This window comes from Bos indicus, chromosome 5 (assembly GCF_029378745.1).
Source record: "Bos indicus isolate NIAB-ARS_2022 breed Sahiwal x Tharparkar chromosome 5, NIAB-ARS_B.indTharparkar_mat_pri_1.0, whole genome shotgun sequence".
In the NCBI taxonomy this organism is placed as follows: domain Eukaryota; kingdom Metazoa; phylum Chordata; class Mammalia; order Artiodactyla; family Bovidae; genus Bos; species Bos indicus.
Window position 1 is genome coordinate 93449219 of NC_091764.1, and position 64646 is coordinate 93513864.

General features: G+C 39.8%; 1 protein-coding gene across 1 annotated transcript; it reads right to left on the reverse strand.

Moving 5' to 3' along the window:
• Positions 1 to 20475: 20475 nt before the first annotated feature.
• MGST1 (microsomal glutathione S-transferase 1) lies at positions 20476 to 43845 on the reverse strand. Its single transcript, XM_019961493.2, has 4 exons — positions 43692 to 43845; positions 35696 to 35836; positions 32799 to 32893; positions 20476 to 21086 (listed from the first exon to the last, which is right to left on the reverse strand). The coding sequence occupies exons 2-4, from the start codon at positions 35819 to 35821 to the stop codon at positions 20840 to 20842; spliced, it is 468 nt and encodes a 155-aa protein (XP_019817052.2). The 5' UTR covers positions 35822 to 35836; positions 43692 to 43845; the 3' UTR covers positions 20476 to 20839.
• Between the last annotated feature and the right edge of the window lie 20801 nt (positions 43846 to 64646).

Here is a 64646-nt window from a genome sequence, read left to right on the forward strand (position 1 = left end):
ATCCCCTGGAGAAGGGAATGGCTACCAACTCAGTATTCTTGCCTAGAGAATTCCATGGACAGCTACACCCCATGGGGTCCCAAGAGTCAGACATGACTGAGCGACTAACACTTTCACTACTCCACACTTGGAAAATAATCTAAAGTTTGGGGACTTCCCTGGTGATCCAGGGATTAAGACTGTGTTTCCAATGCTGAGGACATGGGTTCCAGCTTTCATTGAGGAACTAAAATCCTGCAAGCTGTGCAGCATGACCAAAAAATAAATACATAAAACACACATTAAAATAAATGCAAAATGAAAAGTTTTATTTATAAAAATGATAATCACAAGTACCCACTAATACAATTCAGCTTATATATATTTTCCTCTCTGCTGCTGCGGCTCCTAAATCGCTTCAGTCGTGTCCGACTTTATGCAACCCCATAGACGGCAGCCCACCAGGCTCCCGAGTCCCTGGGATTCTCCAGGCAAGAACACTGGAGTGGGTTGCCATTTCCTTATCCAATGCATGAAAGTGAAAAGTGAAAGTGAAGTCGCTCACTCGTGTCCAACTCTTCGCAACCCCATGGACTGCAGCCTACCAGACTCCTCCGTCCATGGGATTTTCCAGGCAAGAGTACTGGAGTGGGGTGCCATCGCCTTCTCCAATTTTCCTCTCTAGAGGACAAAATATTGTTAAAGTATTAGTTCAACAGGCAACTGCAACTCATTTAGGTTTTGATAAGCCATAGTTCTAGGTCTTAGAAGAATTTGCTCGCTGCTATCCCGTTTACTATTTTATTTTAGTACATTTTAAATATAAATAAAAGCAGAGAAAACAGTATAATAATTCTCTATGTACCTGCCACTCAGCTTCAACAGTCCACAACTCATGACCAAACTTGCTTCCTTGATACTTGATACCTTCGTGTCTCTCTCTAACCCATCCCTGAGTTTTGAAGCTATCACATCATCTTTAAATATTTTTCTAAAAGATGGAGACTCTTTTTTTGTACATTCAATAACATAATAATCCTTCAACTTTCTAAAACAGGTCTTTTATAATTTTTTTTTTTTAACACTGGAAACATTTTGTATTGGAGTATAGCTGATAAGCAATGTTGTAATAGTTTCGGGTGAGCAGTGAAGGCACTCAGCCATACACATATATGTATCCATTCTTCCCCAAGCCCCTCTTCCTTCCAGGCTGGCACACAACATTGAGCAGAGTTTATCAAATATTCAACCATGCTTCAATTTCCCCATTTTTTTATATCATTTTCACTTTGTTTTTGAATTAGAATCCAAATGACATCCATACATAGAGAGATGATAAACCTCTCAAGTTTCTTTAAATCTTTAGGTTGTCTCCATATGTCTGTCTGTCTCTCTTTTTCTTTTCTCTCTCTTCAAGGTTTTGTTGAAGAAATGTATGGTTCATCCTATGAGGTTTTCCTCAGTCTAAATTTTTCTGGATTTATCCTCATGGTGATTTTTGTCCTTTATATTTAATGTAAATTTGTTTTCAAAAAGACAATCCCTGGTTGTCTTTGTGTGTGTGTGTGTGTGTGTGTGTGTGTGTGTGTGTGTGTGTGTATAATGTTAGCAGTCATTGATAATAGTTACTTAGATCCAGTAATTCTTAATGTGTTAAAAAGATAAATTATTTCTTTAATTCTTAGCTGGTAGGCTTTTAAGAGCTATTTTTCCCTCATAAGCAATTGTTTATGCTGAGGTACAGTTTGCGTAGGAGAGGCAAGATAAGTGCTTGGTTATTTTATATGTATATGTGACCTCCTATGTATATTGTATATGCATGTGCATGCATGTTAAAGCACTTCAGTCGTGTCCAACTCTTTATGACTCTATGGACTGTAGTCTGCCAGGCCTCCATGGGGATTCTCCAGGCAAAAATACTGGGATGGGTTGCCATGACCTCCTCCAGGGGATCTTCCCAACTCAAAGACTGAACCTACGTCTCGTACATCTCCTGCATTGGCAAGCAGATTCTTTACCACTAGCACCACCTGGGAAGACCATACATAGGTACACATCTGTGTGCAAATGTGTATATATGTATTTTATTAGCACGTTAAGAAATCTTTGATGTCTTACAATTTATTGCCATTATTACACTTACTAATACTTAAGTCATCCTCCTTTTGTTAAGGGAGTCAATGCACGTAGGCCCCCAAGTCCTTTAGAGATGATGTTAATAGTCTTGAATAGTATTCTTATTTTCTGATGTGACAAGATTCATTTTGCGTTTCCTACATATGGCTGCTAGTCCTTTTTAGTGGCGAGAGATAGAAAATACCATCTTAGTTTTGTTTCAGATAAAATACATCACAACTTCAAACTAATACTTCCAATTCAAATTTAGGAATACAGGGTTTTTACCTAACCCAGCTGATTTCATATCTATTTCACTCTCTGCCATGCCCCAAACCCTGATTTCAATGACATAAATATAATTATTTCTTTCCTTTATCCATACTATTATATGATGGTCTCAGAATAAAACAAACACTACCACCAATTATATCATTACTGAAGAGAGTCTTTCCTTTTTTTAAACTTATTTTGTCCCACTGGGGATGCACAATTCAACTGTGATGTCTTAAAGTCACCTGGAATAATTTCTCTCTGAAAGGTTGTAACATCAATAGGATACACTTTGAAATTTCTTTTCTTTTTGCTTTCAATATTTAGGAATTCCATTTTGTTTCTAATTTTTTTACTATGTAAAACATTTACATTTCAAAAGATGCATCTTCAAAATAAAGAAAGTTAAAAGATTGAAGGAAATTAAAAGAACAGTTTCTATCCCTCTCTCTTCCATCTATTCCCTCCTCTTCTTATATTTAGCTATTAATATACTTTTTAAACTTTATGCTTTGTCTTTGTCTTTTCGTTGGTTTATAATCACACACACTTTCTTATGTCCTGGAGATTATTCCATAGTAACACTAAATTTTTCTCATTCATTTTATGCCTGCATAATAATCCATTGTGTGCATACATTATAGTTTATTCAACCATTCCTTATTGGTATTTGAATTATTTGCAGTACTTTACCATTACAAATGGTGCTTCAGTGACTAGGTTTGTTCACAAGTACGCTTTTAAGTATTTTTTTGTTGTAAAAAAATGTTTATTATGCTTTTGCTATTTTGTTTATCTTTAATGAGAATACTAGATCTCTTAAATATTTAAACCTTATATTTTATTTGCAGATGATATTTAATTGAGTAGCTTTAATATTAGTTACAGTGCTGTGATGTGGGTATGTGAAATCAGTTAATACCTCAATTTTTTAGAAATGAAAATGTTGATTCTAAACCCAATCAATTTGAATTATTTGCAGTACTTTGCTATTACAAATGGTACTTCAATGAACAGGCTTGTTCACAAGTACTTTTTAAAATATTTATTTACTGATAGATGATTTTTGGCTGCACTGGGCCTTCGTTTCTGTGCATGGGCTTTCTGTAGTTGTGGGGCTTGGGGTCGACGCTTTAGTTGTGGTGAGCGGGTTTTTCTGTGCATGGGCTTTCTGTAGTTGTGGGGCTTGGGGTCGACGCTTTAGTTGTGGTGAACGGGTTTCTCGTTGTGGGGGCTTCTCTTGCTGCGGAGCACAGGCTCTGGAGCGCACAGGCTTCCACAGTTATGGCTCATGGGCTCAGTGGTTGTGGTGCACAGGCTTATTTGTCCCTCGACATGTGGAATCTTCCCAGATCAGGGACTGAACCCATATGCCCTGCACTGACAGGCAGATTCTTAACCCCTGGACCCCAGAGAAGTCCCATAAGTACTTTTATATTTTTGATCTATGTATCTTTGGAATAGACTCCTAAAAATGGAAATCTGTGTAATTTTTCTCACTCATATTTTGAAACATACTTTAAAATGTTAACTCAGAATTCTAAACATAATGGTCGTTGGTTTTGATAAAGAGTTTGGGGTAATTTTTTAATTAGAAAATTTCACATTTGTGTGGCAGAGCAGTCATGCTTTTCCTAGAGGAGCAGTATACTACTTCTCCATGAAATAGTGATAAATTTAAATCCATCAAAGATACTAGGAGCAATTCTAAAAGCAATAACTGTGACTATGTTATATGTATGCAATATAAAATCACTACCATGAGCATAAATGTCCCAGGAAAAAACAAAGATGTTAAATTAGACCTCATCAACTGTTTCTGAGTTTTCTGTTCAGTTTCATTTGGCCATAGCTTATTCTGCTCTGTTAGTGTAAATTCCTTGGCATTGGGTATGAAATGATGAAACATTAATGATTTTAACTACCATTTTTGAGAAGTGAGTGATGTAATGGAGTTACATTGGAAGCGTCATAATTTCTATATATCTGTGTGCGTTATGCTAAGTCACTTCAGTCATGTCTGACTCTTTGCAGTCCTATAGACTGTAGCCCACCAGGCTCCTCTGTCCACAGGGATTCTCTAGGCCAGAATACTGGAATGGGTTGCCAGGCCCTCCTCTTCAATTTATCTATTCCAAGCAAAAGTAGACTCTTCCAGCCAAAGGGGCTTTAAAACTTCAATATCCATCAGAGTAACATCAAGAACACTGATCTCAGAAGACAAATACCATATGATATCACCTATATGTTATCACTCATTCCACTTATGTGACATCTAAATTACAACACAAAGGAACATATCTACTAAACAAAAACAGACTTACAGACATAGAGAACAAATTTGTGGTTGCCAAGGGGGAGGGGGGAAGGGAGGGAAGGACTGAGATTAACAGAGGGATTAACAGATACAAACTATTATGAAAAGGATGTAGAGACAACAATGTCCTACTGTATAGCACAGGGAACTATATTCAGTATCCTGTGATAAACCATAATGGAAAAGACTATGAAAAGGAATATAAATAACTGAAGTCAACCCATTCCAGTATGCTTGTCTGGAAAATTCTATGGACAGAGGATCCTGGCAGGCTACAGTCCGTGAGGTTGCAAATATTTGGACAAGACTGAGAGACAGAGCACAACATAACTGAGTCACTTTGCTGTACAGATGAAGTCAAGCACAACCTGGTCTATTACTTCAATAGAATTTTTTAAAAAGGCTCTTACCTCAGAGAGAAAATTCCACTACCAAGGATAGCACATACAGACTCAAAACATGCTGGTAATAGCTGTTTTTTGGTTGTTGTTTTGTTTTTGGTGTTTAACTTTTATTTTATATTAGAGAATAGTTTATTTACAATGTTGTGTTAGTTTCAGGTGTACAGCAAAGTGATTCAGTTCTACATGTACATATATCCATTCTTCTTCAGATGGAAAAGAATATATCCCTGGACATCACCAGATGGTCAACACCGAAATCAGACTGATTATATTCTTTGCAGCCAAAGATGGAGAAGCTCTATACAGTCAGCAAAAACAAGACTGGGAGCTGGCTGTGGCTCAGATCATGAACTCCTTATTGCCAAATTCAGACTGAAATTGAAGAAAGTAGGGAAAACCACTAGACCATTCAGTTCAGTTCAGTCACTCAGTCATGTCCGATTCCTTGCACCCTATGAATTGCAGCACGCCAGGCCTCCCTGTCCATCACCAACTCCCGGAGTTCACTCAAGCTCATGTCCATCGAGTCAGTGATGCCATCCAGCCATCTCATCCTCTGTCGTCCCCTTCTCCTCTTGCCCCCAATCCCTCCCAGCATCAGAGTCTTTTCCAATGAGTCAACACTTCGAATGAGGTAGCCAAAGTATTGGAATTTCAACTTTAGCATCATTCCTTCCACAGAACACTCAGGACTGATCTCCTTTAGAATGGACTGCTTGGATCTCCTTACAGTCCAAGGGACTCTCAAGAGTCTTCTCCAACACCACAGTTCAAAAGCATCAATTCTTCGGCGCACAGCTTTCTTCACAGTCCAACTCTCACATCCATACATGACCACTGGAAAAACCATAGCCTTGACTAGATGAACCTTTGTTGGCAAAGTAATATCTCTGCTTATTAATATGCTATCTAGGTTGGTCATAACTTTCCTTCCAAGGAGTAAACGTCTTTTAATTTCATGGCTACAATCACTATTTGCAGTGATTTTGGAGCTCAGAAAAATAAAGTCTGACACTGTTTCCCCATCTATTTCCCATGAAGTGATGGGACCAGATGCCATGATCTTAGTTTTCTGAATGTTGAGCTTTAAGCCAACTTTTTTCACTCTCTTCTTTCACTTTCATCAAGAGGATTTTTAGTTCCTCTTCACTTTCTGCCATAAGGGTGGTGTCATCTGCATATCTGAGCTTATTGATATTTCTCCTGGAAATCTTGATTCCAGCTTGTACTTCTTCCAGAACAGTGTTTCTCATGATGTACTCTGCATAAAAGTTAGATAAGCAGGGTGACAATATACAGCCTTGACGTTCTCCTTTTCCTATTTGGAACCAGTCTGTTGTTCCATGTCCAATTCTAACTGTTGATTCCTGACGTGCATACAGGTTTCTCAAGGGGTAGGTCAGGTTGTCTGGTATTCCCATCTCTTTCAGAATTTTCCACAGTTTATTGTGATCCACACAGTCAAAGGCTTTGGCATAGTCAATACAGCAGAAATAGATGTTTTTCTGAAATTCTCTTCCTTTTTCCATGATGCAGCAGATGTTGGCAATTTGATCTCTGGTTCCTCTGCCTTTTCTAAAACCAGCTTGAACATCTGGAAGGTCACGGTTCATGTATTGCTGAAGCCTGGCTTGGAGAATTTTGAGCATTACTTTACTAGCATGTGAGATGAGTGCAATTGTGCAGTAGTTTGAGCATTCTTTGGCATTGCCTTTCTTTGGGATTGGAATGAAAACTGACGTTTTCCAGTCTTGTGGCCACTGCTGAGTTTTCTAGATTTGCTGGCATATTGAATGCAGCACTTTCACAGCATCATCTTTCAGGATTTGAAATAGCTCAACTGGAATTCCATCACCTCCACTAGCTTTGTTCATAGTGATGCTTTCTAAGGCCCACTTGACTTCACATTCCAGGATGTCTGGCTCTAGGTGAGTGATCACACCATCATGATTATCTGGGTCATAAAGATCTTTTTTGTACAGTTCTTCTGTGTATTCTTGCCACCTCTTCTTAATATCTTCTGCTTCTCTTAGGTCCATACCATTTCTATCCTTTATCGAGCCCATCTTTGCATGACCATTCAGGTATGACCTAAATCAAATCCCTTATCACTATACAGTAGAAGTGACAAATAGATTTAAGGGACTAGATCTGATAGTGTGCCTGATGTACTATGGATGGAGGTTCGTGACATTGTACTGGAGACAGGAATCAAGACCATCCCCAAGAAAAAGAAATGCAAAATAGCAAAATGGCTGTCTGAGGAGGCCTTACAAATAGCTGTGAAAAGAATGGGAAGCTAAAAGCAAAGGAGAAAAGGAAAGATATTCCTATCTGAATGCAGAGTTCTGAAGAATAGCAAGGAGAGATAAGAAAGCCTTTGTCAGTGATCAATGCAAAAAAATAGAGGAAAGCAATAGAATGGGAAAGACTAGAGATCTCTTCAGGAAAATTAGAGATACCAAGGGAGCATTTCATGCAAAGATGGGCTCAATAAAGGAGAGAAATGGTAGGGACCTAACAGAAGCAGAAGATATTAAGAAGAGGTGGCAAGAATACACAGAAGAGCTGTACAAAAAAGATCTTCACTACCCAGATAATCACAATGGTGTGATCACTCACCTAGAGCCAGACATCCTGGAATGTGAAGTCAAGTGGGCCTTAGGAAGCATCACTATGAACAAAGCTAGTGGAGGTGATGGAATTCCAGTTGAGCTATTTCAAATCCTGAAAGATGATGCTGTGAAAGTGCTGCACTCAATATGCCAGCAAATCTGGAAAACTCAGCAGTGGCCACAGGACTGGAAAACGTCAGTTTTCATTCCAATCCCAAAGAAAGGCAATGCCAAAGAATGCTCAAACTACTGCACAATTGCACTCATCTCACATGCTAGTAAAGTAATGCTTAAAATTCTCCAAGTGAGGCTTCAGCAATATGTGAAGCATGACCTTCCAGATGGTCATGCTGGTTTTAGAAAAGGCAGAGGAACCAGCAATCAAATTACCAACATCTGCTGGATCATGGAAAAAGGAAGAGAGTTCTAGAAAAACATCTATTTCTGCTTTATTGACTATGCCAAAGCTTTTGACTGTGTGGATCACAATAAACTGTGGGAAATTCTGAAAGAGATGGGAATACCAGACCACCTGATCTGCCTCTTGAGAAATGTGTATGCAGGAAGCAACAGTTAGAATTGGACATGGAAGAACAGACTGGTTCCAAATAGGAAAAGGAGTATGTCAAGGCTGTATATTGTCACCTGCTTATTTAACTTATATGCAGAGTACATCATGAGAAACACTGGGCTGGAGGAAGCACAAGCTGGAATCAAGATTTCTGGGGGAAATATCAATAAGCTCAGATATGCAGATGACACCACCCTTATGGCAGAAAGTGAAAAACTAAAGAGCCGCTTGATGAAAGTGAAAGAAGAGAGTGAAAAAGTTGGCTTAAAGCTCAACATTCAGAAAATGAAGATCATGGCATCTGGTCCCATCACTTCATGGGAAATAGATGGGGAAACAGTGGAAACAGTGTCAGACTTTATTTTTCTGAGCTCCAAAATCACTGCAAATGATGATTGCAGCCATGAAATTAAAAGACTCCTGGGAAGGAAAGTTATGACCAACCTAGACAGCATATAAAAAAGCAGAGACATTACTTTACCAACAAAGGTCCGTCTAGTCAAGGCTATGGTTTTTCCAGTGATCATTTGTGGATGTGAAAGTTGGACTATAAAGAAACTGAGCACCAAAGAATTGATGCTTTTGAACTGTGGTGTTGGAGAAGACTCTTGAGAGTCCCTTGGACTGCAAGGAGATCCAACCAGTCCATCCTAAAGGAGATCAGTCCTGGGTGTTCACTGGAAGGACTGATGTTGAAGCTGAAACTCCAGTATTTTGGCCACTGATACGAAGAGCTGACTCATTGGAAAAGACTCTGATGCTGGGAAAGATTGAGGGCAGGAGGAGAAGCGGACGACAGAGGATGAAATGGTTAAATAGCATCATCGACTCAATGGACGTGAGTTTGGGTGGACTCCGGGAGTTGATGGACAGGGAGGCCTGGTGTGCTGCATTTCATGGGGTCACAATTTATCCCTTCCCCTACCTTTCCCCTTTGGCAACCACAAGGTTGTTTTCAAAGTAAATGAATCTGTTTCTGTTTTATAAATAAGTTCATTTGTATCATTTTTTTAGATACTGCATGTAAGTGACATCAGATGATATCTGTTTTTTCTCTGATATACTTCACTTAGTATGATAATCTCTAGGTCTGTCCATGTTGCTACAAATGGCATTATTTCATTCTTCTTTGTTACTGAGTAATATTCCTTTATATGTATGTATCACATCTTCCTTATTCATTTCTCTGTTGGTGGACATTTAGGTTGCTTCTATATCTTGGCTATTGTAAATAGTGCTGCAATGAAAACTGGAGTACATGTATCTTTTCAAATTGTGGTTTTCTTCAGATATATGCCCAGGAGTGAGATTGCTGGATCATATATTTTCATTTTTTTAAAGAACTGTTCTCCACAGTGACTGTACACTTTTCATTTCCACCAATGATGTGGGAGGTTTCTGTTTCCCCATACCTTCTGCAGCATTTATCATTTGTAGACTTTTTGGTGATGGCCATTCCAACTGGTGTGAGATGATACCTCATTGTAGTTTTGATTTGCATGTCTCTAATAATTAGCAATGTTGTGCATCTTTTCATGTGCTTTTTGGTAATCTATATGTCTTCTTTTCATACTATTCATGGGGTTCTCGGTCCCATCACTTCATGGGAAATAGATGGGGAAACAGTGGAAACAGGGTCAGACTTTATTTTTCTGGGCTCCAAAATCACTACAGATGGTGATTCCAGCCATGAAATTAAAAGACGCTTACTCCTGGGAAGGAAAGTTATGACCAACCTAGATAGCATATTCAAAAGCAGAGACATTACTTTGCCAACAAAGGTTCGTCTAGTCAAGGCTATGGTTTTTCCTGTGGTCATGTATGGATGTGAGAGTTGGACTGTGAAGAAGGCTGAGTGCCAAAGAATTGATGCTTTTGAACCGTGGTGTTGGAGAAGACTCTTGGGAGTCCCTTGGACTGCAAGGAGATCCAACCAGTCCATTCTGAAGGAGATCAGCTCTGGGATATCTTTGGAAGGAATGATGCTAAAGCTGAAACTCCAGTACTTTGGCCACCTCATGAGAAGAGTTGACTCACTGGAAAAGACTCTGATGCTGGGAGGGATTGGGGGCAGGAGGAGAAGGGGACGACAGAGGATGAGATGGCTGGATGGCATCACTGACTCGATGGACGTGAGTCTCAGTGAACTCCGGGAGTTGGTGATGGACAGGGAGGCCTGGCGTGCTGTGATTCATGGGGTTGCAAAGAGTTGGACACAACTGAATGACTGATCTGATCTGATCTGATGGGGTTTTCAAGGCAAGAATATAGGAGTGGTTTGCCATTCCCTATTCACTGGAAGGACTGATGCTGAAGCTGAAGCTCCAATACTTTGGTCACTTGATGCAAAGAGCTGACTCACTGGAAATGACCCTGATGCTGGGAAAGATCGAGGGTGGAGGAGAAGGGGATGACAGAGGATGAGATGTGTGGATAGCATCCCTGATTCAGTGGACATGAGTTTGAACAAACTCCAGGAGATACTGAAGGACAGGGAAGACTGGTGTGCTGTAGTCCATGGGGTTGCAAAGAGTTAGATAACAACTTAGCGACTGAACAACAACAACAAATGTCTTCTTTGAAGAAATGTCTATTTAGATCTGCCCATCAGAGAAGGCAATGGCACCCCACTCCAGTACTCTTACCTGGAGAATCCCAGGGATAGGGGAGCCTGCCTGGCTTCCATCTATGGGATCGCACAGAGTCAGACATGACTGAAGCAACTTAGCAGCAGCATTTTTTGATTGGTTTGATTTTAGTATTGAGCTATATGAGATGTTCTTTTATTTTGGAGATTAATCCCTGTCAGTCACTTCATTTATACATATTTTCTGCTGTTCTGTGGGTTGTCTTTTTGTTTGTTTTTTTTTTTAATAGATTAAAGACCTAAATGTAAGACCAGATACTATAAAAGTCTTAGAAGGAAACGTAGGCAGAACACTCTTTGACATAAATCACAGCAGTATCTTTTTGGATCCACCTCCTAGAGTAATGAAGATTAAAGGAAAAATAAACAAGTGGGACTGAAACTTAAAAGCTTTGGACAGCAAAGGAAACCATATACCAAATGAAAAGCTTTGTTTTCACAGAGGTCAATTAACAATATCTCAATCCTTTAACAAATGAGAAAACAATTGCTTATAAGATTACCAAATACTCCAGCATGTACCATACCATATAAGACATAATAATTTGAACAAAGATAGATAATAATTTAAATATAAAATAATGCTGAAATAAAGTTTTTAAGTTGTTTTGATTAAATTCAGTTATTTAGTGAAAGAGAACTAGAAAAATTCCTGTATCCATTCATATTCTTTGTATTCAATTGTATAGATCAGGCATTGAGAAACTTTTTCTGTAAAAGGCGAGATAGTAAATACTAGACTTTCTGAGCTAAAAGGCAAAATCAATCATGCTATGTAGGAACTTAGGAACTTATATAACAAATAAGAAAATAAATTTCCACATCTTTTATTCAAAAAATAAAAATGAAGTTAAAAAAATAATGATAAAGAACAACTTTGTTTTTGTAATTCAGATTTACTAGTGAGAAGGAAATTTTATTCAGAGGATAACATTTTGCCAAAGTGGAATTCAAGGTTAATGTTCCCTATCATCAGATTTATTGCAAATATTCATTAGGAAAAAAAAAAATTTAGCTCGGAAGCCAAAAAAACCAAGTAGAAGACCAGATTGGGCCCACAGGCCCTAGTGGACTACCACTGGCATAGAAAATTCTTATGATAATATGGGTTCAATCAGTTCAACAAATCCTTTTGCTTTCTTTACAATCCCTAAATTAAAGACTTCCCACTAGAAGGCAAACTGTGTGTCTATTCACCGATGCATAGCAAATGCCTAGAACAGAACCTGGCACATAGGAGGCCCTCAGTATAGATTTCTTTCACAAAAAAATTAAGTAATATACATAAAATATCTATTTTGCATATAAATATTTGGACTAAGTAGAAAGTAACTCTTAGAGTCAAGATTCTGGGAGCCTAGGGTGAAAAGACCAAGGAACTCTACTTCACTTTCTTCTTGCATTCTATTTGTTTGTTCACTAGTAATAGTGACTGATCTACTTAAGTGATAGCACATTCAATGTCTGAAGAAAACTTAATGGAAGGAAATCTTAAAGAAAGGATGTGTGTGTATGTGTGTTAGTCTCTCAGCATGTCCAACTCTTTGCGAGCCCAAAGACTGTAGCCCACCAGGCTCCTCTGTCCATGGGATTCTCAAGGCAAAAATATTGGAGTGGGTTGCCATTTCCTTCTCCAGGGGATCTTCCTGACCCAGAGATTGAAGCCAGGTCTCCCACATTGCAGTCAGATTCTTTACCATCTGAGCCAGCAGGGAAGCCCTAAAGTGGGGGTAACTCAGTGCATTTCTTTATTTCTGAAATTAACACACAACCCTTTGAATTTGGTAGCATCACAATCGTGATTCAGAGAAAATTAATTTAAAGATTATTATGCTAAGACACTAACCACAAAATGCTATTTAACACACAAATCTAGCTTTGACCCCATTAATAGAGGCTACAAGCTTCCTACCATAATTATTCCCACAACTTTCTATTCATATTTTATCAATGGAAAAGGAGGAGACCAACACATGCCTCGAGAACAAACAGAATTTCTAGAGTCAGAGACAGTTTTAATTATTTTTCTAACTTAATCCCTTGATTTTAAATGTGACAACATGGAGAGAGAAAGAGTAGGTGATTTGCCAGTGTCTCATATTAGAACCAGTTCTTGGTTCTCAACACTGTATTGTCATGAAAGATGAGTTATAAAGAAAAAGTAAATTACATTCCATCAGCTATCAAGTTATAGACATAGTTCAGACAAGGATTTAGTACAGCCCTTATTTTCATGATTAATTCAATCCATAGAAAGATAAAATACAATGATTCCAGCAAATACTAACACAAAAATTTGTGCCAGTAGTGTTGTCTGTGCTACACTCAATGCACTAATAATCAGAACTTGATTAATTTTGATGAAACACTTGGTTGGGAGCACGGTGCAGATGATAATTTCAAGAGAACAGACTGGGCAGCATTCGGGAACCAACTTGATTATAGAGGCGATAAGGCTATCCAAATATTTGTTCCTTGTCCCATCTGTCCCCTCAAGGAGTACATTGCAAATGAGAGCAAGAAGGCCAAGTTCACATACCACATAGTTAGTTATAACTATTCCTATCACACCAAGTATATAACAGGTTATAACCACTAATATGATAAAATTAGGATGCATTAGAATGAATGCTGTTTAATCACATAGTTTTGTAGAGTTAATATGTTTTACATGTGTCTGACTTGAACCCCTCATAATAATATCCTAAAGTGGGCAGGTGTGGTAGATTGGTTGCATAAATAGACTAAATTCCTCATCTCTTCAGGCATCCAGGTCCCTGGGCCACACGATGTTGCTATTCTTCTAATAGACTGAGTCTGTGTCCTAGCACTTTAATTCTGCAGTCACACATATGACTTTCTTTGGCCAATAGCATTTTAGCTAATCTGATATTTGCAGAATCTTGAAAAGGTGTTTACACATTTCCATTTTATTTTTTACTCTGCCATGGCCATGATGGCACATCTAGGCTAGCCTACAAGAGCAAGAGTCAGCACACTTTTTCTGTAAAAGACCAGATAAGTAAATCTTTTTGGTTTTGTTGGCCACATGGCCTCTAGTGTCACTATTCAACTACTCAAAGCTGCCATTGTGGCCTAAAAGTAGCTACAAAAAAATATGGAAATGAATGAGCACAATTGCATTCCAATGAACACATTTATGGAAATATTTATAATAATGTTTGTTATTTATAGAAACAACCCATGGACTGGATTTGGCCAATGAGCCATAGTTTGCTGACCCCCACACTAGAAGATGAGATACATACAGTAGAGTTCAGTAACCCTAGTTGAGATCATTTAGAATCAGCCAAGCTCCAGCCAATACCTCTCTCCAGCCAGGTAAACGAGAGAGTCAGACACATGGCCAGGAAAACTACTCAGCCAACCTGTAGCTCACAGAAGACACAAGAGCAAACTCGGCCAACATCAGTCGAACCCTGCAAAATCATTTGCAAAGCCCCTGAGTCATGGATGATTTGTTATGCAGAATTATTATGGCCAAAGATTATTAATACCATAGGTAAAGGCTTAATTATGCCATTTTAGAATTAAAGATGGGATTTAAGGAAGTTAAATACCTTGGTCATTATCTCAGGCAGCCAGAAAGTGTCAGAGTCAAGATTCAAATATAAGTGCTTTCAAATCCAATGTTCTATTCACTATATAAAACTGCTTCAATTCTTTACTTTTCTCTTTATTTTAGATGGTTTTGTTTATATAGCAATGCAGATATAGATGGGCTTTCCCTGGTGTCTCAGTGGCAAAGAATCCGCCTGCCAATACAGGAGACGTAGGAGACACCAGTTTGATTCCTGGGTTGGGAAGATCCCCTGGAGGAGGAAATGGCAACCCACTCCAGTATTCTTGCCTGGAAAATTCCATAGACAAAGGAGCCTGGCAGGCTACAATCCATGGGGTTGCAAAAGAGTCAGACACAACTGAGTGACTAAACAAAAGCAACAAATAGATATAGATATGTAATGTGAGTGAAACTCGCTCAGCCGTGTCCGACACTTTGCGACCCCATGAATTGCAGCCCACCACGCTCCTCTGTCCATGGAATTCTCCAGGCAAGAATACTGGAGTCGGTTGCCATTTCTTTCTCCGCAGATATGTATAATTTAGGGTAAAAGATGAAGGATTTTAGACAGCTCTGACTCCACTAACTCCCCTTTTAGCTATAAAAAATCATGTCACCCAGGCTTAACATTTAGACAATTTTCTTTAAATTGCTAACGCAGATCTCTTCATGATGTACCCTAGTCTATTTCATCCTGGTTCTTATTTTCCGGAACTCCAGTAAGGAGGAAATAACTTAGATGGCTCCTCTTGCACGCAGCTCCTACCTCTCCATTTTACTGCTTCCGTTTTATGCAGGGCTGTCAGGGCTTTCTGAATTAAATGTGACTTAGGGCCTGCGCTTGCTGACTGAGGAGGCTCATAGGTCCTATAGCTCATCCACAATCTTGTACTTGAGCTGTCAAGCATGAGAGATTGGTGCCAAATTCAAGCCAACATAGCCCCTTCCCAGTAGTCTGCCTTTGACAACCCCTCCTTGTCAAATCCAACAGTTTACATAGGATGTATGGTGAATAAAGTGCTCTGAAAGATACGAATGTAGAGGTGGTGCTTCCACTGATCGCGGGAACACCTATCAGCTTCCCACAGGGCTGACATTTCAGGCTGGCAGGGGGGAGATGATCATAGGATTTTTGTGCTGCTGTTTCTAAATGGATTGTAGAGACTTTCAAGGCAAATTGCCTACTTCTCACCACCTGCCTCCAAGAAGACTCAGTGTGAAGCAACTTTGCAACTCAAAAAAAAAAAAAAATTGGGGGGCAGGGGCGAGGGTAGTTATAAAGGAGAAGCCTCAGGTGAATGGTTTCTAGAACTTAGGTTATCCTGGATTCCCTAGGCTTGACATGAAAGTTGAATGCTTTGGGCACCAGAATTGCTATTCCCTTCTTCTCAATGTCTAGAGAAATATCTGGCCTTGGAATCACTGAATGTTACACCGAGCTGTTAGCAGTGCTTAGGTGTTGCTTGCAGGAATGTGCCATCGCTCAGTTGTGTCCAACTCTTTGTATAGCCCACCAGACTCCTCTGTCCATGGGACTTCTCAGGCAAGAATACTAGAGTGGACTGCCATTTCCTACTTCAAGGGTTCTTCCCAACCCAGAAACTGAACCCACATTTCCTTCATTGGCAGGCAGACTCTTTGCCACTGAACCACCTATGTGTTTCTTGAGGTTCCCCTAAAAAATAGGAATCAGAAGTTGTACATTTGACCTCTGATGATTAACCACTTAGGCCAGCACAGCATAGATAAGGGCAGTTGCTCACTTTCAGGTCAAGAAGACCCAAGAGGTAGACTCTGACTTTTAGTGTGGTGCAAAGAGAACTATTTCACTCGGAAGAAGGATTAGACAGCCAAGGAAACAGACAAAAAGAAGAATGCAAAGATAAGTGTTGACTGTACTTAAGTGCACACAATGGTGAGGAATTTGTGTCTTTAGACTTGGTCTTTCAATCCCACTCACAAGACTGGCCCAGGTGTGGAGATGAATGTGTGGTACTGTAGCCAATGGACTGTGAATATTTTTAGTACCACTCATGACATCATCTTTATGAAATGGATCTATGTATGAGAAGATCCATTTGAAATGGATGTATCAGATTGCCTAATCTTATGCCATTGAATATTTGACTCATCCAACTTTGGTCTAAATCCATACTCACCAGACCACACAAACCTTTTTTTTTTTGCCACATAAGCCTACTTACAATATGCAGAGCACTGGGTCATGGAGTAACTTCGGTACCTTTGGCAATGCTCCCCCAGAAAAATTCAACAGGTTATTTCTGATCATAATTTAGTTTCCAAAGCAGCTTAACCACAATGCCAGAATGGACTAATCCCTGGGTTTCAGACCACTTGATCATGAGGAAGTTACAAGACTGAGTTTCTATGAATTCTTTGCTTTTATGACTTACACTCAAGTTTCATTTATGAGCCTACCTCTCAGGGCCTAGTCACATTGATACCCTGATAGAGTAATGAGTTTTCAAAACAGAGGGACTCACCCACTTGGCGTTGATTAGATAAGGTTTGCTCAGTCTTTTGAAACCAGAGAGCCCTTTAATATGTATAAAATTCTGATGTCCCACAACCTGCTTTCAACATGTCCAAACCAAAGAAGAACGTCATAGAGGTAGATGTCCCCACCTGCTAAGAAGATTCTACTCTATATACTACATGAAATAACCATAGGGAATATGTCCTAAACAACATAGATTATATATATCTTGTGTGTGTAGATGCTAGCTGTAGAGATTCTGATAAAACCTGCCCCATCCTCCAGCCCCATTTGAGAGTCACTCACCCTCTCCCTTAAAACTCCCATCACTATAACAATTACAGATAAATACCTTCTGATTTCTGCAGAAAGATCTTCACTTACTTATTGCAGAGTTTGTTTAGGGTCTGTAACAAGACACCAAGGTGTGAGTGAAGGGATTGGTGAAATTTGAAAAAGTAACTTGTTACCTAATTACTAAGTATATCCATAATGGTTAATTTAATACTGGTGATGGTGGTGGTATAATATTAACTGTGTGTGTCTGTGTGGAGTCCAAGAATGGGGTATGTGAATACAGATGTGTATGTCCATGTACATGAATCAAAATATATATACAAAGATAAAGAAACACAATTGTTGCTTTCAAAGAGTTCTAATTAAGTGGTAGAAACGTGAGCATGTTCATCACATCCCTCACAGGTTAACAGTGTTAATACAGCTGTGCAATCTCTTCTCCACCTCTGTCCCATCACAAGGCAAAGCCATTTATGGCACAGACTCCACTAACCGCACCCCCCCCCCCGCCCCCCCGCCACAGAGCCCAGTGTGTCGTATGATCAGGTAGGGATTCTTTGGTGCAGGGATCACTGAACCAGTAAATATTCTTACCTTTCATCCACTCTCTCCCATTATAAGTTTCACTAATAAATTCTCCAACACCTACAGCTTCTCTTCTGAGTGAATATACAGTTAGAAACCACTTTAAATTCAGACTTGGTAATGGAAGTTAGTAATCTCTAGACATTTTCATTTCTTCTTAGGCATGTTCTGGACATATACATAGTTCTTATATCTCTCCGAATATGTAACTTAAATGTCCTTTCTTTTCCTGATAGTCATTAAGTAATGGCTATCAAATATTAGCAGCTGAGTGCGTACCCATTATAATAACCACAGCGCATTCTGATGCTACTCTGAGAAGCAATATCAGGGAAGCAGAAAATTTATTAAAACAATTGTAGAAGTGATGATGGTTAAACAAGTAACTCACATAGAACTCGCTAACTGAATCTTTGTGCTTGATAGATTACCCAAAAATTTACATATGGAGGACACTTTATTGTTTAGAATATCCTTTCTTCATATGTTTCATGTACATAGATCATTTCATCTTAAAAACTCTCAAAAGTATAAGGGAACTATATATTGGACAGGGTAATAGGTTACCCAGATCCAGAGGGTTGGGTGTGTGCATGTGTGTGTGTTTATGCAGGTAGAGATAATCCTTAAATTTTGAATTTTCACTTCTGAATTCATGGTCTTTCCCATTATTTACAGCACAAAGCTTTCCTGATATGCAAAGCTGCTTTTAACATTAGGAAAAGAAGTAAAATGAAACTTGTACCGAACGCTCATGGTCAATTGTCCAAAGCATTTTATGAACTTAAGAGCTGCTCAAATTATGAAACTTATAATATAACACAGTAACTTTTCTTTTGTGTGGTAAACCTAAATGAACAATTATGAGAGCCACTATAAGCACTATTTAAGAAATATGTATTTAGAATTAAGGTCAATCAAGAGATATAAAAACTAATAATATAAATGTCAAGTATAATAAAAATATAATTTTAAATGCTCATCATTTATTAAAAAGGTTTAAGTACACATAATTCTGTTTAAGATGAAAAAATCTAAATGTGTATAGATGTATACAGTGTTTTATAGGCTTGTAAACATTCATGTTTTATGATTATATATTTTTATACAGAAACAAAACTGAGCATTTTTGATGCTAAATCCATTGGGTAAAAGTTTATAGGAAGACAGGATTTGCACAGTCTCAATTTATCACCCAAATATGATTATAAAGTTAAAAAGATAGCTTTACAATGGATAAATCTGGTCAATACTACCTAACTAAATTGATCACCACTAATGGGACAAACTGACATATGTCTATTAATGTACTGTAATCTGAAGAACACATTACCAAAAATGTTTAATCTGAATCCAAGAATGAGAAAATAATAGACAAAATCAAATCAGATTAAGGATCACTCTGTAAAACCAGCCTCAAACTCATCAAAAATGCTAGTGTCATAAAAGACAAAAAAAAAGAAAAAAAAAAAAGAACTCATCCATTTTATTGAAAAGTAAATAGAAATGATAACAAAAAGCAGTGTAAGGTCCTTGTCTGATTCCTAGATCAAAAATAAAACTTATAAAGGACATGATTGGGAAAATTAGGGAAACTTTAAATATGAACTATGTATGTTAAATATATATGTTAAAATGGGCTTCCCTGGTGGCTCAGCCGATAAACAATCTGCCTGCAATGTGGGAGACCTGGGTTCGATCCCTGGGTTGGGAAGATCCCCTGGAGAAGGGAACGGCTATCCACTCTAGTATTCTCGCCTAGAGAATTTCATGGACTATATAGTCCACGGGGTCACAGAGTCAGACACGACTGAGCAACTTTCACTACTCACCATATATGTTAAATAATACTATTGTATTAGAGTTATATTTCTTTTTTAAATTGGAGTTTAATTGCTTTAAAGTGTCTCATTAGTTTCTGCTGTTCAGAGTGAATCAGCTATATGTATACATAAATATCCCCTTCCTCTTGGACCTCCCTCCCACCCCCATCCCATCCATCTAGGTCATCACAGAGCACCAAGTGAGATCTCTATTTCTTCCCTGCAAATGGGTTCATCTATACCATCTTAGTTAAATTTCTTTGGTGTGATGATATGGTTATTTGGAGACTGTTTTGTACATAGAAGATACATGTTAAAGTATTTAGAGTGAAGTGTCTTACAAGCAGCTCACTTTCAAAATGGTTGGATGGCATCACTGACTCAGTGGACAGGAGTCTGAGCAAACTCCCAGAGATAGTGAAAGACAGGAAAGCCTGATGTGCTACAGTCCATGGGGCCAAAAAGAGTCAGACACAACTTAGCAATTGAACTCAATGGACAGGAATTTGAGCAAACTCCCAGAGATAGTGAAGGACAGGGAAGCCTGGTGTGCTACAGTCCATGGGGCCAAAGAGAGTCAGACATGACTTAGCAATTGAACAACTTTCAAATTGTTCAGAAAAAACATTGAATGATGGAACTAAAGCAAATATGGCGAAACGTTAATAAGTGGTAAATCTAGGTGAAACATATATAAAAGTTCATGGTACTACTTTTCTGTAGCTTGAAACTTTTGTAAATATTTTGAGAAAAATAAAACTAAATGAAATTATCCTCTGAATTCTTTATTTCATATACCCATTTCATCAACACTGAAATACAGGTTTAACATACCTGTACTTACTCTTTTTAAAGATTTAAAATATGATATGTTGAACAAATGTTACAAATTATAATCAAAATTTATGACAAAGTACTTTATGAATAAGACAAAGGAATTAAAAATTATGTTAAATGTCCTGTGTAAATACAAAATAAGAATAAAGGCTATTGGTGGCATTAATATGCAGATTGGGTTTTCTCTATCTTAATTTCTCTGCTTCCCTCCCGCTTAAAATCATAAAAGGATTCATTATAAATTGGAAGTACAGAATTTTTAGAAAATCATTGGATGATGGGTTGTATGATTCTCTTTACAGGTACAGTTTACTCTTCAGCAATCTGGAAGCCATTGAAAGTGTAACTCCATAGCCAATGAAAAAAGCGAAAGCGCGATTTGGCTGGGGAAGGGGTGTCAAATACGCAATCGTGTGGTAGATTCGTGCTCCGACAAAGAGTCTGAAGTGCAGGATGGCTGTAGAGAGGTCTGGACCACTCAAGGAATACAGAAGGCCAATACCAAGAAATGGCACGATGTTTTCAAGGTCATTCAAGTGGGCTCTGTGGAAAAAAAGATGACTTGTAAAACCCTAATTTCAAAATCAGCAGAAATATATTCACTTTCCCCTCTCTTCTGAAACTAAATAGAAGTGTTAATGGATCTTCAACATGCAAAGTAAGATTCATTTTATTTCTCTCAAATTCCCTTGCTTCCCTATCCACTTGGCTGTTATTTAGAATGACTCATTATTTTGTTTCTTTTATTTTCAGTGTATCTCAATATATAAGAAAGAAGGCTTTTTGCACTTCCAAGAATATCAAAAGTGCGTCTACATAATAAAACTCCCATCATTTTTATACATATAAAATATTTTTTTCTTCTGAGGTCTGTACAACAGCAATTCAAGATTCCTCTTATAAAAATTCTTCCCAAAAGCAGAAAATCCTTTGGGTTAGTATCGTTCTTAAGACTCCCCTCACTTGTGCTAGGATGCAAAATGGTCACTGATACCACCCTTGCCCATTCACCCAAGCCACTAGGTTACCAGAAATCAATTTACCAATCTTAATATCAAGAATTCCATTTTCTCTACATACAGATTACAGAATATATAACTAGCCTTTCAAACATGGGAAAAATGTCAGCCAACCTATCCTAAAATTACAAAAGGAATTAGTTAGTAGTGATGGGGCAAAATATACACAAACATGATAGACAATAATAAAGGGAAAGGCATACATCCTAGATCTGAATTTCATACCACAGCTAGAAAACAGAAAGCATGGCTTAGACACAGCTTTTTCTCCAATTCATGGCACCTCTGGCTACGATGGTGAACACAAGACACGTCAATTACTGACAGGATTTTTTTTTAATATAAAGTGTGTATTTGTAAAAAATATATATATTTATAAATATATTTATAAAGTACTTAATTCTCAAATCTGGTAACCCTGTTCTAGTTTCCACAGTTAAAAACTTCTTAAGAATCTAGACTATAAATTGAGATTTTGATAGAACTTGTAAGCTATTGATCAGATCAGATCAGTCGCTCAGTCATGTCCGACTCTTTGCAACCCCATGAATCGCAGCACGCCAGGCCTCCCTGTCCATCACCAACTCCCGGAGTTCACTCAGACTCACGTCCATCGAGTCAGTGATGCCATCCAGCCATCTCATCCTCTGTCGTCCCCTTCTCCTCTTGCCCCCAATCCCTCCCAGCATCAGAGTCTTTTTCAATGAGTCAACTCTTCACATGAGGTGGCCAAAGTACTGGACTTTCAGCTTTAGCATCAGTCCTTCCAAAGAAATCCCAGGGCTGATCTCCTTCAGAATGGACTGGTTGGATCTCCTTGCAGTCCAAGGGACTCTCAAGAGTCTTCTCCAACACCACAGTTCAAAAGCATCAATTCTTCGGCGCTCAGCCTTCTTTCACAGTCCAACTCTCACATCCATACATGACCACAGGAAAAACCATAGCCTTGACTAGATGAAACTTTGTTGGCAAAGTAATGTCTCTGCTTTTCAATATGCTATCTAGGTTGGTCATAATTTTCCTTCCAAGGAGTAAGCGTCTTTTAATTTCATGGCTGGAGTCACCATCTGTAGTGATTTTGGAGCCCAGAAAAATAAAATCTGACACTGTTTCCACTGTTTCCCCATCTATTTCCCATGAAGTGGTGGGACCGGATGCCATGATCTTCGTTTTCTGAATGTTGAGCTTTAAGCCAACTTTTTCACTCTCCACTTTCACCTTCATCAAGAGGCTTTTGAGTTCCTCTTCACTCTCTGCCATAAGGGGTGGTGTCATCTGCATATCTAAATTTATTGATATTCCTCCTGGCAACCTTGATTCCAGTTTGTGTTTCTTCCAGTCCAGCGTTTCTCATGATGAACTCTGCATATAAGTTAAATAAACAGGGTGACAATATACAGCCTTGATGAACTCCTTTTCCTATTTGGAACCAATCTGTTGTTCCCCGTCCAGTTCTAACTGTTGCTTCCTGACCTGCATACAAATTTCTCAAGAGGCAGGTCAGGTGGTCTGGTATTCCCATCTCTTTCAGAATTTTCCACAGTTTATTGTGATCCACACAGTCAAAGGCTTTGGCATAGTCAATACAGCAGAAATAGATGTTTTTCTGGAACTCTCTTGCTTTTTCTATGATCCAGCAGATGTTGGCAATTTGATCTCTGGTTCCTCTGCCTTTTCTAAAACCAGCTTGAACATCTGGAAGTTCACGGTTCACATATTGCTGAAGCCTGGCTTGGAGAATTTTGAGCATTACTTTACTAGCGTGTGAGATGAGTGCAACTGTGTGGTAGTTTGAGCATTCTTTGGCATTGCCTTTCTTTGGGATTGGAATGAAAACTGACCTTTTCCAGTCCTGTAGCCACTGCTGAGTTTTCCAAATTTGCTGGCATATTGAGTGCAGCACTTTCACAGCATCATCTTTCAGGATTTGGAATATCCCAGCGGCGGCCGGGAGGAGAAACCCACGCCCGAGGCCAGGGGCAGCGACCAGAGGAGTTACCCCGCGTCCAAGGTCAAAAGCGGCCGCCGGGAGGAGATACCCCACGCCCCAAGCCTGAGGCCAGGGGTGACGGGCGGGAGGAGCTACCCAACGCCCCTAAGCCCGAGGCCAAGGGCCACGGCGGAGAGGAGCAACCGCACGACAGAGGCCAGGGGCGGTGGCCGGGAGGACCAACCCCACGTCCAAGGAGCCGTGGCTGCGCGGGCGCAGGAGGGCCTTGAGGAGCTATCCCACATTGAAGGTCAGGAAGGGCGGCGGTGAGGAGATACCCTTAGTCCAAGGTAAGGAGCAATGGCTGCGCTTTGCTGGAGCAGCCGTGAAGATACCCCACGCCCGAGGTAAGAAAAACCCAAGTTATTGATACATATTTCAAAATGAAAGATAGAGACCTGGGTTCAATCCCTGGGTTGGGAAGATCCCCTGGAGAAGGGAAAGGCTACCCATTCTAGTATTCTGGCCTGGAGAATTCCATAGACTATGCAGTGCATGGGGTGGCAAAGAGTCCATTGACTGGACTGAAATTCGACTGAGCGAATTTCACTTTTTTCGATTCATGGGGTTGCAAAGAGTCGGACAGGACTGAGCGACTGATCTGATCTGATCTGATCTGAAAGATCACCATTATCATCTCCTTTCCTTTCTCTTGTAGATTATCTCTAAGTTCTCCTGACAAACAGAATAACAACATAAAGGCATGCAGAAGGTAACAGTAACTTAGATACATAACAATTTTGAAAGATTTAAATAAACAACCACATGTTCCTAAATAAAGCCAAGACAGAAAGGGTATGAGTATTCTTGTTCCCTCTGTTTTATGGAACAACCCAAGGGTTACTGAAAGCGAGGTGGGCAAGAAAGGGCAGAAACACTATTTTCTACTAAAGATGAGCTCACATCACCAATTACATCAAGGGTATTTGTTTGGATCCTTTGAATTCTCCTGCCGGACCACAGATATTTCTTCACCTCCCATCTAGGCCATGTTACTTTTCTCCTTTACCACATTCTAAAAGGACAGACATTTTTAAAGTTGAGAAAGAACCTATAATGATGAGACCATGTAGAAATCTGTTTGCGCTCAGTTGCTCAGTTGTGTCCAACTCTTTGTGACCCCATGGACTGCAGCCTGTCCATGGATCCTCTGTCCATGGGATTCTCCAGGCAAGAATGCAGGAGTGGGTTGCCATTTCCTCCTCCAAGGGATCTTCCTGACCCAGGGATCGAACCTGTGTCTCTTATGTCTCCTGCACTGGCAGGCAGATTCTTTACCACTGCACTGCCTGGGAAGCCCCAAGTCTATATTAAGCAATTGACAAATAGAATACAGTGTGAAAACAGAGAAGAAAGTCAAGGAAAATTAGGGGTAAATAGCTCCAGTGGTGGGGCTTTGGGGAAGGAAATTCAAGGGCAGGGGTTCCTTGGAACTTACTGGCCTCTCCATTTTTTCTGGCCTCCCTCTATTTTTTTCATTCAGTTCTTTTCCTTGTCCTCAACCCTCAAAATGGTCTCACAGTATTCCTCACTGTTCTAGTAAGGCCAGTTTTCAATGGAGCCTCACACTGTGTTAATTTATGCCATCTTATATGCTCTTCTTCTTTAATTTTATTTTTTAACTTTTTATTTTATATCGGAGTCTAGCCGATTTACAATGTTGTGATAGTTTCAGGTGGACAGCAAAGAGACCCAGCCATACATATACATGTATTCATTCTCCCCCAGACTCCCCTCCCATCCAGGCTGCCACATAATATCGAGCAGAGTTCCCTGTGCTCTACAGCAGGTCCTTGCTGGTTATCCTTTCTAAATATAACAGTGTGTACCTGTCGATCACTCTTCCTTTTAGACCCCACCGCAGACACACCCTCTCCCGGTGAGCATCTGCTGTAGTTCAGTATCACCTTCCCACTGTAACCCTTTCTCTACTCAAACAACAGAAAGCATCCTAAAGGGGAAGCTTCCTTCATTTCTGTGTCATTCCTAGATGGCTACCAAAATCTAGTAGCAGATGGACATCCACCTTTATGAGCACTTCCTACCAGGGTCTGTTACTTCCTCTCCATCATCCCATGTTCCCATGTCCTTTCTCTTTTGGGCAGATGCCCCTTGGTGCAAGCTTGTTCTGGACTGACCTTAACTCCAGCCCTGCTCTGCGCTCAAGATGCTTCAGTCAGATCAGAACCACTCAGATCTCAGCATCGCCCTGACCTAAACCAGAGTTGCTATACATCATTGAGAACTGTCAGGGGGTGGCCAACCGCAAAAGGAGCTTCACACCAGACCAGCTGACTCCTTTCTCTTACCCAAAGCTCTTTATGCTCAGCATGTAGCAGTATGTTCAAGTTCCTGCAAAGAAATTTTTCCAAACTCCCATGTTCTCTCATCTCCTTTTTTCCTTCCAAATCCTAACATTCTTCAACTTCTTCCCTTATGAAATATTCCCAAAGACCCTAGGAAGTTATATTTGTATCCTACTACTTAACATCTAATGAGAGATAGCTTTATATCATTCTTTAAGTACCACATGCACGTTAGTCTGCTTTTCAGTGGAAAAGTTATAGACCCCTCAAGGGCAGGGAGTCAGTCTTAAAGCCATTTTACAGCATTCCAATAAAAGGAGTGACAGTGAGACACACAGTAATCTCTCAATAAATGCTTCATTCATGCATTGGAGCCAGAAAGGAATCATCTAGCTTTAAGTTTTATCCCATCCTCCACTTCCTTCAAGAATTCCCAGTGAGTGTCAACTGGACCCCACTGAAAAGTCTCAAAAAAGAGGTATTCTCTATTGAGAGACAGAAGTAGGGGCTGAGAAGGGAGAGTGGAAGGCATCTAAAATCCCCAAATAAAATTTCACTGAAGGTAGCTTATTCGAAACATCTCTTCCTAAGTACTAAAACTCTTTTTTTTTTTTTCTCTTTTAAATGTTTCACCTTATTTCTTCAGCTGCCCTGGTTTTTATCTTGTTGTAAGGAATCTACATGGGACTTCCCAGGTAACTCAGTGGTAAAGAATTCACCTGTCAATGCAGGAGATGCAAAAGACGTGGGTTTGATCCCTCGGTCAGGAAGATCCCCAGGAGTAGAAAATGGCAACCCGCTCCAGTATTCTTGCCTGGAAAAACCCATGGACAGAGGACCCTGACAGGCTGCAGCCCATGGGGCTGCAAAGAGTTGGACATGACAGAGCGACTAAGTGTGCGTGTGTGTGCACGCATGCACACACACACACATGGGCAATGTATATAGTCTTGAATTCTTTCTAGAACAGTATGGGATAGGATTAAATAAATGCATAATGTAAAAGGCTTTCTAGTCATTATTGATTTCCATATGCCCAAAATATAAATAACTTACTTTAGGCTACTTATCTTGACATTTCAACACATATTACTTTATATTTTTAATTAAGGGTCCCATATGTGTAGTGTATATTTTCTCAATATTGCATGCCTAAAAGCATAACTTTCATGCCCTTTGTAGCCAAATTCAGTCCCTGTCACCAAAATATGCTAATAGAAACAACTTGATAATTACAAATAGAAGTAATGAAAAAGAAAAATTCTAGGTTAAAAATGGAGAGGGGAGATTGTGGGAACTTTTATTCTGAAAAGTATCTCCAAAAGTGATTTAGTAAATCACTTTGTTAACAGAACTGATCTGATCTCAAAAAATACACCTGGAAACTAGAAGCTTCTCTTTCCTGGAGATTCTTTCTTGCCACATTGAAAAGCCAGTGTCTGATCACCAGGGGGCGCTGTACACACAGTCCCTGCACCTCCTCAAGGGCACTCACTCCTTTCACAACTAAGGGCAATTGTTGTCACTAAATTTTATTTGTTGTTCACAATCTGATGAGAAGGTCAGCTTGGATAATGGCTTTCTCCTCTAGAAATACCATCCCATGGGCAAGGAGAGACAGAAGTAGGGGCTGAGAAGGGAGAGTGGAAGGCATCTAAAATCCCCAAATACTATTTCTTTAGCTAAGCTTTCATGGGCATACTGTGGTCCATGGAGTCACAAAGTCAGACACATCTGACTTAGCCACCGAACTTAGCCACCGAACAATCTGAACAACAACACGAGTGTAAAGAGAGAAGTTCAGGAGCCCCCTGTGCCACCATCTTGACTGACCTCCCCACTGAAGAATTTCCTCTACTGAGATTCTATTGCCAATCCATCTTTCTAACACGAGAAACACTGAAGTTATGTGCCATCTTCATTTAGTGTTTTCTACTGCACACCTACACTGTGGTGTAATTCTAGACACATTTCACAGGATAAGCAAAATTATATAAAATTAAAGAAGCGGTGAGGAGTTTTCACAGCCATACTTAAACATTTAGATATTTAGTTTTCTGATGAATAGTTAAGATAGGAAACACCATGAATATATTTGACTACACTTCTAAAATTTGGTGAGTATAAATAGATAATGAAATGGAGACTGAAAAAAAAATTTACTTCTCTAATTCAGGTATCAGCTGCAGCATCTAATCCCTTTAGAATCAAGATCATATTTGCCTTTTCACTTTTGATTTTCTGGAAAGTCTGAAGCCCCTCCAAAGATTTCTGCAGATTCCCTTATGGTATATAGTCTCAAGATTAACTTAGTCTTCAATCCTGCATTTGTGCACATCTTCATATTCTTCTTTTGATATAAACTTGGCTCTTTCCTCAACTTTCTCAATAAATCAGTTAGAAAATGTGGATTAAGATTTGTTATTGTTTAGTCATTAAGTCACTTGCCTGCATTAAAAGCTAAGTTGTTATCAACCTAAAATAGACTATTACTAATATAAAACAAGATGTTTTACATAAGACTCAGGGTAACCACCAAGTAAAAACTCATAGTAGATACACAAAAGATAAAAGGAAAGCAATCAAAGCTTACCCTTAGAGAAAAATCACCAAATCACAATGAAAGAGAAAGGAACAAAGGAATTCCAAAACAACGAAGAAAAAAATTAACAAAATGGCAATAAGTACAAGAAGTGAAGTGAAAGCGTTAGTCACTCAGTCATGTCTGACTCTTGGTGACCCCATGGACTGTAGCCCACCAGGCCCCTCTGTCCTGGGAATTCTGCAGGCAAGAACACTGGAGTGCGTAGCCATTGTCTTCTCCAGGGGATCTTCCCAACTTAGGGATCAAACTCAGGACCCCTGCATTGCATTCAGATTCTTTACCATCTGGGCCACCAGGGAAGCATCAGAAATTACTTTAAATCAAAATGGGCTAACTTCTCCAATCAAATAAGAATGAGTGAACAGACAAAAATAAGACAAGACCTAACAATATGCTGCCTATGAAGAGTTAAAGTCATACATAGACACAAGGTGAAGGAGTAGAAAAAGATATTCCATGCAAAAGGAAGCCAAAAGAAAGCTGAAAAATCTATACTTATATCAAAACAAACTGTAACAAGAGACAAAAAAGTTCATTATATAATGATAAAGGGGATCAAGGCATTAAGAGGACATAACATTGGTAAATATATATGCACCCAACATAGGAAACTTTAATATATAAAGCAAACAGTAACGGATCTGAAAGAGAAATAACAATACCATAATTATAGAGGACTTCAATATCTCATTTTCAACAATGGATAGATCATCTAGAAAGATCACTTAGATCAGATGGACCTAAAAGACATTTATAGAACTTTACATCCAACAGCAACAGAATATACATTCTTCCCAGGCACACATAGAACATTCTCCAATATAGATCATATCTTAAACCAAAAAGCAAGTCTTAATAAATTTAAGAAGTGCAAAATCAAGCATTTATTCCAACCACAACAATATGAAACTAGAAATCAATTACAAAAAGAAAACTGGAAAATTCACAAACAAGTCAAAGAAAAAAGAGAAATCAATACTATCTTGAGACAGATAAAGATAGAAACAGAACATACCAAACTCATGAGGACTCAGCAAAGGAAATCTAAGAATGAAGTTTATAGTGATAAACGCCCACATTTAAGAAAAAAATCTCAAATGAACAACCTAACCTGACGTATCAAGAAACTAAAAAAAGAAAAGCAAACTAAGCCCAAAATTAGTAAAGGAAAGAAACAACAAAGATCAGAATAGACATAAAGGAAATAGAAACTAAAAATACAATAGAAAAAATCAATGAAACGAAGAGCTGATTTTTTGGAAGGATAAAATAGACTAACTTTATTGCTGTTGCTGTTTAGTCACTAAGCTGTACCCGACCCTTTGAGTCCCCATGGACTGTAGCCCAGCAGGTTCCTCTGTCCATGGGATCTCCAAGGGAAGAATACTGGAGTGGGTTGCCATTTCCTTCTCCAGGGGATCTTCCCGACCCAGGGATTGAACCTGTCTTCTGCTTGGCAACTGGATTCTTTTCCACTAAGTCACCTGGGGAAGACAAACTTTAAAATAGCATCAAAAAGAATAAAATGCTTAGGAATAAACTTAAAGAGGGGAAGAGCTATATACTAAAAACCATAACATACTGATGAAAGAAATAGAAGAAATATAAATAAATGGAAAGATATTCTCTCGTCATGGACTGGAAAAATTGTTAACACTGTTAAAATGTCCACACAACCCAGAGTAATCTACAGATTCAATGTACTCCCTCTCAAAATCCCAACGGCATTTTTTAAGAATTTTTTTTAAAAGTCCACAAATTTGTGTGAAACCACAAATGACCCTGAATATCCAAGCAATCTTGAGCAATAAAAACAAAGCTGGAGACTTCACACTTCCCGATTTCAAACTACATTACAAAGCTATAGACAACAAGTCAGTATTTTTTTGGCATAAAAGCAGACTCACAGATCAATGGAACAGAATAGAGAACCCAAAAATAAACTCAGGCATGTATACTCAATTTTTTACACAGAAGCCAAGAATACACAGCAGGAAAGGGCAGCCTCTGCAGTAAATTGTGTCAGGAAAACTAGATTTCCACATGCAAAAGAAACTGAACCCTATCTTATACCATACACAAAAATCAACTCAAAAATGAATTAAAGACTTGAACATAAGACCTGAAACCATAAAATTTCTAGAGGCAATATAAAGGTTATAAGCTCTTTGACACTGGTCTTGGCAATGATATCTTTGAATTTGACACCAAAAGCAAAAAAAAAAAAAAAATAAACAAGTGGGACTACATCAAATCAAAAAGCTCCTGCTCAGCAAAAGAAGCCATCAACAAAATTGAAAGGCAAGTTATGTAATGGGAAAAAATATTTGCAAACCTCATATCTGATAAGCAGTTAATATTAAAAATATATAAGGAACTCACAATTTCATAGCCCCAAACTAATAGATAAATAAAATAATCCAATTAAAAAAGGGAGACCCAAATAGCCATTTTTCCAAAGAAGACATCCAAATGGCCAAGAGGTACATGAAAAGGTACTCACCATCACTAATCAGCTGGGTAAATGCAAATCAAAACTAAAATGTGTTATCACATTACACCTATTAAGATGGCTACTGTGAAAAAGGCAAGAGGTAGCAAATACTTGCCAGAATATGGAGAAAAGAGAACTCTTCTACATTGCTGCCAGGAATGTAAACCAGTACAGCCACTATGGAGAACAGTTTGGAAGGTCCTCCCTGGTGACTTAGATGTTAAAAAAATCTGCCTGCAATGCGAGAGACTTGTGTTCGATCCCTGGGTTGGGAAGATACCTGGAGGAGAGCATGGCAGCCCACTCCAGTATTCTTGACTGGAGAATCCTCATAGACAGAGGTGCCTCACGGGCTACAGTCCATGGGGTCACAAAGAGTTGGACACAACTGAGCAACTAAGCACAGCACAGCATAGCACAGAACTTACCTACCATTATCCCAAAAAGATCAGAATATTATTCGGTCTTAAAAAAAAAAAAAAGGAAATCTTGTCATTTGGATGAACCTGGAGGACATTATGGTGAATGAAATCACTAAGACAGAGAAAGACAAATATTGTATGGTATTATTTATAAATGGAATCTACGAAAAGGAAAAAAGGCTGAACTCATAAGAACAGAAAGTAGTCGTTGCCAGGGGATAGGGGTTGGGGGAAATCTGGAGAGGTTGAGAAAATAGTACTAAGTGTCAGTTATAAGATGAACAAGGTCTGAGGATCTAAAGGATAACACACTGACTACAGCAGATAACACTGTTATTGTGTAACTGTGTAACTGAAAGCTGGGGCTTCCCAGGCGCCACTGTGGTAAAGAAACGGCTTGCCAATGCAGGAGATGCGAGAGATGCGAGTGCAATACCTGGGTCGGGAAGATCCCATGGAGTAGGAAATGGCAACCCTCTCCAGTATTCTTGACTGGAAAATTCCATGGACAGAGGAGGCTGGCGGGTTAAGAGTCCAGGGGGCCACAAAAGAGTCAGACATTACTGAGCAAGTGAGCACATAGCACATATAACTGAAAGTTGCTATGAGAGCAGAATTTAAATGTTCTCACCAAAAGAGAGGGGAGGAGAGATGAAATCTGAGAGGTGATGGAAGTGTTAATTAATGAAATTCATTAATTAATGTCAATTAATTCAATGGAAGGACTCCTTAGAAACATATATGTGTATCAAATGACATTGTACACTGCAAATTGTACACTTACAATTTTGTCAATTAAGCTTCAGTAAAGATGAAAGAAAAAGTTTGTAATTTACATCACTTTATGACAAGGATTAAGAAATATACCTTCAGAACTAGAATTGAATGTGCTTTTAAAATAAGTTTATTAGTGGTATCACTAGGAAGCTGGGTAGATGGTATCTTGGCTTTTTGCTTTTCATTGTTCACTGAATTCTCTGTACATTAAATATAATATCTACAAAGGAGGGAGAGAGAGAGATGATAGGTAGAGATTTCCCAAGTTCATACTTTCCATTTTATACAAAAATACCTAGTTCTTCAAACTTTTACCCAAGCTGACAGTCTCACCTCTGGAGAAAGAGGACAAAAACTGTAAGTATCTACCGTCCTCATTTCACCTCCTACCTGTCATTACTTTTGATAAATCCCTACACAGAACAAAGTCATTACCCCTAACAAAGTGCACAGAAAAGCTAAATTGGAAATACATGCAATCACAGTGATAGTTGGAAACTTCTAGATTGCTAATTTTCTATAATTATACACAGTAGGTAAAATGATTGACTTTTCTTTTTCTTCAAGACCCCAACATCCTCACTTGACTCTGAGACCAACATCCTGTGATCAAATGAGTCATTTCAGGAGACACTGGTTTACCTTCGAACACGTTCCACCCTGTCATCTGTCCGAAGATACTTCTTGGCATTTTCTCCTTTGCCGAAGCCCGCGCAGTCTTCTGGGTTGGCAAAAACCTATTCCAAATACCAAGAAAAAAACAAACCTATTTCAAATACCAAATAACATGGGGCGGGGGGGTACTCTACCTGATATTCATATTTTATCAGAAGAAATACAGGCATCCAAGTTGGTCATTGTGAAAAAAAAATTTGGGAGCTATAGATCAAACCCAGTGCTAGGAGAAAGAATGTGGATTCTCAGGTAGCTTAGTGGTAAAGAATCTGCATGCCAACATAAGAGACACAGAAAATGCAGGTTTGATCCCTGGGTCCAGAAGATCCCCTGGAGGAGGAAATGGCAACCCACTCCAGTATTCTTGCCTGGGAAATCCCATGAACAGAGGAGCCTGGCAGGCTACAGTCCATAAGGTAGCAGAAAGTTGGACACAACTGAGCACATACACACAGGAGAAAGCATCTCTCTTAAAACCTGAATTTTTAATAACAGTGTAAAAAATTTTTAAAGAGAAGCATAAATAAGAACTTAAATAAAAACCAATAAATAAAAACAGTGAAAAGGCAGCAAAACCAGAAAAAAGTATAATTCTGAGTCCTCATTAAAATAATAAAAAGTTATTATTGTGGTGAACTGGCATTTAATAGTAATGTTGATGCACTTTTCCTGAAGAACATTATTTCCAACTGATTGGCTCATATGAAAGTCATAAGTTTATTTGCCAAAGATACCAGAGAACAGGCATGCAGCATAAAAGAGTGGGGAGAGGTAAAGTGTTTTGTACTTTGTTAGGATATGTGTGCCTCTTTTTCCTCTGAATTAACTAAAACTTTAGGTTGAACAATCCAGTGAAATATAAGAAGCTGAATTGCATTCCGATAAACACCAAGCACATGTTCCAGGGCATATTTGTACATAGTCCTTCCTGTCATTATTATGCTCTTTGAAATGATTTCCCTATTCCCTGAAACTTGAAACATGCATTTAAAAATACTTATGTTCCACTATTTAATGATTTATAATAAAGAAAAACACGAACTATAAAATTAGCCTTAATTTAAGCTGAGAAACTTCATAAATATTATAGTATTTTTCTTAATACGACATGAGCATTTATTTCAGATAAAGATGTTGAGGAGAACTGATCAGCTCTTGAGGGCAGATCTGTCTGTCTGGTTCTGAAATAAATGCATGGCACATACTGGATGTTCAATAAAGAGATTTTGAGTAAGTAAATAATGTATTACAACGGAAAGTGCTTGAAATAGGAGTTTAAACCAATCTGAATTTGAATCTCAGCCTCAGCCTTGGTTGGTGTGTAATCTTGGGAAAACTACTGAACCACTCTGATTTTGATTTCCTCATCCATAAAATGGGAAGAGTAATGCTCATCTCACAGGATAATGCTAACAATTATGTAAAATGCTTCCATGACCTGGCACACAGAGTGTCACGGTGCCTAGCATAGATCACTGGCACTTCACAAATTCGAATTCCCTTCCCCTTTTCTTCTAAGACAAGCAACATTTCTGCTGTCCTTGACGTCACAGTTTTCTAGAGGATAGTGAGGATCTGGTGGTTGCTCGTTTAGTCTCTCAGCTGTGTCTGACTCTTTTGAGACCACCATGGACCATAGTCCACCAGGCTCCTCTGTCCATGGGATTTCCCAGGCAAGAATACTGGAGTGGGTTGCCATTTCCTGCTCCAGGGGACTTCCTGACTCAGGGATCAAATCCCCATTTCTTATGTCTCCTGCACTGGCAGGTGGATTCTTTACCACTGAGTTAAGACCCGGTAGTAGCAGCCACTTTATAGCCAAGAGGTTTACCCGTGTGGATATGTGCCCCATTAAAATGCAAACATCATTGGGAAGGAATGATACCTCAAGACAGTAATAAGGAAATACCTTAGGGAGGACTATGACTTCTAAATAAAGCAAGGCTCTGGAGGACAGAAACTCAGGACTGGGACCAAGAGAGAGAAATGATGTTTTCCAGAAAGAAGCTGGTGAACGGGCACAGGAGTCACACCAGTAAAAACCATCTAACTGTGTAGCTTTGCTTTACCCATGTCACTGTTGTCACAAAACCAACTGGCATACAGGTTGCGTGCTCAGTCACTCAGTCGTGTCCGACTTTTTCGAGACCCCATGGACTGCAGCCTGCCAGGTTCCTCTGTCCATGGGATTCTGTAGGCTAGAATACTGGAGTGGGTTGCTATTTTCTCCTCCAGGGATCTGCCTAGACCACGGGCTGAATCCATGTCTCTTGCATCTCCTGCACTGCAGGTGGATTCTTTTCTACTGAGCCATCAGGGAAGCTCTACCCCTCTATATGGGTTATGTGTTTCAAAACTTTCTACCACCTTCCCCAAGCCTCCATTAAAAAAAAAATTGTTATAATGCTGGGTAGAAATACTATTCACTTAAGAAATCATAACAACACAGAATTCAAATGCCTTGTCCCAATCATAGAGACTCTCTTGATAACAATAAGAACTTAATTCTGTGCCCTAAGGCATATCCCTGATCTGTAATAGAGCTGAAAACATCAATTCACTGTCTAGAAAGTGACTATTTTCTAAGCTCTAGTTAGCAAAATTAACTTCAATATCACAAAGTTTCCTTGAAAAATCTGATACTTCAGAAATCTCATATGCTAACTGAACAATAAAAACAAACAACCATTTACTGATTTCTGGGAGAAACTACCTATTCTGTAAATATATCAGAACCACTTGAACTAAATGACTGCATATTCATTTACAGTATTAAACAATATGCCACTGGGTTTCACAAAAAAAAAAAAAGAAAATTGCTTTCCAGAATCCCAACTGTTAAAATACTGCCTCCCATGTCTTACCTTTCTTGTCAGTCTATAGAATGCAGTTGCAGTGCTCATAAACATCATTTTTGAAAGCACAATTGTCGTGTAGGAGGCAAAGGCCATGAATACTTCATTCTCCATTAGCTGCGAAAGGTTGGCCATTTTTTTGATTTTGGTCTGGAATGTTTAAAAGATTTTAGATAAGATAGGAAAAAACAGACATACATACCCCCAAATAACTTGATGGTCACTTGGTGTCCTTATACTACAGTATTAACCACATTGTTCTTGAAAATATTTTGAGTTATTTGAAGAAAAAATAATCATTTAGATTTTTTTTAATGAATAGTATCATGTTTTTTTTTTTAGTTCTTTTTTTTTCCATTTTAATCATTTATTTAAGTTACTCTTTTTATGTAAGTCAAGAAGTACAAATAGTCTTTGCTCTTATCCATGGTGTTCTTTTTTTTTTATTTTGTTTTTATTAGAGTATAGCTGCTTTACTCTTGCCTGGAAAATCCCATGGACAGAGGAGCCTGGTAGGCTACAGTCCATGGGGTTGCTAAGAGTTGGACTCGACTGAGCGACTTCACTTTCACTTTTCACTTTCATGCATTGGAGAAGGAAATGGCAAGCCACTCTGGTGTTCTGGCTTGGAGAATCCCAGGGACAGGGGAGCCTGGTGGGCTGCCATCTGTGGGGTCACACAGAGTCGGACACAACTGAAGCGATTTAGCAGCAGCAGCAGCAGCTGCTGCTTTACAATGTCGTATTAATTTCTGCTGCTGCTGCTGCTAAAGCGCTTCAGTCGTGTCCAACTCTGTGCGACCCCATAGAGGGCAGCCCACCAGGCTCCCCCGTCCCTGGGATTCTCCAGGCAAGAGTACTGGAGTGGGTTTCCATTGCCTTCTCCGGTATTAATTTCTAGTGTACAGCAAAGTGAATCAGCTATACCTATTCATACAGCCACTCTTTTTTTGGATTCCCTTCCCATTTAGGTCACAACTAAGCACTAAGTAGAGTTCCCTGTGCTGTAGAGTAGGCTCTCATTCATTAGTCATCTATTTTATACATAGTATCAATAGCGTATATATGTCAGTCCTAATCTCCCAATTCATCTCACCCCCTCCCTGGTTTTTTCTGGTTCTATATTATTAAGCTTGAACATATCAAACAAGTACTGTGTGAAAATGAAAATATAGGGGTTATCACAAGCAAATATACATAGGTTAACTTCACTAAAGCTAGAATAAAATCATATTTTGCATCAAGATGAGCCACAAATTGGACACAAACCAGAATCCATGAATCTCTTTCAAAACATCAGACTATGTACATAGTAGTACCATTAATGTTTGAGTAGAAATGCCTAAGTTCTCATACATGCCCTTCTTTATAAATCCAGTTCACAACCTTTTGTCATTTCAGTGGTAATCAAGATCTCAGACTCCAGGATTTGAATTCCAGTCACATCATTTGGTTATTGTCTTTGCTTTAGAGATTTAGCCTCTGTGAACTGGATTTGTTCATTGGTAAGATAGGAATAGTTGTTGTTCAGCAGTTACTAACTCGTGTCCAACTCTGCAACCCCACGGACTGCAGCACGCCAGGCTTCCCTGTCCTTCAGCATCTCCGGGAGTTTGCTCAAACTCAGGTACATTGCATCGGTGATGCTATCCAACCATCTCATCCTCTGTCCCCGCCATTTTCCTCCTGCCCTCAGTCTTTCCCAGCATCAGGGTCTTTTCCAATGAGTTGGCATCTCCCAACTTAGTGGGTTATTGTCAAGATTTAAGTGAGATAACATGTGGAACATACCTAGCACAGTGCCAGGTCCATGAAAACCCTCAATAAAGCTTATTATCTCCTTATCATGATCATCACGATCACCATGGCCAGGGTCCTCATTCACACCAACACAAGTGAAGAGGGTGAAACAGGATAATGGAAACATAAAATAAAAGGCTTGCAAATGTGGGGGGAGAAATAAGCATTTATGATACTTTCATAGAAGGGACAAGGGGAGGAGGATTAGCTTTACAAAACTCTTCAAGTCACTTCATATTCTATATTTACTCCCATCGAAAAGCTGTCAAGAGTAAATGGAATGTAACTCCCTGAATCTAGAGTTGGAAGAGTAACTGGGGAAGTGCTCAGGAGGAGGAAGAAGGGGTGCACAGATGATACTCAAATCCAAGTGGGTAAGAATTATCTGACATTCTTTTTAACCTCCTCTGTTCTATGATCAGCCCCACTACTACACCTTCTCTTTCTTCCACATAAACACACATCTTTTATCATGAGTGCATATGTGCATGCATGCTAAGTCGCTTCAGTCATGTCCAGTTCTCTGCAACCCTATGGACTGTAGCCCGCCAGGCTCCACTGTTCATGGGATTCTCCAGGCAAGAATACTGGAGTGGGTTGTTGTGCCCTTCTCCAGGGGATCTTCCCGACCCAGGGATCAAACCCGCGTCTCTTACGTCTCCTGCGTTGGCAGGTGGGTTCTTTGCTACTAGTGCCACCTGGGAAGCCCATCTTTTCTCATACCCAAGCTTAAACACCATTTTACTGGCTTAGCATGGAGTGTTGCCTCTTGCAGACATATCTGTTCCTGCCTTTAAAACTCAACCCCTGCATGCAACCTATTTAGAGAAATTATTCTAATCATTTTATCCATCTACCAAAAATCTATAAACCTATATATCTTTCCAGACTCTGCTACTGGTCATCCAGTTGTCTGTATGTTACTGTTGAATGTGACAAGTCTATATATATGTCTATATATATATAATACATATATATTTAATTTTATAAGACTTGGCTATATTATACCATGTACTTTATGTGCGTTACCTTACATAATTTCTATAAGACTATAATCCTCATGAGTATATCTATTCTACAGATGAAAACAATGGAAATTAGAGATATTGAGTAGCCACACTGGGAGAAGAACCCAAGTCTCTGATCTCACATCTCATAAACCAACCACACTGCACTGTCTCCTTCAAGAGACTGCAAACTGCTTAATTCTGATTCAGCTAACATTGAGTGAATGCCTATCCTGCCCCTACCCTACACCTGCCCCAGTGCCAGCACCCATTCTACCAGTTATCTTCCTTCTTCTTCCAATTATACTACAAGGTAAGTATTAGTCCCATTTTGGAAATAAAAACCCAAAGCTTCCTAAGCAATCTCTAGTTTGAAAGGTAGGCTAAAAATAGCCTCCTTGGGTTCAGGCAAATAGAAATGTACAGTTAACCCTTGAACAACACAGATCTGAATCATGTGGATCTACTTATATTTGGATTTTTTTCGATACTAAATACCAGAGTGGTACACAATCAGTAGTTGGTTGAATCTGCAGATGCAGAGCCATGGATATAGAGGAACTGTGTATAAGGAGGGGGTGACTATAAGTTATACGTGGATTCTCACCTACCCATAGGATAGGTCCCCAACCCCCATGATGTTCAAGGATCAGCTGCATTTAGCTTAAACACTCACACACACACACACACAGTAGCAAATTAATCCACCTCCACAGGTCAGTAGTCTTGAAAGCAAGTATGATAGATTCTGCCAGCTAAAGACTGTCACTTGCCATCTGATTCTATGAGAATCTTTATCATGCCCTGAAATGAGTTCAGAGTTTATCTGAAAGAAGTCACCCTGTGTTCTAGGAAAACTGGCAAAACTGGCTTTCAGATAGTTAGACATTTTCTGGGAGAAACTTTTATGAGCCAGATTTATTGTATCTTCTCATACCTAGAAAAGCACTAAAATCATTAATGGAGACATCTATTCCTCATAACCAGCAGCAACCTTCTACCAAGATCTGGGTTTGACTGCACATACCCCCTTTACCAAATCATTTATATACTGACTTCTCCATCTACCTCTTTAGAGAAGTTCCTCAGCTTTAGAGAAGCTAGCTGAGGGGCTGTCTCCTGGACTACAGTCCTCAGTAAGCCTCAGCAAAAACTGAACTCATAGCTCTCACATTATGTTTTTTTCAGTCCACATTTCTCAGTGCAAGATAACATTATACTTTTAGTAACATTTTTAAAGATTTTTTTTTTTTTTTTTGCTGTGGATTTTCTTCCCAACTGTTGCTGGGCAAAGAACCAGTTGTTAAAACACTGGTTCTGTTTTATGGGGCCTTTTTTTTTTTTTTGGCCACCAAGGCATGTGAGATCTTAGTGCCCCACCCCCGACAGGGATCAAACCCACACCCGCCTACATGGCAAAGTCTCAACCTCTAGACTGCCAGGAAGCCTTCACCCCTTGCTTTTTGCAACATTTAATGTATCTACTATTGTTCTAGTATGGGGGTGGGGAGGAGTCACCAATAAACTGCATTCTTCTTCACAGTACTGCTACTGCTAAATCACTTCAGTCGTGTCCGACTCTGTGCGACCCCATAGACGGCAGCCCACCAGGCTCCCTCGTCCCTGGGATTCTCCAGGCAAGAACATTGGAGTGGGTCGCCATTTCCTTCTCCAATGCATGAAAGTGAAAAGTGAAAGTGAAGTCGCTCAGTAGTGTCCGACCCTCAGCGACCCCATGGACTGCAGCCTTCCAGGCTCCTCCGTCCATGGGATTTCCGAGGCAAGAGTACTGGAGTGGGGTGCCATTGCCTTCTCCGACTTCACAGTGCACTTGGAGTAATTAGCTTAATAAGGAATCCCTAAATCCTATGTCTCTGGACAGACACAGCAGGGAGGTTAATTTAAAAAAAAAAAAAAACAAACAAGAAAAGTTTATCAAGTAGGAGGTGCTACCATCCAACCCTAGTTTTAAAAGTCAACAGGTTTTGGTAGGTCTTCACCAATGTTCTCAGAATGAAATGCATTTAGCAGTGAAAGAAAAGTTGAGAAGATAGTTTTCTCTCAGTAAACATGGGTATTGAAAGAGGAAAGAAAAGGTGGAAGACTTTCAGACTGTTGCTGGAAAAAGAACACAAAATCTTGAGCAGTTGGGGACAAAGGTCAACGGCAGGATTTTTTTTTTTTTTTTTTTTTTTCCCTCTAAATGTGAACAATGCACAAAGTGTACTTCACAGAGAGAATTTCTCAATCCCCAAGAATGTGGCTTAGCTCCTCCAGTCTGTGGTTTTGGGAGATGGCCAATACTGAGCTCCTGACACTGCACTCTGTGGGCCCACAAATCGCCTCTGAGGATGGACGTGATCCACTCCCAGCACATCTGAGGGTGGGGTAAGCAGAGCTAAAGGTAAGACATTAAGAAATAGGAGTAATTTATAGCATAAAACTAGGTGGCGCTAATCTAGACTTTTTTTTTCAAGGTTTATTTGTTGATAGCTGCCTTGAACTTGCACCATGCCATTGCACTGCACTCCAAAAAGAAGTTACTAGAAACTTTGTTCATGAAAGATCATCGAGAGAGGAGAGCGGTAGAGCAGTAATAATAATAATTCAGAAGTTAAAGTGTTCAGTGGTTTGAGTGGTCAAGGAATGCAGTAGAAATTTTCTAAGAAAAGTAAGCAGAGCAAAACATGAAACTTGGTGATGAGTTACAGAAATTATTCCAGTGATGAATTCTATTTGGACAGTGTGTTGTCCCTTTCATTGGTTGGCATAATAGAGAATATATGTACCTATCTCACCAGAGAAGGGGACTCAGTCACCTAATGTGGAGGGGGTGCCTTTACAAAGGACAAAGACAGGCTCCAGAACTAGATGTAGTGGATCCAATTCTGTCATTTACCAGCTGTGATTAACGAATCTTCCCTGCAACATGAGGTTAATAAAACCTCCTACCTCACAAAACTCTTGGGAGGATTAAGTGAATAGAGCATAAAGTGGGGAGTCTGGGAAAGAGTGGATGTGTGCCTATGAGTGGCTGGGTCCCTTCCCTGTTTGCCTGGAACTGTCACAGCATTGTTAATTGGCTATGCCGCGGTACAAAATAAAAAGTTTGAAATAAAAAAATGAAAAAAGAAAGGCAGTGGGATCTGGTAAGTGCTAGGTAAGTATTTGGTGAATAAATAAGCCCTTACCTTGGCACTGTTCTAAGCATTGAGGATACAATTTCAGAGTTTTCAAAGGCCATAGCATTATCTCTCTTGAGAACTTGGAGAAATTCAAGTAGTCAGAGCAAATATTCATCTCTACCTTGAACATATAACGAAACTGAGACCCAGAGAGGTAGAATTAGTAATCTGACCCAAATTCACAGTGGAGGGCCCAAGACTGGAACCCAGTTTTCTCTAATATTGGACCTGTAGGCTATCCCCCATCAAGGAGAATTCTGGACTACCCTGGTCTTCGGGGGAATTCTTTCTGTCAAATCCCCTTCCTGTTTTATCCCCCTCACCCTCCCCCTAGAATCCCACCCCCACCCCTTATTGTCTATCACAGTTTAGTGACAGATACTATTAACTGAGAAATAGCCCGCTTCTCTTTATAGACTCTTGGCCAAAAAGAGCAAAGTTCTCTTATTTATGGCGGCCTTTCTCCATCAATATTGTGCAACACATAGAAAATGTGAGCACACATTCCCACGGTCAGGACTCTGCGATTTCAGACCTTCTTAAAGCAACAGAACACTGCCCGTGAGATAAAGAGAAAAGACAGTTCAGTGGTCTCCTTGCTGTTTGTGAGTTCTAGAATTTATGGAAAAGACTGAGTGACTGCAGACATGGCCCCCTATGCTTCAGGGCCCAGGTGTTCGGGGTGAGGGTGGGGGGAATGCTGCTGGGCTGTGGGGGGAGGGGGACTATGCTCAGGAAACTATGCTGACCTCCTTTTCTAGTCTCAGCATTAAAGAAACTCCACTCTCAAACCCTCAGAAAAACCGCCCCTGCCACAGAAAGTAATATGCAAATTTGGACTGATTTGCTATTTTTCAAAGATGGTCAACACACACACACACACAGGCCTCTTACTTTGGAAACTTCAGAAGACAGCAAAACTCAATACCAGCCTAATTCCCCAAGAACTCAAAAGGTGTGTCTTCTTTGGTATTCACAGCAGGCTAGGGCTCTGAGAACACTGGGCTGGCCTGGTTTAAAGCCTGTTAGCTGGGGGTCTGGACAAGTTTCCAAAGGCTATTCAATAATGTTTGATGACAGCCCACTTGGCACTTTCTTAGAGAGTAAACAGCAGAGGGAAAAGGAGAAAATAAAAAGTGGTGTCAGGACTACCAAAAGGGCTTGTGACTATTTCAAAGAACGCCGCAGCAGGGAGATAGAATCTGCAGGCACCCTGGCCCCCACCGCCCAAGTGCAGCAATGGCAGTCACAGATGAGGCCTTAACTCCCAGGGAAGGGCTCCTCTCTCCTCTACTCCTTCCACATGGCTTCCACCTCCAGACTGGGCTCCCCCCACCCACCCCCACAGTTGAGAACCTTCCCAAGGGGGTTGATCCTTAGCTTTCCAGTCAACTGACTGCTGCTGCTGCTGCTGCCAAGTTGCTTCAGTCATGTCTGACTCTGTGGTATCTAATTCATCTAATAGGATCTGATTCAGGTCATGCTGCACTTTGTTCATTATTACTATTATTTTTACCTTGCTGATGTTTCTCTGGCCTGTCAAAGTGAACCAAGAAAAGCAAGTTCTATCTTTCAGGCGATGCAAAGGCCAGTTTGTCCTGGATCTCAGAAGTTCTGCAGGATTTTACCCCCTTAGGATGAACAGAAGTTTCTTAAACTGCAGCCATTCCTCGATTGTTGTTACATGAGCTCACGTTTTACTCCCCCAAAGCTCAACTGGCGCCCTTTCCAAGTGGATGCTCCCTTGGCTTGAGAATTCAAAGTAGGTAAATCATCGCTTAAACACAAAAAGAATTATTCTCTCAAGTTTTAATCCTGGAGTTTGACAGTTTATCTACGGGGTTGGGGGGTAAAGGAACGAAACTCCCTTTTAAAAGTAGTGGATTGAAAAGCAAACTTTTAGCAGTTACTCTGTGCAAACAAGTTTCAGGTCGGCAGAGATACTCCAAGCCTGCACCTGCCACCCCGGCCCCCTTCCCGGCGCCACCCTCTCTCTTCTCACCCTCTACTTACACACCACTCCCGAGCAGGTGCTGTGAATCTGAGCAGGAGAAAGACCGCGAGCCGGTCCCAGAAGCGCGTTGCGCGGGAGCTGTGGGACTTTTCACTGCGCGGGGCTGGCGGGACACAGAGGCCACGCCCCCTCTGGTTAATTTCCTCTGCTTTTGGCTCCGGGTAGCTGAAAGCACTCGGGTCGACCTCGCCCAAACTCCTCCCCTAAGTCGCCTGATTTTTCTCTCTCGGAGTAACCGCCACCCATCGGTTGCGCTTTCGGAACTCTTTCTTTTCCCCGCGGGCGGAAGCTCTCAACTGCAAAGGCCACTTGCTCGCTGCAGCGCCTGGGGACCTTTCAAGTTTATGCAGTTGCAATTTTTAAAGGTTTCAGTGTTGAAACCACTGAAAGCTTTAGAGAAGGTTTAAATCTAGGGGGCGGGGCAAGGAAGGAACCTGATTAGAAGTCGCTGATACTTCTGTTGAACTTTGCTTTCCCTGCTTCGAAAGGCTGGCACTGACAACGATGTAACCTTTGGTGTAGATTACCTAAAAGTCTTCCAAATCAGTGATCCTGGACAATTTGCTTCCCCACTCTGAACAGAAAGGGTTCAGAGGAAGAAATTAAACTGGGTCAGCTCTTACACAATCAGCTTAGTATAGCTTTTGTAAAGACTTAAGGGGAGTGTTTAAGAAAGGTGTAGTTATTCCAATACCAGTATCTAGGCTGCAAGGACATCAAATCAGTCAATCCTAAAGCAGATCACAGTCCTGAATATTCATTGGAAGGACTGATGCTAAAGCTGAAGCTCTAATACTTTGGCCACCTGATGTAAAGAGCCCACTCATTGGAAAAGACCCTGATGCTGGGAAAGATTGAGGGCAAGAGTAGAAGGGGACAACATAGGGAGAGACGGCTAGATGGCATCACTGACTCAAAGGACATGAGTTTGAGCTAACTCCAGGAGAGAGTGGAGGACAGAGGAGCCTGGCGTGCTGCAGTCCATGGGGTTGCAAAAAGTCTGACACAACTTAGCAACGGAATGACAACAACATCTCAAGCCTCCTTGTCCCACAACAGTATTTATGGATGTAACTTCAGTCAACTACAAATTGGCACTTGCCATTGGCACTTAATAAACTGTGGAAAATTCTGAAAGAGATGGGAATACCAGACCACCTGACCTGCCTCTTGAGAAATCTGTATGCAGGTCAGGAAGCAACAGTTAGAACTGGACATGGAACAACAGACTGGTTCCAAATAGAAAAAGGAGTACGTCAAGGCTGTATATTGTCACCCTGTTTATTTAACTTATATGCAGAGTACATCATGAGAAACGCTGGACTGGAAGAAACACAAGCTGGAATCAAGATTGCCAGGAGAAATATCAATAACCTCAGATATGCAGATGACACCACCCTTATGGCAGAAAGTGAAGAGGAACTCAAAAGCCTCTTGATGAAGGTGAAAGTGGAGAGTGAAAAGGTTGGCTTAAAGCTCAACATTCAGAAAATGAAGATCATGGCATCCGGTCCCATCACTTCATGGGAAATAGATGGGGAAACAGTGGAAACAGTGTCAGACTTTATTTTTGGGGGCTCCAAAATCACTACAGATGGTGACTCCAGCCATGAAATTAAAAGACGCTTACTCCTTGGAAGGAAAGTTATGACCAACCTAGACAGCATATTCAAAAGCAGAGATATTACTTTGCCAATAAAGGTTCGTCTAGTCAAGGCTATGGTTTTTCCAGTGGTCACGTATGGATGTGAGAGTTGGACTGTGAAGAAGGCTGAGCGCCGAAGAATTGATGCTTTTGAACTGTGGTGTTGGAGAAGACTCTTGAGAGTCCCTTGGACTGCAAGGAGATCCAACCAGTCCATTCTGAAGGAGATCAGCCCTGGGATTTCTTTGGAAGGACTGATGCTAAAGCTGAAACTCCAGTACTTTGGCCACCTCATGTGAAGAGTTGACTCATTGGAAAAGACTCTGATGCTGGGAGGGATTGGGGGCAAGAGGAGAAGGGGACGACAGAGGATGAGATGGCTGGATGGCATCACTGACTCGATGGACGTGAGTCTGAGTGAACTCCGGGAGTTGGCGATGGACAGGAAGGCCTGGCGTGCTGCGATTCATGGGGTCGAAAAGAGTCGGACACGACTGAGCGACTGATCTGATCTGATCTGATCTGAATTGGCACTTATCCTCTATCTCTATAAGAATTAAATATGTGCTACTGCAGCTGCTGATTTTCAACACCTGCCAAGAAGAGTTCAGAGTGGAGCAGAAATGAGGCACTCTGGCTGGATGTGGGGACAGGTCAAGGTAGGGCAGGAAGTACTGGCAGAACAGGTCTTCAGATGTATTTTCAGGAGGTGATTTTAGGAGCCCAATTCTTGTATCTTCTCATATCTAGAAAAACACGAAAATCCTTCATGGTGACATCTGCTCCTTGTGACTAAGGAAATTTCTGCAAAAAAAAAAATATGTGATTGATTGCATGTACTCCCGCTTCACCAAATCACGTGTATATTGACCTTTTCCCCTGCTTCTTTACAACAGTTTCTTAGAGCTATCTGAGGTGATGTTTTCCCAGGCTGCAGTCCTCATTTTTCCCCAGATAAAACATAACTCACAACTCTCACATTCTGCATTTTTTTTTAAAGTCAGCACTTCCATGGCTTTATTGAAACATGTTTAAGGATTTATGTTTTCCATCTATGTTACTTCTCATGTGCTCCTACCTCTTACACATTTACCACCTGCTGTGTGTAGCGTACTTCCTTTTTTTGATATCATTTTACCTCTTTTTGGCTTTAAAAGGTGCCTCCAGGACTAGCTGTCTAAGATTTGATGGACAAATCCATATTCTATCAAAAAAGGAAGTAAGATTTACCAGTTTGCTCTAGGAAGCAGAAATTAATCACAGGCCCGGGAACACTTTCTACAGAAGCATATCAGGAGAAGAATCAGAAAGTCTAGCACGAGCAGACATGAGTGCTTCACTTGCATTGTCTGAGTCTTTTGAAAACTACATATATTTATTCTATCTCGGTCAAGTACACTGGAACTTGGCTGTGACACTCACTGGAATAAGAATTTGAGATAATTCTGAATTCTTGTCAGGGGATTTTAATACTACAAGTATTTAGAAGACTCTTTTCATTTATTATGAGGTAAAATGGCTTTAATCTTATGGATAACATTACAGAAAAAGGTACAGAGAGCTATTATTTAAATAATTCGATATGCAGAATTCCAGTTGAGCGGTTCTAACAAGTTTTTGAAATGATCACCAGACTCATCTGGTGCTCTAATTATAAAATGAATTCAAACTATTAATCAATCAGTGAATAAGTACTGAGTTCCTGTTATCAATAAATCATGTACAATTATTGCCTATCTGTTATATATATGACATTGTCTATAATAGTCAGCTACTTACTGTAAAGAATTTAATAGATAGTTATGAAGTGAATACAGGGCACTTGGTTTGATGCTAAGATTTGAAACTAAGATGTGTGTATTAGTTGCTCAGTCATGTCCAACTCTTTGTGAGCCCGTGGACCATAGCCTGCCAGATTCCTTTGTCCATGGAATTCTCCAGGCAAGAATACTGGAGTGGGTAGCCATTCTGTTCTCCAGGGCATCTTCCTGAGCCAAGCATCAAACTTGGATCTCCTGCATTACAGGAAGATTCTTTACCATCTGAGCTACCAGGGAAGGCCCATGAAACTAAGATAAATGACATCAAATAATTGTGCTCCAGGAGTTTGCAATTGAGTAAAAACAATAGCCAAAAGTAAGAAGCTGCTACTAAACCAAAGGAAGAGGAATTTCAATTTAAAAATGAGAATGAGAATTGGGGCATGATCTAGGGTGGTAATAGCTTCCCTTGTGGCTCAGCTCATAAAGAATCCGCCTACAATGCAGGAGATCTGGGTTCCATCCCTGGGTTGGGAAGATCCCCTGGAAAAGGAAAAGACTACCCACTCCAGTATTCTGGCCTGGAGAATTCCATGGACTGTATAGTTCATGGTGTCACAGAGTCGGACACGACTGAACGACTTTCACTCACTCACTCACTAGGGTAGTAATAGGAAAAAGGTTATGAAAGAATTTACACTTCTACTCATCTCTGTTGCATGCCCTTAGATGAGTGAGGAAGAGAAAGAGTTATTTTTCAGCTTGTTTTAGTTTAGGTAAAGGGAAGGGTTCAAACTCTGAACCCTTCTGCTCACCACCATTTTAAGCCTATAATGAGATCTTTCAGGGAAACTCAATCCAAGGTTCAGGACAAGTAATTCCACAGTAAATATTAAAACAGTTTAAAAGGTCACTGATGTGGGGTGGGGAGAGCAAAGGTCATTCAGCAAAGAGTAGCTGTTACAACAAAGAAAAGGGATATCAAATCAGAACAATCTGGAAGAATAAAGCATTAGAAATCTAATAGTTCTTGCCTTGAAAAAAAAAACACACAGACAAATGAAAAATGTCAGAAGGTATTGCTATCACTGCTAGACTAGGTTTCGCATAAGTGGGAAGGAATCAGGTGCCCATCACTCTTTTTGATTCTCTTGGAACTTTGTTTATTCTCTAATCCATGCAGTACCTGCCTCTGCAAATCTGAAACTAAGGATATAGACCGTTCTTGGATATTTCAGTAAACATACGTGAGAACATGTCTTAAGATCATGTGAAGCAAAAAGTGAAAGAAAAATAAGCAGCATTCTAATCTTACAAAGATTATTGTAGAATTATGATACACTTTTTAAAGGTATTGTGTTGTTGTTGTTTAATCACTAAGTCATGTCCAACTCTTTTAAGACCCCATGAACTGTAGCCCACCAGACTCCTCTGTCCCTGGCATTTCCCAGGAAGGAATACTGGAGTGAGTTGCCATTTCCTTTTACAGGGGCTCTTCCCTACCCAGGGATGGAACCCACATCTCCTGCATTGGCAGGCATGTTCTCTACCACTGAGCCACCAGGAAAGCCCCTTTTAAAGGTACACTAGATTGTTCACCTCTCCTGGCAACCCTATAAGAGAGTTTTTATTTTTCCTGTTTTACAGTCACTGAGGTCCAGAGGAGTTTGAAAATTGTGTTAACTTTTAAAATAAAATCTGAACCTAATATCTGCTGGAGTTAAAAGTAGCCACAAAAACAGAAGTAAAAAATGATAAAACTCATGAAGGTAATCAAGAGAATATGGTAAAGGTTTAGGATAAACAAGTGGGTCAAAAGAGCAGAAAGGAATCTAGAAATAGAATCACACTTAGTTGGTCAGTTGACTTTCAGGACATTGTGCACTGTGCCAAGTTCTTCAGTCGAGTCTGACTGTTTGTGATCCTATGGACTGTAGCTCTCCAGGCTCCTCTGTCCATGGGATTCTCCAGGCAAGAATACTGAAGTGGGTTGTCATGTCCTCCTCCAGGGTATCTGCCCAACCCAAGAATGGAACCCACGTCTCTTGAGACTCCTGCATTGGCAGGTGGGTTCTTTACTACTAGTGCTAGATTTTCAGCAAAGCAATGCAATAGAAAAAGGAAAGTTTTCAATAAATGGAGCTGGAACAATGGGATAGCCATATGGAAAAAAAGGAACTTCAACCCCAGCTCACACCATACATATAAAAATAATTCAAGATGGATCATAGACTTAAAAGCTAATACTATACTATAAAACTTTTAGAATAAGACATAGGAAAATATCTTCATGACGTAGGAGTTGACAAAGATTTCTTAGGCTAGACACAAAAAGCATTATTTGTAAGAGAAAAAAATTGATACACTGGAGTTCATCAAAATTAAGAATTCTGCTCATCAAATGATATCATTAAGGAAATGAATAGGGGACTTACCTGGCGATCCAGTGGTTAAGACTTCACCTTCCAATGTAGGGGACTTGAATTTGATCCCTGGTCAGGGAGCTAAGATCCCACATGACTTGCAGCCAAAAAAGCAAGACATAAAACAGAAGCAGTGTTGTAACAAATTCAATAAAGACTTAAAAAAAAAAAATGAGTAGACAAGCCACAGTCTGGGAGAAAATAGTCTCAATACATTTATCTAACAAAGAACATGTATGCAAAATATGTAAAGACTATCTCTAGCAGTAATTAGGAGATAAAATATATAATTAAAAACAGAGAAATTGCAAACGTTTTGGACAGACACTTCACAAAAGAAGATATATGAATGGTTAAGAAACGTATGCAACAGTGCCCAATGGCATTAGTCTTAAGAGATATGCAGTCAAACCACAGTGAGATATTTCTTCCCAAATATTAGAATGGCAACAGTTAAAGAGACAGATAAAATACTGATGAGGGTGTGAAGCTACTGGGATTCTCACATGTTGCCTGTGAGTGTAAAAATGGGGTATCCACACTAGGAAAACCATCTTGTAGGTTCCTATAAACAAAAACATAGGCTTAGGCTATGGTCCTAATCCAGGAGGGAGACCTGGGATTGATCCCTGGGTCAGGAAGATCCCCTGGAGAAGGAAATGGCAGCCCACTCCAGTATTCTTGCCTGGAGAACTCCATGGACAGAGGAGCCTGGCAGGCTACAGTCCATGGGGTCCAAAGACTTGGACATTACTGAGCAACTAACATGCACACAATGTATAGGATTGAATTTTGTGACTGGAGTTGTTGGGATTCTTTCTTTGGACCTATAGTAGGACCTAATGCAATATTTCCACTCTAAGGTATCACTCAAGAGAAATGAGAACATTTAGACACAAAAGGGATTGCTTGAGAATGTCTTCACTGTTTTATTTGTAATTGCCCCAAACTGGAAAAACCTAAATGCCCATCAGCAGAAGAATGGGAAAACAAATTGTGTTATGTGTGGACAAAAACTCTGTGCTAAGTCACTTTAGTCATGTCCGACTCTTTGCGACCCTATGGACTGCAGCCTGCCAGGCTCCTCTGTCCATGGGATTATCCAGGCAAGAATACTGGAGTGGACTACCATTTCCTTCTCCAGGGGATCTTCCCAACCCAGGCCTCCCACATTGCAGGCAGATTCTTACTGTCTGAGTCACCAGGGCCAACCCAAAATTTGCTAGTTCAACATTCCATATGTGTGTTAGTAATCATATACATACTTAGGTTAATTAAATCAAGCCCTTCAGGGTAGATAATATGTTGGATATAGATATTAAAATAAAACAAAAACCTGAATTCACAGAAGCAAACCTGAAAATAGTCTCAAGTTTAGAGACCAAGCAATGGGCACCACTTGCTATGTCCATAATTGCTTTTATCTCTTTGACATCATAGAAGTTCTGTGATAACAATTACCAGGACATGCTAATAAAAGTTACCGTCATTTCTTATCATGGAGGCCCTTTTAAAAATATTAGAAGCTTCCATTGTGTTGAGAAAAGGCACTTGGCAAATCTTGTAGAAGATTTTTTTCCTTCTGCCAAGCCCATTTAAAATTCTTCTTTTTCTCAGTTTTGATTTAGTAACTTTAGATCTCTGCATTATGTTGTGTTTTGCACAGAGCTATTGACTTCAGCTAAGGAACCGTGAACAGTAATTATTTTGCATGAATGAGCGCTGGTACACCATTGTCAGACAGGCACTTTACAGTACCACTGGTTTCAAAATTTAGGACAGAACTGTCAAACAAGCAAATGCCTACACCAAAGACTTCTATTTTCAAGCTACAAGCATGAGTTCTATGATGTGCAATAATAGAGTGAATCTTTGCGTTCTCGTGAAAGCTCCTGATTTGACAGTCCTGGAAACGACAGCCTGTTCCTTTCTAGAACAGATAGATCAATGGTAGCAAGAGTACAAATTTTCAAGCAGGGCTGAGGAATGGCATGAGTGCAAGAAAAGGGAGACTTCAGCACTGAGATTATTCAATGTTATTAAGAAGTATTAGTTTTATGGTGAGCAGAGAACAATTTATCCTGAATTGAGAATATCTGATTTGGTTCGCTTCAGTGGACATCTTTCTAATCATTCCAGGAAAACTTTTATGGACTTATCAATGTAAACCCACTAAAACTTTTTATCCTCGAAAATAATATGCATAATTCAAATATTTCTTGACATTTTACAAACCCCAGGAATGTAGTAAAGAATCTGCCTGCAATGCAGGAGACCTGGGTTCAATCCCTGGGTTTAGAAGATCCCCTGGAGAAGGGAATAGCAACCCATTCCAGTATTCTTACTTGGAGAATCCCATGGACAGAGGAGCCTGAGGGCTGCAGTCCATGGGGTTGCAAAGAGTCAGACATGACTGAGAGACTTGTCACTTTCAAGAATTAAGCTTGTGACAGTAAATATTCATAGACTAGGGCATACATTTTATATAAATTAACGTATTTTGAGTTGGGCTATAAAGAAGGCTGAGAGCTGAAGAATTGATGTTTTTGAACTGTGGTGTTGGAGAAGATTCTTCAGAGTCTCTTGGACTGCAAGGAGACAAACCCAGTCAATCCTAAAGGAAATCAGTCCTGATTATTCATTGGAAAGACATGCTGAGGCTGAAGCTCCAGTACTTTGGCCACCTGATGAAAACAGCTGACTTGTTAGAAAAGATCCTGATGCTAGGAAAGATTGAGGGCAGGAGGAGAAGGGGATGACAGAGGGTGAGATGGTTGGATGGCGTCACTGACTCAATGGTCTTGAGTTTGAGTAAGCTCCAGGAGATGGTGAAGCATAGGGAAACCTGGCATGCTGCAGTCTATGGGGTCACAAAGAGTTGGAAACAACTGAGCGACTAAACAACAACAACCACCCTTTCAGTACAGCTAGGTATGACTGATAGGAGCATAAGGCCAAACAATTTCCTGTCATAAATTTAATTTTAATCACTTTACATTTTTATAACACCTCATTTTTTTTCCTACTGTCTTTTCTTCTACTGATAATTTGATTCTTCTTTTTCCTTTTTTTAATTAAAAAATTTAATTGGAGATTAGTTGCTTTACAATATTGTGTTAGTTTTTGCCATACATCAACAGGAATTCACTATAGATATCCATTTATCCCCTCCCTGTTGAACTTCCCTCCCACCTCCCACCCCACCCTACCCCTCTGGGCTGTCACAGATCTCTGGGTTTGAGCTCCCAGCATCATACAGCAAATTCTCACTGGCTGTCTATTTTACATATGGTAATGTGGATGTCTCAATGTTACTCTTTCAATTTGTCCCTCCCTCTGCTTCTCCCACTCTGTCCACAAGTCTGTTCTCTATGTCTGTGTCTCCATTGCTGCCCTGCAAACACGTTCATCAGTACCATCTTCCTTGATTCCATATATATGCATTAATATATGATACTTGTGTTTCTCTTTCTGACTTACTTCCCTCCGTGTAGTAGGTTCTAGGTTCATTGACCTCATTAGAACTGACTCAAATGTGTTCGTTTTTATGGCTGAGTAATACTGATCTGCCTCTTGAGAAATTTGTATGTAGGTCAGAAAGCAACAGTTAGACTGGTTCCAAATAGGAAAAGGAGTACGTCAAGGCTGTATGTTGTCACCCTGTTTATTTAACTTATATGCAGAGTACATCATGAGAAATGCTGGACTGGAAGAAACACAAACTGGAATCAAGATTGCTGGGAGAGATATCAATAACCTCAGATATGCAGATGACACCACCCTTAGGGCAGAAAGTGAAGAGGAACACAAAAGCCTCTTGATGAAGGTGAAAGTGGAGAGTGAAAAAGTTGGCTTAAAGCTCAACATTCAGAAAACAAAGATCATGGCATCTGGTCCCATCACTTCATGGAAAATAGATGGGGAAGCAGTGTCAGACTTTATTTTGGGGGGCTCCAAAATCACTGCAGATGGTGACTGCAGCCATGAAATTAAAAGACACTTACTCCTTGGAAGGAAAGTTATGACCAACCTAGATAGCATATTCAAAAGCAGAGATATTACTTTGCCAACAAAGGTTCGTCTAGTCAAGGCTATGGTTTTTCCTGTGGTCATGTATGGATGTGAGAGTTGGACTGTGAAGAAGGCTGAGCGCCAAAGAATTGACGCTTTTGAACCGTGGTGTTGGAGAAGACTCTTGAGAGTCCCTTGGACTGCAAGGAGATCCAACCAGTCCATTCTGAAGGAGATCAGCCCTGGGATTTCTTTGGAAGGAATGATGCTAAAGCTGAAACTCCAGTACTTTGGCCACCTCATGTGAAGAGTTGACTCATTGGAAAAGACTCTGATGCTGGGAGGGATTGGGGGCAAGAGGAGAAGGGGACGACAGAGGATGAGATGGCTGGATGGCATCACTGACTCGATGGACGTGAGTCTGAGTGAACTCCAGGAGTTGGTGATGGACAGGGAGGCCTGGCATGCTGCGATTCATGGGGTCACAAAGAGTTGGACACGACTGATCGACTGAACTGAACTGAATATTCCATTGTATGGTAATTTGATTCTTAAAAGAACACTTTAGAAAAAGTATTATCTTCCTTACCTATATTAGGAAACTGAAGAACAGATATAAATGACCTTGAAATGAAATACATCAATTAGAAAGTAAAGGGGAAAGTGGGGACAAAACTGACTAAGATGTCACACAGATTCCTCTGTCTTACTATTTTACATATAAGTATTTAATTTAATATTAAAATATTTGAAATATTTCCCTTTTATTGGCCCAGATGAGAATTCAGTCTCTCCAAAATGAATTCATACTTGCATATTTAGTATTGCTGATTTATTAAACTAGAATTTTATTAGGTTAAAAAATAGGTTAAAAAGCCTTTCCACTGACCAGATTAGTCAAATCTTCTTTACAAAGTACTCCTTTCCTAGGTGGAAAAGCAAATGGGAAATAATAAATTGTCCAGAACAAAAAGATACCTCACCTAGCCTATAAGCAGAACTTGGAGAATTATCTTAGGTTCCCTTCAGGGGACACCTTTCCAGCGGCCACAGAAATAACAGAATTTTTAAACTGGATTCTCCAATTTTAGCCTCTTTCCCCACCAATATGGCCTACCCAGCATTGCTACAGCACCAATTAAGCCACTCTTCTAGAAACTTGCAGTAGAATTTAAGCAACAATGATTTCAACTGATCTGTCTTGCCATTCTCATCAGTGGGATGAATCGGAGGGCAGAAAAGGTAAAGTACTTGGGACATGGGATGGTCTTATTATCTGGTTCAGTCAACTCCTGGGACATTAAAACCTTGACGCTGATAGTGAGGTCAACTGGACATGCAACCAGTTATAATAGTACCCAAAAGAGTGCTTATGTGTAACTCAAAATTCTTCCTGTTGAAAGAGTGTGAAAGATCTGTTGAAAACTACTAAACAGACATTCAGAAAACGGACAATACATGTTAGTACACATATAAATTGTGAAATTCAAAGTAGAGAAAGTTTGCACATTTACAATTTTCTGGCACCTTCCAAAGAAGTTGGCAAACAATAAAGTAATATGAAAAAAATTTTAGGTAATTTTTTAAAAACTGAGAAAAAAAAAAAAAAGACAAGTTTTAAATAGCTCTGTATAAGATAGAAGAGAGAGAAGGATAGAGGGTTACTCGAGCAGATACCTGACAAACCAGGGCCAGTAGATCAACAGGAGCAGCTAAGGGAAGTATTGAAAAAGAGATGAAGTGGCTGGTGAAAAAGAGGAACTTCAGAGGGAGGAGAGATATAGCTAAAGAGGATTTTCATGAGGATTTCAAGCATAGTATGTAATATAACCCTCCTCTTCTTTTCCCATTAGTCTTCAATAAAGAATCCAACTCTCTAAAGACTTAGGGAGTTGGTTTTTCTTTAAGGACTCATGAGAGGTGCTGAGCTGGGCTCTACTAAACAGGTTCAGAATGTAAATGCCCTTGAAGCATAGCTATGTCTTAGTCAAACAACTAATACACAATGAACTCTCAGCAGGCTCTGATCCCAGTGTCAGTTCTTCCTTGGAAAGAAACTGGCAGTCACCGGATTCAATGGTTCAGTAACCAGCAATAACTTGATTCAGATTGAATTTTCCGCCTACATGTTCTACTGTTTTGTCCAGCAAAACCTATGCAGCATCAGTCTTTACTTGGGTGAAGTATCAGTCTTTACTTGGTTACTTGCTCATAGCACAGTATATATATATGAAAGTCTGTATGTGACATCTGTGGAAATTGCTGACTGACTACAGACAAGGATGATCTTCATGTTGCCGTCTCTGTAAGATCAATGATGTTCTATTCTGGTACTCACATGGCTTAAGAAAGATAGGGATGGAGTTTATACCCCCTATTATGATAAAAAATAGTTGCTTCTTACTTCACATGGTATCTGAAAATAGATTGCTCTACACTGACATTCAATTCAGTTCAGTTCAGTTGCTCAGTCATGTCCCCAACCCCATGGGCTGGCTGCAGCACGCCAGGCTTCCCTGTCCATCACCAACTCCCAGAGTTTGCTCAAACTCATGTCCATTGAGTTGGTGATGCCATCCAACCATCTCATCCTCTGTCATCTCCTTCTCCTCCCACCTTCAATCTTTCCCAGCATCAGGGTCTTTTCAAATGAGTCGGCTCTTCACATCAAGTGGCCAGAGTATTGGAGTTTCAGCTTCAACACCAGTACTTCCAAAGAATATTCAGGACTGATTTCCTTTCGGATGGACTAGTTGAATCTCCTTGCAGTCCAAGGGACTCTCAAGAGCCTTCTCCAATACCACAGTTCAAAAGCATCAATTCTTCGGCACTCAGCTTTCTTTATAGTCCAACTCTCACATCTGTACATGACTACTGGAAAAACCATAGCCTTAACTAGATGGACCTTTATTGACAAAGTAATGTCTCTGCTTTTTAATATGCTGTCTAGGTTGGTCATAACTTTTCTTCCAAGGAGTAAGTGTCTTTTAATTTCATGGCTGCAGTTACCATCAGCAGTGATGTTGGAGCCCAAAAAAATAAAGTCTGACACTGTTTCCACTATTTCACCATCTATTTCCCATGAGTAATGGGACCAGATGCCATGATCCTAGTTTTCTGAATGCGGAGCTTTAAGCCAGCTTTTTCACTCTCTTCTTTCACTTTCATCAAGAGGCTCTGTAATTCTTCATCATTTTCTGCCATAGGGTGGTGTCATCTGCATATCTGAGGTTATTAATACTTCTCCCGGCAATCTTGATTCCAGCTTGTACTTCATCTAATCCAGCATTTCTCATGATGTACTCCATATAAGTTAAATAAGCAGGATGACAATATACAGCCTTGACATACTCCTTTCCCAATTTGGAACCAGTCTGTTGTTCCATGTCCAGTTCTAACTGTTACCTCCTGACCTGCATACAGGTTTCTCAGGAGGCAGGTCAGGTGGTCTGATATTCCCGTCTCTTTCAGAATTTTCCAGTTTATTGTGATTCACAATCAAAGGCTTTGGCATAGTCAATAAAGCAGAAGGAGATGTTTTTCTACTCTCTTGCTTTTTCGATGATCCGGAGGATGTTAGCAATTTGATCTCTGGTTCCTCTGCCTTTTCTAAATTCAACTTGAATATCTGGAAGTTCACAGTTCACATATTGTTGAAGCCTGGCTTGGAGAATTTTGGGCATTACTTTACTAGCATGTGAGATGAGTACAATTGTGCGGTAGTTTGAGCATTCTTTGGCATTGCCTTTCTTTGGGATTCAAATGAAAACTGACCTTTTCCAGTCCTGTGGCCATTGCTGAGTTTTCCAAATTTGCTGGCATATTGAGTGCAGCACTTTCACAGCATCATCTTTTAGGATATGAAATAGCTCTACTGGAATTCCATCACCTCCGCTAGCTTTGTTCGTAGTGATGCTTCCTAATGCCCACTTGACTTCACAAACAGGATGTCTGGCTCTAGGTGAGTGATCACACCATCATGATTATCTGTGTTGTGAAGATCTTTTTTGTATAGTTCTGTGTATTCTTGCCACCTCTTCTTAATATCTTCTGCTTCTGTTAAGTCCATACCATTTCTGTCCTTAATTGTGCCTATCTTTGCATGAAATGTTCCCTTGGTATCTCTAATTTTCTTGAAGAGATTTCTAGTCTTTCCCATTCTGTTGTTTTCCTCTATTTCTTTGCACTGATCACTGAGAAAGGCTTTCTTACCTCTCCTTGCTGTTCTTTGGAACTCTGCATCAAATGGGTATATCTTTCCTTTTCTTCTTTGCTTTTTGCTTTTCTTCTTTTCACAGCTATTTGTAAAGCCTCCTCAGACAGCCATTTTGCCTTTTTGCATTTCTTTTTCTTGGGGATAGTCTTGATCCCTGTCTCCTGTACAATGTCACAAACCTCCATCCATAGTTCATCAGGCACTCTGTCAGATCTGGTCCCTTAAATCTATTTCTCACTTCCACTATATAATCATTAAGGATTTGATTTAGACCATACCTGAATGATATAGTGGTTTTCTCTACTTTGTTCAATTTAAGTCTGAATTTGGCAATAAAGGGTACATGATCTGAGCCACAGTCAGCTCCTGGTCTTATTTTTGCTGACAGTATAGAACTTTTCCATCTTTGGCTTCAAAGATATAATCAGTCTGATTTCAGTGCTGACCATCTGGTGATGTCCATGTGCAGAGTCTTCTCTTGTGTTGTTGGAAGAGAGTGTTTGCTATGACCAGTGGCAAAACTCTTGGCAAAACTCTATTACCCTTTGCCCTACTTCATTCTGTACTCCAAAGCCAAATTTGCCTGGTGTTTCTTGATTTCCCACTTTTGCATTCCAGCTGAAACTCCAGTACTTTGGCCACCTCATTCGAAGAGTTGACTCATTGGAAAAGACTCTGATGCTGGAAGGGATTGGGGGCAGGAGGAGAAGGGGACGACAGAGGATGAGATGGCTGGATGGCATCGCTGACTCGATGGACGTGAGTCTGAGTGAACTCCGGGAGTTGGTGATGGACAGGGAGGCCTGGCGTGCTGTGATTCATGGGGTCGCAAAGAGTCGGACATGACTGAGTGACTAATCTGATCAGATAGTGAAAAGGACATCTTTTCTGGGTGTTAGTTCTAGAAGGTCTTGTAAGTCTTCATAGAACCATTCTACTTCAGCTTCTTCAGCATTACTAGTTGGGGCATAGACTTGGATAACCATGATATTGAATGCTGCGTGGTGCTGGAGCGGTGAGAAGAGATACCTCACGTCCAAGGTCAGGAGGGGCAACTGCACTTTGCTGGAGCAGCTGTGAAGAGGTACCCCGAATTGATATTGATAGGGCCCTTTGTGTCAACTCTGAATCTTCTATCCTATGTCAGCAATGGCTTAAGAAAGCCAGAATATGTTAATAGTTTATGGGACCAGTATACAAATTATTTCTCATTGAGATATAGTTGATGTGCAATATTATATATGTTTCAGGTGTACAACATAATGATCCACAATTTTAAAGGTTATATTGCATTTATAGTTATTATAAAATATTAACTCTATTCCTTGTGTTGTCTGTATATCCTTATAGATTATTTATTTTATACATAGTAGTTTCTACTTCTTAATGCCCTGTCCCTCTTATGCCCCTCCCCTCTTCCCACTCACCACTGGTAACCACTAGTTAGTTCTCTGAGTCTGTTTCTTTCTTGTTATATTCACTAGTTTGTCTTGTTTGTTAAGTTCCACATATCATATAGTATTTGTCTTTGTCTGATGTATTTCACTTAGCATAATACCCTCTGAGTCCATCCATGTAGTTGCAAATGGCAAAACTTCATTATTTTTTATGGCTGAGTAATATTCCACTGTGTATATTATATGCATATGTTGTATATATACAGTACATGTATTGTATATATATTGTACATCTTTATCCATTCGTCTATTAATGGACACCTAGGTTGCTTCCATATGTTGGCAATTATAAATAATGCTGCTATTTTAGCTATAGAGATATAATTTGGAGATATTGAAGGTTCAGTTCCAGACTTCCACTATCAACTGAATATCACAATAAAGCAAGTCTCAGGAATATTTTGGTTTCTCAGTGCATATAAAAGTTATATTTGGATTATATGCAGTCTCTTCAATGTGCAATAGCATTATGTCTAGAAAAAATAATGTACACACCTCAAGTAAAAAGCACTTTATTGCTAAAAATTCTAACCATCATATGAGCCTTCAATGAATTGTAATCTTTTTGCTGGTGGAGGCTTTAAAATTTTGTGAGAATTATCAAATTGTGACACAAAGACATGAAATGAGTAAATGCTGATGGAAAATTGAGCTGATAGACTTGCTCAGTGCAGGGTTGCCACAAACCTTTAATTTGTAAAAAGTGCAGTATCTGTGAAGCACAATAAGACAAGGCCTGCCTGTGTGTGAAATGCCAAGTCAGGAACAGAAAGCAGAGACTAGGGAGATAGCCTAGATGGATTTCTCACTCTGGAACTGATCAATCAACACATGTTCCCCTCATTTCCATTTCGATAACCTCTCCTCTTATCTGATAATATCTCCTCTCTCACATCAGTCTATCTAAAACCCATTGGACTTCTTTTCCCTTAATTCTGAAACTTCTACCCAGTTAAACGTGATCTCAGGGACTTCCCTGGTGGTCCAGTAGGTAAGACTCCACGCTTCCAATGCAGGGGGCATGGGTTCAACTCCTGGATAAGGAGGAAGTTCTGCATGCCTTATGTTGCAGCCAAAAAATAAAAATATTGCTTTTGTTTAAAGTGATCTCATTTCTGCTGAGTTTAAAAAAAAAAGGTTTATTATTTTTATTTTTTGGTTATAGTGGGTCTTCACTGCAGCACTTGGGCTTTCTCTAGGTTTAGCGAGTGGGGGTTACTCTTCATTGCAGTGTGCAGGCTTCTCATTGCAATGGCTTCTCTTGTTGCAGAGCACAGGCTCTAGGGCACCTGGGTTTCAGTTGTAACTCGTGGTCTCAGCAGTTATGGCTTAAGGGCTCTAAAGTGTGGTTATAGCTTAAGGGCTCAGTAGTTGTGATGCTTAGGCTCAGTTGCTCCTCAACATGGAGGACCTTTGCTCTCTAGTCTTCCCAGATCAGGGATCAAACCTGTGTCCCCTGCGTTGCAAGGCATATTCTTAACCACTGGACTACCAGAGAAGCCTTCTGCTTAACTTTTGTAGCAGATTGTATTTATTTCTTTTATAGCATGTTTACATGGTCTTGTAATCTGGTTACTTTTGTAATATTTTAACACTGCTGCTAAGTCACTTCAGTCATGTCTGACTCTGTGCGACCCCAGAGACGGCAGCCCACCAGGCTCCCCCATCCCTGGGATTCTCCAGGCAAGAACACTGGAGTGGGTTGCCATTTCCTTCTCCAATGCATGAAAGTGAAAAGTGAAAGTGAAGTCGCTCAGTCATACCACACTATTCCTACTCACCTTAAAAGGTACAGAATATAAATAAAGGGCCTTAAGTTTGCTGAAAAACCTTGTGGTGTGGGCATGCACACACACAAACACAAAAAAGACAGGAAGAAAATAAAGGAAATGGTGATGATTATTTTCTCCAGCTTAAAGGCATCCATATGCCTTCCACCTTCTTCCTTATACTTCTCTTTACTGTTAAAATAAAGTGTATTATATGTAATACATCAGAACGTGTACTACTTTTTAATGTAAAATACGATTGTAAATATATTTGATCAGAAATCCAAATATCTGATTTCTTCCTTTGCCAAAGGTACTTTAGGCCCTTTTCTTCACAAGACACTCTCAACTGATATCAATAAAACACAAATCACTTATCATCTAGGGCTATTTGGTGGAAGGATAAATAATTCTAGCTTATAGCATAAAATCAGACTCTAGTAGCATCTGTTCAAGTAGTTTTCCAACTTTTTTTTTTCAGTAGAGTTCTATTTTCAAACGAACTCTTACACAGAACCTTAATATTTAAAATAATTTTCAGCAAGGTGCAGGATTCTCAGATGGTCTAAAATCTTTAGTGATTGGAGCAAATATGAACCCTGAATCACCGCCTTAGAACCTTGGGTTCCTTTGGCCCAACCCTCTCATTTTACCAGAGAGGAAACTGAGTCACAGAGAGGTTATAATGCCTGTTCAAGATCACTCAGCTGGAAAATAGAACCTACATTTTCTAAGGCTAAGTTTCCAGCTCTTATGTTGTGCAGTCATGATACTTGTTTGGGATTATTTTATTTTATTTGGGGGGGGCGGATTATTTTAGAGCATTCTATTTGTCTGACCTAATTCCAGATTAAGACCTATATCAAATTTAAATCAGAGAGTCTTTACCCTGTGCTTACGCCCCTAATCTCAATGCCTAAAGTCTTGGTTTCATTTCATACTCCAAGTAAAGCTTCCTTGCCCAAAATTTCTGTCACTCTGGCTATTTCCTGACTTCTGGGCTTGTTCTCAATGCCTGATTTGTTGATTTGTTATCATGTGTTCATCACTACATTGCTCCTCCTTTGAGAGACTGGTGATACATTTGAACCTGAAGGTACTGACATCCTTTTTGCCTAATATGGTCTGATTTTGCAATTGAAAGCATTCCAGTCTCCAAGTGCCTATCTCTAAGTTAAGGTTAAGCAATACATCTAGATCTTTCCTTGTTCTGTTTTCTTTCTTGCCCGACCTATAGGGCAAATCCTTGAGTGCATTCTAATTTGGTCTTCTAAGAATAAATTGGAGTGGTTCACCTCTCTTTTTCTTTCATGGACACGAGCCTACAAAGTAATCATACAAGACATGACTAAGTGCTCAGATGAGTAGAAAAGGCAATACCAACCTTGATGGTTTTAGAAAAAGATCAATTTGAGTGAAAACAAACAGGAAAATTCTCTTGAAGAGGACAGCACTTTTTGGTACCATCAGATAGACAGTTAGCAGGGAGACAATGTGAGCAAAAGAAAAGTCTGAAATACAGTGAGATTGACCAGGATTGAGAAAAAAGGGAAAATGTTTGTACAAGGGACTTGTGAAAGATTATTTTTGCTGGAGCTTAAGATGAATTATTTTCTAGAGTACATTAAAGTAATTTTAGTCACCAAGACTTCAAAAAATTCTGGTTTTATTTTATTGATGTGTGGCCACATCCTTCTCTTTATTTGTTGTCATTAAGCGAGTTTTAGGTGAAACCATGAAGCAGGCAGAAAAGGTCAGCCTGGCTTTTCCTTGAACCTAGAAATACACAAAAATGCCTGCAGTGTTTTCTTGGACCTGTCTGATAGCTGCCACAGTCTTTTTGATGGTGTGTGTGTGTGGAGGCGGGGGTGGGTGGTATGTTCAGTCATTCAGTCATGTCCAACACTTTGGGACCCCATGGACTATTGCCCTCCAGGCTCCTCTTTCCATGGAATTTTACAGGCAAGAATACTGGAGTGGAGTGCCATTTCCTCCTCCAAGGGATCTTCCCAACACAGGGATTGAACTTGCGTCTCTTACATCTCCTGGCAGATTCTTTACCTCTACACCATCTGGGAAGCCCAATAAATCATAGTAGCTGCCTATAACCTGAAGTTGATCTCAAAACCTTTGGGATCATTCCATGCCAAACTTCTCTATATATATTTGTTAGAACTTTTTTATGTTGCAAGTATCAGAATGCTCAACTCAAATTCAATTAGAAAAGATTCATCAAGTCTCATAATTGGATAGTCCACAGGTATATCTAGCTTCCACAATGCTTGGATCAAGTTTCATAAGATAAAATTGGGATGTCTCTCTGCCACTCTGCTCTGCTTCCTTGGTGTTGGCTGCACTCCAGGCAACCTCTTCCCTCATATTTGCAAGAGAGTCCTGTCTCTGGAAACACATTAAATCACAGAGATAAGCTTTCTTGGCTCTAATTGGTTTTAATCAGGTCAAGAATCCATCTCAGAAATAGTGTAGATGAAATACACTGAATGGCTTACACTGATGAGGTGGTTAGATCAACTTGGAAGATATTTTTGAATGAGTTTAATTTGTAAATTGGTGAACACTGAATAAACATATTGTCCTCCATAATATGGGTGGGCTGCATCCAATCAGTTGAAGACCTAAATAGAACAAAAAAAGTTGGCCTCCCAGAGCAAGAAGGACTTTTCAGCCAATTGCTTTTGGTCTTCGTCTGCAGCATTGGTCTCCCAGGTCTTCAAGCTACCAGCCCACACTGAAGATTACTGACTTCTCAGCTTATATCATCACACGAACCAGGTTTTTTATAATAACTCTATCTATCATCTGTCTATCTGTCTACTTATCTACCCTTTTCTGTCTTAGAAAACTCTGACTAATACAATCACTGAGTTGCTCGTAATAAGACAATGAAGAAACATCCACTAATATTTCGCAATTTTCTACAACCTTTGGTCTCATTTCTGAGACCCAGAGACTGGCTTTGAATCTCAGTTCAGCTTTTTATTAGATATACAATCAATAAAGATACCTGACTTCTCTGTTCCTCATTTCCGTCTTCTCCATTCCCTATTTAAAGGCAATAGCTCCTACCTCGTAGTGTTGTGGTGGTGATTACAAAAATAAATATTTGTAAAATGACTTAGGGCCAAAACATAGAAAGTATACTACTGTGTTGTTATTATCATCATCATCTCCTCCCATCTCTTCTTCTTCCTCACCATTTATTGGGTTTCCAGTTTTTCTACATTGCATTGCCCAGGGCTTTCAACTGAGCATTCTTGGCCTAGTTTTTTCAGTTGCTTCTGCCCCTTCAATCATAATTTACTCATGCCAAGAAGATTTTCATCAATGTATTCTTTCTATAATTTACAACGCTGAATGGACAGCCTGGAATCGTAGATTTTGAAAGCTGGTGGAGATCATTGAGTCCTGTAGTTTACAAAGTAGGGTGCATATGATCTTGATATCTTGATTCAGTCCTGAGGGGAAAATACAAAGATTTATATTTTTAATGTAAAATTAAGAAAGCCATAAGCTCATTAATTAATGAATGGATTCACAATACTATACGTGTGACTTACTGTAAATACATATTCATCAATAAATGCTCCAAGATTTTTTATTAATTAATAAGATAGTATAATCAAAAAAGTTGAGAGACCGGTGATCTTAGCTA

Coding starts and splice junctions, on each gene's coding strand:
- MGST1 (XM_019961493.2), bottom strand. CDS start 35,821: ATGGCCAACCTTTCGCAGCTAATGGAGAATGAAGTATTCATGGCCTTT. Junction 32,894..35,695: donor TCTATAGACTGACAAGAAAG/GTAAGACATGGG, acceptor TATTTGGAATAG/GTTTTTGCCAACCCAGAAGA. Junction 21,087..32,798: donor AGGGTGGAACGTGTTCGAAG/GTAAACCAGTGT, acceptor TTTTTTCCACAG/AGCCCACTTGAATGACCTTG.